Raw genomic sequence first — 72089 nt, forward strand, 5'->3', positions numbered from 1 at the left:
ACCTCAAATTTATAAAACCGAGCCATAAATATTTTTATAAATATTTATGGAGTGTCATTGAGTTAGTAGTAAAGTTTCGTTAGAAAACTTTAACGTTTTGATAATTAATCAATTAAAAAGGACTAAATTGTAAAAGGTACAAAACTTGTTAAAGTGATTAAATAACTTAAGTGTTAAAAGAGGGAGGACTTAAAAGGGCAATTAAGTCTAAAAATAGGAATGCTGGACGGAAAGGGCAAGAAAATCAGCAAGAAAATAAGGTGAAATAAGGGCAAAATTGGAAATTTTGCAAATTAACTAATTAAAATAAAGACTAAATTGAAAAATCTAGAGATATCACCATTTTTATTCAGAAAAAACACCATAGAAGGTTTGGAATAACCTGGTTTTTCATATTTTTTCACAATGTGAGTTCAATTCTTTCTTTTTCTTTGAATTTTTTTTGTTTTTGTTACTTTTACAATTAGGTCCAACTACTGAATTCATTAGTTTTTGATTCTATGAGTGAAATTGAAAGTTTCCATGGATAATTTTTTTATTTTTAAGATGAATTATCATGGATTTGAATATTTTAATTCATTATATGATGAATTTATTAAGTGATTTTAGTGGAAATTGATTTTAGGATCTAATTATGAAAAAGTTTAGAATTAGGGTTTGATGTTGAAATTATGAATGCAAAAGGGTATATAGTGGTTTAGAATGATGGAATAAAGTGTTAATTGAGGAAAATTAGCTCAACTAATGTGTTAATTGAGCATGGACTAAATTGTAAAAATTGTAAAATTTGGAATAAAAGTGTAATCTTAAAAATTGAAGGGCATAAATTGTGAAGTGAATTAGAATTGAATTTGATGCTAATAAATGAAAAAAAAATTATATTTTAGAACAAAAATCCGAAGATAAACGCGAAAAAGAGAAAGTGACGGATTAGTTCCTGAATTCCTATAAATTTTACAAATTGGCCCAGGTAAGTTCATATGGCTGAATTTTTATGTTAATTTTTTCATTGATACAATATTTATAATTTATATTTTTTCTATTGAATTATGATAATTATAACGATGTGAAAATCGAATTGAAAGTTCAAATTAAGGGAAACGCAAGATTGAATATGTTCATTCAGTGATCAGTGATGAATTGACGGATAAGACCATGGTTAAATCATGAAAATGTGTGGAATGTAAGACCATAACGGAGCTATGGCATTATAGTGAAATACCAGAATTGGGTTATGGCACTGTGAAAGTAAACATAAGACCATGATTAAATTATGGCAGTTATATATGTGTGCAAGTGTAAGGTCATAGCTAGGCTATGGCAATGTGATAAAGTGTGTGATCATAGCAAAGCCATGGTAAAATGTGTGCAAGATCAAAGTGGAATGTGGCATCAAGCTATCGACGTACTCAATTCCGTAGGACATTCTTTAATTTGATAAGTATTGGTAAGTGTTATTTGAATTTAAGTGTTGGGATTTAATTAGATATTGATATTGAGCCCAATCAAGTGAATTTACCTTTTGAAATTATGTATGACAGGAAATTTTAGTGGAAAACTTGTTATTTGAATTGTTATTGTAATTCGGTAAAATTTATGTTTTGAGCCTATGAGCTTACTAAGTTTCATAAGCTTACTTTTGTATGTTAATGTTATTTGTAGATTAACAAGAGTTCGGAGGATCGGATCATCACATTAGGCCACACTATCCAGATTTCACCGGTAGATTTTGTGTTGCAACTTAAGGTTTATATGACATGAATAGGATGGAATGAAAAGAAAGTAAACTTGAAATATGGTTATAAATGACTTTCATACATATATGTTAGTTTATTTGTATGTATTTATTAGTATATAATGGTGGTTAATGATTAAAATAACATAGTAAGTTTATGTAAATAAGTAGTGTAGTAATAAATTTGGCTTACCATATGAGTTATTGACTTGAATTGGTTGTGGATTTAGAGTATATTGGTATATGATAGTATAGTATACAGGTTGAATGTGTAAAGGGTGAGAAAAGTGGCCTTAAAATGGCCTATTTTCGTCTATACTGGTAGACACGCAAGCGTGTGTCTTGACCGTGTGACATACGGGCTAACATATGGGCATGTGTTTCAGCCGTGTGTCTCCTGCACCTTAAAAATGATAAACAAAATGCTCATAATTGAGCACACAGGTAGAGACACAAGCGTGTCTCAGCTGTGTGGGTGACACGGCCTTGAACATAGGCGTGTTACATGGTCGTGTGAAAACTATACCTAAAATGTAAAAATTAAATCAACCACACAACCTAGCACACGAGCGTATGACTTGGCCGTGTGACTTCAATTTCTTCATGTTTTATAAGTCAAAGAGTTACACTGGTTATGGACACGGGCGTGTGTAGCCACACAGCCTAATTACACGGCTTGTGGGCACTGTACATAAGGAAAATTTTGTAAATTCGCAAAAAATTTCTTATAGTTTTCGAATTAATTTCGATTCAATTGTACTATTCATATTGGGCTTCGAGAGTTCAAATAAGGGATGATATGGTTATTTCTAAAAGTGAATATTATTTTTGCATGATTTATTCGAAATTAATCTGTAAACTCTAGTAATGCTCTAAAACCCTGTTCCGATGACAGATACGGGTTAAGGGTATTACATTTATTGGTATCAGAGCTACGGTTTAGTCAATTCTTGGAATGAATGAGATGCGTAAAGTGTTTAGAAATACATGCAATATAAATCTGTGATAGTGTGATGTGTATGATCCGATCTAATTTTTATTTTTCTTATAGATTGTAAAGATGTCATATAAACCTGAACATGTTGGACAGGAAAAGAAAGTTAATAGTAGAGTGTAGACTTCTGAACAGGGAACAAGCAGTAATGTTTCAAATTCTTTGATGTGAGAAGAAGAACTTAAAAATATGATTTATGGATTTATGAATCAGTGGTATAATGATATGATACAAGGAAGAAGTCAGGCTCAGCAACCTCCTCATTTTACTGTACCACCAGTTGCACCCCTAATTTCTCCTCCACCTCCTCTGACAGATGAATCTAGCAATCTTAAACCAATAGAAAGACTCAGAAATTTTAGGGCCGAAAAATTTCGAGGAAGATCAGATGATAATCCAGTCAAAGCTGAATATTGGTTAAAGAATCTGTAACAGCTCGTTTTTAGGTTAAATCGGAATAGTGATTTTGGGACCACAAATCTGAAATAAAAATATTTATTTTATTATTTTAATAAGGTCTACAGCATGATAGATTAATTGTGTGAAAGTTTCGTAAAGAAATTTTACTGTTTAAATACTTAATTCGGTAAAAAGGACTAAGGGCTAGTTTGGCAATGCTTTTGAAAAGTGCTGTGGAAAAGTACTTTTAAGAAGTGCTTTTGAAAATTTTGGTTTAAAATTTGAGTGTTTAACATTGCTGTCAAAAAGTACTTTTGAGAAATAAAATGTCCATTTTAGACATGTTATTATCAAGTAACAAATATACGTTTAAATAATATTTAAATTAGTTAATATTATTATATTTTATTAAGAATATAAAAAATTATTATAACTTCTTGTTAATATTTTAATATAAAATATAAATTTTAAAAATTTTAACCAATAAATATTAATTATTTATAAAATTTAATTAGAATATATAAACTATATTTTAAATAGTTAAAATAACTATTAAATATTTGTAATTAGTATTTTAAAAATATTTTTTATTTTTAATTAATGATTTTAACACATTTGTAATTAAGTACCATGAAAAAAGGGAAAGTACTATGTTATTGGAGGGGTGAAAAAATAATTAAGCACTAAAAGTGCTTTTGGGAGAGGAAAAGCTAAAAATGTAGCACCCCTAACCCGGCCCAGACGTTAAGGCCGAATCTGACATGCCACTTTGAAGTCAAAAACCCGTGTTCCCTTTTTAGTGTTTTAAAAAGCCGACTTTTGTCAAACTAACCAAGTGAATGGAAGTGGGCACCGGTAGGTATCCATAACAGAGGAGGTGAGCCATGAAGGTCGCTTAAGTACCAAGCTCTCTGAATGGATCCAATCCTAGACATGCCCACATCCATTGCCACACTTGGTTATAACAAGTTGAAATTTCTTTGAGTGATTATCTTTGGTAAATCGAATATTCGTGACGTCGTGTTATTTTAAAAAAACAAGTATTGTTTTGAAATCACGCCTAAGTCTAGCCAATTTGAATTAGTATCCATCAATTTAAAGTTGTTTTAATAATATAATCCCGAAAAATCAAAGAAGAAAATAAAGTTAAAATGGCCTTATTACAACCCAAAAATTAAATAGTAATTAAAATAACTTAAAAAACCAGTCTCTTTTTCAAACCCAAAAGTGTTCACCATGGCCACTCTGAATCCCTCCCGCCCAATTCACCCACATCAAGGCTCACCGCAAGGTTAAAGAAGGGTGAGTTTGGGAAACTCAGTGTAAGGAAAACCCATTCAAAGCCCAAGTCACTCAAGCTCATTGGGCCTAAGCCCATTTAGGTAATAGTGGTACTGGGCCGAGCCCTTTTCAGATTATAATAAACTGGGCCTTAGCCCTTATTCAGATAATGATGGCCCATAGGCCCATTTAAAACACATGCAACATCAAGAAACATATGCAAGCCCATTTGGGGAGACTACTCAACCCACCAACCACTACACTCCACCCGTACCAGCCATACACTCCATGTGGGGAATAGCTCAACCCACCCAAATTTAACACTCCACAGCTGCAAAGATTGCCGCTCGCTTATCAAAGAATTAAGGCAAAGCCTCCAAGACGTGGACAAGCCACTTTCAGACTTCCTCCGTCAATATCCCAATCCCATGCATCGATAATAACAACATGGCACGCAAAGAAATAACAACATCAAACATGCATTTAGGTCAATTTAACCCTAGGGGTATTTCGGTAATTTATCTACTAGGGTAAAACTATAAATTTTCCACTTTTAAAGGTATTTCAGAATTTATCTATTTTAGGGTTTTTCATACATATTCCTACTTTTCACGTACTAACGTAATCACGTATCAAGGGTTCTTATCGAATTGGGCCGTTGGCCCATCATTCCAATTTTGGCCCATTAAGCCCAAAAATATCGAGGCACGTAAATCATGCACTTTGCAGTCAAATTTTGCAGCTTACCAAAAACATTAATCGATTTACCTCACGAGCATTCGCACACTCGCAAATCTACAAAATACCGATTTTTGACATTTCGCTTTTCGAGTTTTGCGATCCGACTAAGAAAGAGGGTGTTAGTTACACAACCTGTTTGCGACGATATATGTCATTTAAATCTACACACGAACCGCCTACAATTGGATTACTAACACGTTAATCTAACTATTCAAATACAAACTACGTTTTAACCCCTTACAATATTCGGCCAACCACACCTACAGATCATAGTAAGCTTATAAGAAAACAATAAGCAACTCATTAACAAATTTTTGTCAATGTTTACCACATAATCATAATTTCACTACAAGCTGTCTTCCAGAGCAACAGTCACTAAATCATTTATAACTGGAGCTACGAAACTCCAAATCAAATTCCGTTAATTTTCCTTGAAAATAAACTCATATATCTTCTATCCATAAAATTTTCAGAATTTTTGGTTTATCCAATCAATACCAGATCTTTCTCAAAGTTTCCCATGTTTCACTGTTTGACTAATCTAACCACTCTTCATTACGAATCAAATTTCTCATTGTACAGAATTCAAAATATGTTCTCGTTTATTCCATTTGAAACTAGACTCATTAAGATTTAATTACATAATTTATGCAGCTTCTAACTCATCTCCCACAATTTATGGTGATTTTCCAAAGTCACGTTACTGCTGCTGTCCCAAGCAGATTTATTACCAAATCACTTTTTCACACCTAACTTGCATGCTTGTTATTTAAACATGTATATCACCAATGAATCATCACATATCTATGATTTTACTTAAGTATAATCTCCATTTCATCATTTTAAAGCACAACATGTTAGCTGATTTTTCCCTTTAACATCTAAGGCACATGCATGCTCATTTGTTTGGCTCAACTTCACCTATCTTCCATTTTTCATCAAAAGAACATGAAACAACAACCATTTCCTTCATTTTAATTCATGAGTAAATGCTCACAACACAACTAAAAACCAAAATATGTTTCAAGAGTTAAGGTAGAATCAAGAAGAACTCATGAACATCAAGATAGAAGCAAACTACCATGAACTTACCTTCAATTTTCTTCCCCAAGTGATCTGAACATTCAAGAGCTTTCTCCTCTCCTTTCTCTTCTAACTTTAGGCTATGATGAACAAAGATGGACAAAACTTTATTTTTTCACCCTTTTCTTTTAATAAAATTTCATATTTCATCCATTTAATTCTTTAATACAAAAGACATGAAATGCCCATCATGGAACATTTACCTAAACCATTATCATGGAACATTTACCTAACCCATTATCATGGAATATTTACCTAATCCATTATCATGGAACATTTACCTAACCCATTATCAATTTGTACCATGAATTATGGATATCAAGTGCTCATATTGTCTACAACAACATGATGGATAGCCACTTCATGTAAAATGGGAGGTTTGTCATGCAAATCCTCCTATTTTACACTCCTATTTATTTGGCCATTTCAATTTAGCCTATAGAATTTTCAAACATTTTCACATAGGTCCTATTTCATAATTTCACTCACAAATGACAAAATCAACGCATGAAATTTTGCCAACATTCACAGAATTCCCGAAAATTAGGGCGTTACAAAAAATTTTAGCTTCTCTTTTTCAGAAGTGCTTTTCAAAAGCACTTCTAAAAAGCTAAAAATTTCAGCCAAAAGTAGCTTGTTCTGCACAGCTTTTTTTCCAGAAGTGCTTTTGGAGCCAGAAGTGCTTTTGAAAAGCAATGCAAAACTGGCCCTAAATCACGTAAAGCGTAAAACTTGTGTTCTATTAGCTAAAAGTGTCAAATAGCTATAGAATATTAAAGTAAAGGTCTTTAAGTGATAAATAGGCCATTTTTGGTTAGTGGATGTTGATAGCATGGCAAATGGTGTAATTTTTAATATTTTTAAAGGTTAATTTAGTAAATTGGTAAATAAGGTTAATAAAATAAAACATAACAATTTTGGCTTCATTATCATCATTTCAATCGATTCTAGGCCTTGAGAAGCCGTTTATATTTCTTCTTCATTCGGGCATGCTAAATCTATGCAATTAGGTATGTGTTTTGCTCGGTTTTTAATGATTTTTATGTTTTTGAGATCGTTGCTTAGTATTCTAGCTAGCCCGTACCCTAGATTTTTAAATGGTTGAGGATTTAACATGTTACCATTGTTGAATACTTGATTAAATTGATGTTTAATGATAGATTATGGAAGCTTGATGATAGTTTTACATGTTTTGTAAAGTGATTTTTGACAAAAATTTCAAATAGGGATTAAATTGAGAAAATGAAAAATTATATGGTTAAAAGTGTGAAATAATGAAAGATATAGGCTACTAGTAGTATATAGTAAATTCGACTACTAGGGGTTATGGCCTAATTGTGTAATTTTGTATTTTTATGTGTTAAGGACTAAATTACAAAGTAGTCAAAAGTTTAAGGGTAAACTTGTAATTTAGCCAAAATAAATGTTTTAGGCTAAATTGAATTGAATGAAAGTTTGAATAAGCTAATTTGATATTATATAGATCAAGATAAGCGAATATCGGAATTAGATCGGGGAAAACGAAAAGTGGACAAATAGTCGATAGTTTTATTGCAGGATACGAGGTAAGTTCGTATAATAAGAATCAAACTTTTATATACTTGTAATTATTGAAATGAATGTGTATAATTGATATACTTGAGATATGAATGCCTTATCAATATAATCTATTGGTTACCGAGCCCTGTTTGAACTGTATGAATTAATAGGATACAAGTGACATGTCACTAGGGTTACCGTTTTGGTCGAGCTCCTGCATTTGTTGCGAACTCACCACAGCTCGTATCAGCTTACCAATATATTAGCTCGTAAGAGTTTACTGTTTTCAGCTCATTGGAGCTTACCGTTTTAGCTCAATAGAGCTTACTGTTCATCAGCTCAGGAGGAGCTTACCGATTATAGCTCGAAAGAGCATAAATGATAATGAATTGACAGATTACTGATGTTTATCACCCGAGTATCCTTTGAAGTTTTAATAGGTTCAACGGACATAAATTCTATTTATATGGATGAGTATTATTGTTGAAAGGATTATTGGTTATAAGATTGAGAATGAAATGTTGAATGCTACATAATTTAAGTATTGAATTGTGATAATGGACCGTTTCATATATTATATAACTAACTTATGGATGAATGTTTGTGTTTAGGCATTTGGTACATGAATTGATTATACCTTGAATAAATTACATTGATTGTGTATAAATGGTAAGTTCAATTCTAAATTATACGGGTTTACTAAGCTATAAAGCTTACTCTGTTTCTTTTTCTATGTTTTATAGAGGTTTGTTAGCTCGCTTGTTTCGGACAAGTCGGAGTTGCACTCCACACTATCCAATTTTTGATTGGTACTTTTGAACTTGTGGATAATTGTAAATATGACATGTATAGGCTAGTTTAAAATATGTTAATTATGTTACTTGATATCAAGGTTTTGGTATATTTTGTGTATGAGTTAAGCCATGTGATTTGGCTTATTTTGGTACTATGTTTTGGTTGAGTATAAGTGTTCAATTATGGTATCTTTTGGCAAGCAATTTATAGAATGCAAATGTGCAAAATATGTCTCGATATGTAGTTGACATATGAATAGATTATGCATGATGTTAATTAGGTATTTGGGTATGTAAATGTTAGGCTTGATATGACAAATAATGTGAATTGAAATGTTTATTATGATTGCCAATTGAGTTATGAAATGTGGTCATTTAGGCTTGTGAATGCTTGTGTGTTTAGGGTGGTAAAATAACTTTGCAAATAGCCTATTTTTGTCCACACGGGTAGGGACACGGGTGTGTGTCTCAGCCGTGTGTGACACATGGTTAAGTACACGACCATGTGTCCCTTGGTGTGGTAATGGAATGAAAGTCAATATACTCCACAAGGCCTCACACACGGGCGTGTGATCGGCCATGTGGTACAAGTCAGAATACCCCCTTAAATGGCACATGGCCTAGCACACGGGTATGTGACTTGGTCGTGTTGATAAGTCAGTATACACTACAGTTTTGGCACGGCTTGATACACGGAAGTATGTGGCCATTTCGAAGGGCACACGGGCTAGACACACGGGCATGTGGTTGGCTGTGTGACCCAAGTCAGTATCATTTCCAGTTTTCACATGGCCTGACACACAGGCGTCTACTCGACCGTGTGACACAAGTCAGTATGTATGCCCTGTTTTCACAAGGTCTAAGACACGGGCGTGTCTACTAGCTGTGTGAGGCACACAGCTTGTTCACACGGGCATGTGACATTTGAAATGTTAAAAATTTTCTAAGTTTCCAAAATTTTCATATGTTACCGATTTAATCCCGAATGCACGATTTAAACTTTGTATGCTTGATTTAAGTACATATTGAATGTGCATGAATGATATTTATTGAAATGAGATGACATTTGATAAAGGATTGTTCTGAATTGAGTTACAAGTCTAGTAATGCCTCTTAACCTATTCCGGGAACGGTTACGGTTTAGGGGTGTTACAGAATCTAGAAAGAGTTTTTAAGTAAATGGCTTGCTCTCCATATGATTATTTAAAATGTGCTGTATTTTTATTAAAAGAAGAAGCATACAATTGGTGGGAGACAATAGAAGCAGTAGTACCCGTAGAAAAAGAAAAGGGAATTCCTCGATCTGCGATAAGGAAACTGGTCATGAATATGAGAGAGAGTTTGTATACCTCAGCAAGTATGCTCGAGATATTGTACCATCTGAGGAGGAAATGTATATTCGATTTGAGAAATGACTAAATGATGAAATTAAAATGATGATTGGAGGCATAGAGATACGAGAATTTATTGCTCTATCAGATCTATCCCAGAAAATGGACGAAGTGTATAACAGAAAGATGCAACGAGAAAGAAGTGGTAAAGAATCTTACAAGAGAAGTTCTTCTAGATCGATTTCGACATTTCCAGCCAAAAAGTTTAGAGATGATTCTAACAGACCCACTTCAACCCTGGAATGATTGGGTAAAAGCATGACAACTCAACAAGATGTGAGAATAACCATTAAACCTGCAACTAGTGTTTGTAGTGTGCAAAATGTTCCTGAACCTAAATGCAAATATTGTGACAGGTCTCACCCTGGTGGATGTTGGGGCAGAACATGAGCTTGTTATAAATGTGGTAGTACTGATCATTTTATTCGAGAATATCCTTAATTACTTATAGAAGAGGGAGCATAAAAAGAAAAGTAGTTAGCCACTTCTCAAAAAGGTAAACGCTCGGGTCAAAGTAGTGCTACCGGGACTGTTCGTTCAGGTATGAGGGATTCTGCTACTTGATCTGAAACAAGAGCACCTGCACGTACATATGTCATCTGAGGTAGAGAGGAAGCTTCTGTTCCAAATGTGATAGCTGGTACTTTCTATCTTTTTGATGATTCTGTGTATGCTTTAATTGACCCTGGGTCTACGCATTCATATATTTGCACTGCATTAGTGTTAGAAAAGAAATTGACCGATGAATCTACTAATTATAGTGTGCAAGTCACTAATCCATTAGGACAAAGTGTGGTAGTTAATGTAATATGTCGAAACTGTCCACTAAAAACACAAGGATGTGAATTCTCTGCTGATTTGATGTTGTTACCTTTTCGAGAATTTGATGTTATTCTGAAATGGATTGGGTGACCAAACATGATGCCATAGTGAACTGTAGAGAAAAGCGAATAGATTTAAAATGTTAGATAGAGGAAGTAATTTCAACTGATTTTGGAAATACAAAAGGTGTTATTAGAATAATTTCAGCTTTTTCTGCTCAGAAGTTGATACGGAAAGGTAATGAAGTGTTTCTAGCTTATATTCTTAACACCTGGGGTTCTGAATTACAGTTACTAGTTGTTAATGAGTTTGTTGATGTGTTTCCTGAAGAATTATTGGGTTTACCTCCTGACCATGAAGTTGAATTTGTGATAGATATGGTTCTGGGAACAACTCAGATATCAGTAACACTATACAGAATGGCACCAACTGAGTTAAAAGTGTTGAAGAAGCAATTGCAAGAGTTATTAGACAAGAGGTTCATTGGGGTGCACATGTCTTATTTGTGAAAAAGAAAGACGATTCTTTGATACTATGTATCGATTACAGATAGTTGAACAAGGTAATAATCAAGAATAAATATTCATTACCTCGTATTAATGATTTGTTTGATCAATTGAAAGGTTCTGCGGTATTTTTAAAGATAGACCTTAGATCCGAGTATTAACAGCTGAAAGTTAAAGAATGTGATGTGTCGAAGACTGCTTTCAGAACTCGGTATGGTCACTATGAATTTCTGGTAATGCTTTTTGGATTAAGTAATGCTCCTGCTGCTTTTATGGATATGATGAATCATATTTTTTAACCTTATTTGGATATATTTGTGGTTATATTTATTGATGATATATTGGTCTATTCCAAGATAGAGTTCGAGCATGCACAGCATCTGAGAATTGTGTTACAAACTTTGAGAGTAAAACAATTGTATACAAAATTCAGTAAATGTGAATTTTGGTTACATGAGGTTGGGTTTTGGGGGCATATTGTATCTGTTGAGGGGATTCGAGTAGATCCAAGCAAAGTGTCTGCAGTGGTGAATTGGAAAATTCTAAAGAATATAACAGAAGTGTGAATTTTTCTAGGATTAGCAGGATACTATCATCGTTTTGTCAAGAATTTTTCAATGATTGCTTTACCAATGACTCGACTGCTACAGAAGAATGTTGAGTTTGTGTGGCCTGGTGAATGTCAGCGGAGCTTTCATCAATTGAAGAAAATGTTGACGAAAGCTTCAGTTTTGACTCAACCAGAGTCAGGTGTGCCATATGTTGTATATAGTGATGCATTTCTGAATGGTTTGGGTTATGTATTGATGCAGTTGGGAAAAGTAGTAGCTTATGCTTCTTGGTAGTTAAAACCACATGAGAGGAATTATCCTACACATAATCTTGAGTTGGCTGCAATTGTGTTTGTATTTAAAATTTGGAGACACTATCTATATGGCGAGAAATGTTATGTGTATACAGATCATAAAAGTCTGAAGTATTTGATGACTCAAAAGGAGCTGAATTTGAAACAGAGACGGTGGTTAGAATTGCTGAAAGATTATAACCTTGTTATTGATTACCACTCGGGAAAAACTAATTTAGTTGCTGATGCACTCAGTCAAAAGTCATCTTTGTGGCCCTTAATGAAGATGGTGCTGTATTACCAGAATTAAAAGCAAATCCTTTGTTACTCAAACTGATTCGAGAGTTACAAGACAATGATCAGAATATAGCATTGATGATAGTGGTATGTTGCATTATCGTAATAAAATTTGTGTTCTGAATAATTCAAATTTGAAAAATGATATTCTTTTTGAAGCTCATAGTAGCAGGTATTCTCTTCACCCGAGTAGTACGAAAATGTATTGTGATTTAAAAAAGAATATATTGGTGGCCTGGTATGAAGCGAGAAATTTATGAATTTGTATCAAAGTGTCTGGTTTGTCAGCAGGTTAAAGCAGAACATCAGGTACCAACAGGTTTATTGTAACCTGTTATGATTCCTGAATGGAAGTGGGAGCATATTACAATGGATTTTGTATCCAGATTACCTATGACACCGAGAAAAAAAGATTCAATCTGGGTGATTGTTGATAGTTTGACTAAGTCAGCATATTTTATTTTGGTTAGAACAGACTTCCCACTTGAAAAGTTAGCAGAATTATATGTGTCTGAGATTGTACGACTACATGGAGTTCCAACTTCCATTATTTCAGACCGAGATCCGAGATTTACTTTGAGGTTTTGGAATAGATTACAAGAGGAGGCTCTGTGCACTATGTTGAATTTCAGTATAACATTTCATCCTCAGCCAGACGGGCAATCAGAGCGAGTGATTCAGATTCTAGAAGATATGTTGAGATACTGTATACTTAAGTTCGGAGACAGTTGGGAAATGTATTTACCTTTGGCTGAATTTGCTTATAATAATGTTAATCCATCCAGCATCAAAATGGCACCATTTGAAACTCTTTATGGTAGAAAATACAATACTCTATTGTATTGGTCTGAATTTAGTGAATCCAAGTTAGTTGGAGTAGATTTGATTCGAGAAACTGAAGAAAAAGTTCAGATTATTCGGGATAGTCTGAAAGCTACTTCAAATCGTCAGAAGTCATATGCGGATTTAAAAAGAAGAGATATAGAGTTTGCAGCCAGTGATTGAATGTTTTTAAAAGTTTCACCATGGAAGAAAGTGTTACGATTTGGCAGAAAAGAAAAATTGAGTCTAAGATTTATTGGACCATATAAAATAATTAAAAAATTTGGCCCTGTGGCTTATCGGTTAGCTTTACCTCTAGAACTTGAAAAGATTCATAATGTGTTCCACATTTCTGTGCTGAGACGGTATAGGTCAGATCTTTCACATGTGATTCCTCACACTGAAATTGAACTTCAATCAGATATGACTTATTCTAAAGAACCAGTAAAGATTTTGGCTCGTGAGGTTAAAGAATTACGGAACAAACGAGTACCATTAGTTAAAGTGTTGTGGCATCGACATGGTATGGGGAGGCAACTTGGGAAACAGAGGAATCTATGAAATCACAGTATCCAGACCTATTTTCAGTTAATAAATTTCGAGGACGAAATTTCCTAAAGGGGGAGAGAATTGTAACAGCCTAATTTTCAGTGATGTCAAAAACAGTAATTTGAGATCACTAAATCCGAAAAATAAGTTTAAAAATTTAGTAATTAATATTTATGAGTCAAATGTGAATTTAGAAATATATTTGAATTAGAGAATTTTGTGAATTAAAAAAATTTATTAGGTTAAGTAGGTTAAAAATGATGTATCGAGACCTTGAATTTATAAAACCGAGTATTTATGGCTTGTCATTGAGTTAGTGTTAAAGTTTCGTTAAAAAATTTTAACATTTTGATAGTCAATCAATTAAAAAGGACTAAATTGTAAAAGGTGAAAAACTTGTTAAATTGATTAAATAATTAAGTGTTATCAATTATGATCATTCATCAATAGGTTTTGATTAAATAACTTAAGTGTTAATCAATTTTGACCATTCATCAATAGGTTTTGATTAAATAATTTTGTTAAAAGGTGCAAAACTTGTTCAAGTGATTAAATAACGTTTTGATAGTTAATCAATTATGCTAATTCAAAACCATTCATCAATAGGTTTGTATACTTCCCATCATATGACCATTTTATCACCCATCAAATTTAATAAGGCTTATATAATTACATCAAAATATGCCTTACACTAGCAATTCCAATGGCTAGTTAGAACTAAAATATTTCATCATTATGCCTAACTTAGCTTATACATGCCATTATACCAAAAGATAACTTACTTTATATACCGAGAAGTTTGAGGGATAGTATGATGTGTCTCCGACCAAGTTCCAACCTTTACGAGCTTTCGAGTACTATAAAATAAAGGAAGGAAAAACCGAGTAAGCATTTAATGCTTAGTAAGTTCGTATAACTGGAAATTTAACTTACCATTCATTTCCATTAAAGTAAACATACAAAATGTATTCAAGAGATTTGGCTAATATCTTAAACACCTAACTTCATCAAACATGTTAGTCATTGTAATTCAGACAATTGTCAAGAAACATGAATGAGCTCATCATGTAATAATTTTCATATAAATATACTTTCCTTAACATATTTCCTTATAAGATGTACATTTTCATAACAAATCATCACAAGTTCAGTTTAGCCCATGTCAGAACTTTGTGTAATGGCCTAAATTCAAGGTTATCGGAACAATGGTTTCGTAACCATAGATCCGATTTAAAGAGAAATTTATTTCAATATTTTTTCTTGAAAATTGATATGATAGGAAAATCGTATGAAAATATTGATAGAAAAATTTTACCAATTTAGTGATTAGATAGAAAAGAAATTATTGAAGAAATTGGGTAAAAACAAGGTATCGAGACCTCTATCTCAGAAAACCAAGTCAAAATAATTTTATAAATATTTATGAAATGTTATTAATGTGGTATTAAAATTTCGTTAGGAAATTTTAATGTTTGGGTAGTCAATTAAATGAAAATGACTAAATTGTAATAGGTGTAAAAGTTGATAGAGTGATTAAATAGCTTAAGAGTCTAATGAGAAAGGATTTAAAAGGCAATTAGACCCAAAAGTTATTTGGGCTGGACGGAAAGGGTATGAAATCAGCAGAAAAATTGATAAATTAAGGGTAAAATTGGAATATTGCAAAATTAACTAAATAAAGCTAGGACTAAATAGGAAATATCTAGATTTCTCTTCAATTCCAGGAGCTAAAAACACCATAAGAGGGTTCTCTAAGTTGATATTTCATAATTTTTGCACCAAGTGAGTTAATCATTGCCTTTTTCTTGTAATTTTTGTGTTTCTAAGACTTTTACAACTAGGTCCTACTATTAAATCCATTAGTTTTTGATTTCATGGATGAAATTGAAAGTCACCATGGTTGAGTGCTGTAAGTTTATGATGAAATAGAATTAAATTAAAGCTTTAATTTGTTTATGAGATGATTTTATTAGGTAATTTCAATAGAAATTGATTTTTAGGACCTAATTGTGAAAATGCTTGGGATTAAAGTCTATTGCTGAAATTCTGATTCCTAAAGGTTGTAAACTAGTTTAAGGTGATAGAATAAAATGTTAATTGAGAAAAATCAGCTCAATTGAGAGGCTAATTGAGTAGGGACGAAATTATCATTTATTAAAAGCTTAGGGGAAAAATGGTAATAAACAGCTTGCACAAAAACAGTTTGGACAGCAGCAGTAGACTAACTTTGAAAAATCACCATAAATTGTAGAAATCGAATTAGAAGATGAAAAAAATATGGAATTAAAGCTTATTGAGTCTAGTTTCTCATAGAAGAAATAGTGTAGGCAATGGATTTGTAAATGTTGAGATATAATGAATTTTGTGAGACAAGGTCAGAATGAATTCGGGTTCCCCTGTTCTGACTTTGAAAAATCATAAAAAATTTAAGAAAAACAATTATGGGCTTAAATTTATATGTCTATTTTTAATAGAAACAAACGAGAACATTATTTGAATTCTGTATGAAGAGATAATTAATTTTAGTGAAAAGGGTCGAATCACAATGCAGAATAGGGGTGACTTTAAAGAATAAATCTGTACTTATTGGCTAAACCAAAAATTCTAAAAATTTTATGGTAAAAATATATATGAGTCTAGTTTCATGGAAAATTAACAGATCTTAATTTGGAGTTCTGTATCTCAATTTATAAATAATTTAGTGACTATGACTCAAGTAGACAGCTTTGAATGAACTATAAATAATAGTTGAATTATAGAGAATGTTGCATATGAACATGAAATGTATTAAATTGATAATTAAATTTATTTATTTAGATCCGGAAGATTCAAATACGAAGCTAGATCGAGGAAAGGAAAAAGTTCGGGATTAGTAGATTTTTATTGTTTACAAACAAGTATCAAGGTAAGTTCATGTAACTTGAATTATATTCTTAAATGCTTGAGATTGTATGTTATTTATGTGAAAATGATTTGAATGTTCATTGTATGAAAATTTATAAAACATTGATATATTTGATAAAATGGGAAGAAATCCTGTTTAAATGAAAGGAAAATTCGATGGATCTCTGAAAAGGAATTGATGGTAAAAAGAATCTATCCCGGACGGGTGATCCTATCTTGATATAGCCCTCCCGAAGAATATGTGTAAAATGGATTTAGTCCGGACGGGTAATCCGAATTAGGGTCTGAATTTAGCCTGGACTGGTAATTTCGTCAATACTCTATGAGTTTATATTGCAGGGGATTTAGCCTGGACTGGTAATCTCGTCAATACTCTATGAGTTTATATTGCGGGATTTAGCTCGATCGGTAATCCCACCGCAAGGTTGAGGTTCATGAGTGTGCTCTCTAAATGGATATGTGCGCATGAATATGAATTGACGGACTCGAAATGTACACTAAAAGTGTATCTCTGAAAATCCATCGAAAATTCCAAGAAATTCAACGGGATAAATATGGAAAATAACAAGGAAATGGAAATCATGGTATTGACGAGCTCATCAATCATGGTATATATATTATTGATACATGGAAATTATTGTACTAACTTGAATGTTGAGTTTGTGCATGTTAGGGTAATAATGCATTGAATGGATATATGAATGTTTATTATATTGTATTGAAAATATTAGGTAAGTATAATTCTTGTTACATGAGCTTACTAAGCACAAAGTGCTTACCCGCTTCCTTTTTCCCTGTTTTGTAGTGTTAAGAGCTCGGAGGTCGGATTTGGTCGAGACACATCACACTTGTCAACCTCGTGGATTTCGGTATATAAAGAAACTTTATTTTGGAAATCAATGGCATGTATAAGCTAACAAAGTAAATGTTAACGTGAAATGAATGTAAAGTTAGCCATTAGTATGGTTAACAAACCCGGTTTTAGATATGTGATGACGTTATCTTATAAATATGCATGAATTTATCTTGAAAATATGTTGAATTGATTTGGTTGATGTGGATTGGTCTCGATTTAATATTGCAGGAAGGTTAGATATTTATAAAGGGCTATATTGAATATAAAAAAAATTTAATTCAGAACTCCTAGAATGCCTCGCACTTATTCCAAGAATGAATACGGGTAGGGGTATTACACTTTGCCCATTGGATTTATTAGAAATATCGATGGACACACATGTAGTACATTTGTACAAAACTATAATCCGTCAATTCATATTCAGGGGTACTCATTAGAGCACATAATCAAGAAGCACTCTTTCGAACCTTATAACAAGAAGCTCGTATGAGCCATGTAACAGGAAGCTTATCCGGGCTTAATAAAAGGAAGCTCATAAGAGTTTAAAATAGAAAGCTCATGTAAGCTTAACAGGTAACTCCGAAGAGTTATTATTAGGAAGTTTCGAATAGCCGTATATCAGGATGTTCAAGCGAGCCTATATTAGGAAGCTCATTAAGAGCCATATATCGGGACACTCATAAAGAGCAGCGGTATGTCTGCAATACATACAAGATCAATACCATCATATAACAGGACGCTCACAAAGAGCTGCAGTATATCCGCAATACATGCAAGATCGATACCGATCAAGATGCTCGTAGGAACCATATAACAGGAAGCTCAAAAGGGCTAATATCGAGATGCTCTTTTGAGTTGTAGTGTGTCTGCAACATATGCAGGACCACAACCAATATGGGAAATCCTGTATCCATTGAATTTCATGTATTCAAACAGAACTTAACATTTATCGGGTGTTTTCGGATATAATATTAATTTCATATTCATAGCAACAATACAATCACGTACACAACATTTAATTCAAGCATTTAAATATACACAGTTTAGTTATACGAACTTACATCAACACTTGTTCGTATACGGGAATATACTAATTCGATACTTTTTGTTTTCCTTGATCCAATTCCGTACTAGGTCTATCCGGATCTATATAAGTAAATTTAACTCAATTTAATGAAATTCATATTCAATTCAATCAAATTCACATTTTAGGCAAAAGTACCATTTTGCCCCTATACTTTTAATTAATTCCAATTCTATCCCTAGGCTCTGAAAATGAAATTCATGCAATTTAATCCTTATTCCAAGCCTAGCTGAATTTTCCATATAAAAATAACAGTCTATGTATTTCGTAAAAATCAGAAATTTCCATGAATTTTACATCTTTTCAATTTAGTCCCTAAATCACAATTTCATGAAAATTTCCTTTACAAAAGTTGTTTATCTATCAACAACCTTTCTTTTTCTACCATAAATTTCAAAATTTCAGCATACTCATCCATGGAAAAATTTTAATACTTTGATAACTTTGCAAATTGATCCCCAAAATAGATAGATTAGGTTATTACAATCTCGGAAATATAAAAATTACTAAAAATGAGACATGATTACTTACCCAATTAAGCTTCTTGAAGTTCTCTCTCTTAGCTAGGGTTTGCATAGAAATTTTGGGAAAGATGTTGATATAATATGATATTTTTATCTTTTAATTAATTATCATGTTTTATTTTTCTCGCTTTCCAATTTAGTCTTTTTCTTTTCTTAAATTTCCATGGATGAATCATCATAAATATTTACTAACTTCTATTAATGGTCTATTTACCTTATAATGACCTCAAATTTTGAATTCTATAGCTATTTAATCCCTCTAGCTACTAGAATTCAACTTTTGCACTTTATGCAATTTGGTCCTTTCTAACAATTTAACATGCACTCGGTAAAATTTTTCTTACCTAAATTTTATTCGATATTCCTATCATACGGTAGATCATAAAATAATATTAAAATAATTTTTCTTTATGACTCGAATTTGTGGTCCTGAAACTACTGTTCCGATTTTACTGAAAACGGGCTGTTACACACGCTTTCCTGCCACATGTACAAAATGCGCATCCAGCACTCTCTCTCTGACCTATTTCCCTAAATTAAAGAAAAAAAGGACCTATTTGACACATTTTATTTTTGGCTTATGTCTAGTTTAGCCCAAGTCTACTTTATATTATGTTGTTTTTTATATAAATATTAATTTGGTCACCAATTTAATTAAGAGACTTTATTTTATGTTAATTTTATAAATACTAAATAAGTCTAATGACTTATTTAGCCTTCCAATTTTATAAAAAAATCATTTTAGTTGTCTATTAAATTTTTCGCTTTTTTAACTCTTTAACTTGTATTGTTTGTCAAACCATTCCAAAATAGATGGAAAAATTAATGTCTACAAAATTTGTTGAAATGATATGCATGTGGATGTCACATCAACAATTAATTAATTTTAAAATTTAAAACATATATTGTATATTTTTACAATGTTAATAATTTAGTTAATAAAATTTATAATTTTTAAATATTAAAAAATTAATTAATTGTTGATATGGTATTTATGTGGCAAATATACGTGTGAATGTCATGTCAAGAAAGTTAACAAACGTTAATTTTTTAAAAGTTAAAAAATTAAAATAAAATTTTTAAAAATAAATATAGAAAAACATAAATTAGAAAAATTAATTTAAAATATAAAATCAAAGACCTTGCAAAACCTTTGACAATAAACAAAATTAATTTAAAATATAGAAAAATGAAGAAATGGTACCGTATGGTATTAAAAATAAATATATGAAGCAAAAATAGATTTTGGATATTTTTGTATGATTTGGTGAAGCTTATTTATAAATTATTAAATAGATTTGATCAAGAAGGAAGGTTATATATATATATATATGGGGCCTTTGATCACTGAAGTTGCATCAATCCGTCACGAAAACAAATGTGGACTTACTTTTGATTCAGAAATTTGACAGCTCACAATGGTGTTTAAAATTTAATGCAAATGTTGGACCATTATTGTTGATGGTTGTTGGACCGTCATGAAATGGTTGTTGCCTTGCCTTCCCCATAAATGACACTATATTCAATTATCCACTATTACTACTAAAACTATTTATTATTTAAGTTGTTATTTGATGCACGTGCAAATAAATAATTTGTTAATTTACTTATTAAAATGTGATTTTTTTTTACTTATGTTTGAATTTCTTTTAATAATCCATAATGTTTACTCAATTTTAACGAGATTGATATAACAATTGCATAACACTCGCTCATAATTTTTTAAAAAATTATAAAATTCAAGAATTTTAAAAATTAATATTTTCTAAAATGTCATTCATGTTAGTAATGAAGTATGCGTAAACTGCGCATATGCCGCCATATCAATGCCATTGAAATTTAAATTGTTCAATCAATTTTTCAGTCCAAAACAAAAGCAATTTGATTAAAATTTAAAAATTAAGGACCAAAGTGACAAAATGGATAAAGATTAGAGGCTAAATTTATCTTTATGCCTTTTGAGTTATTTACATTTTCCTTTTAATTTTTTATTAATAAAGTAATTTTTATATAAAATTACTAGATAAAACTAGGGTTAAAGCAACATTTAGTCCTTGAACTTGACAATATTTTCAATTTGGTCTTTGAACTTTTTTGTCCACATTAGCCCTGAAACTTAGCAATTTTTCCTAAATTTGATCATTGAACTTGGAATTTGTTAAGGTGAGATGACATGGCACCATGAGATTTTTGTTCGGTCTAATGCCTTTAATGTAGTTATTTCGTCATATATTGTGATACATGCACGAAAGGGATGAAGTTTATTAAAGTCAATTCAACTAAGCTGCTGATTTTCAAGTTTGGAAGATCAATCAATTTGTGACATTTTTGGATGGGATCTAGGCATTTTTGGGTTGAGTTGTCTGTATAGCGTTTAAAGAGCTATCTCTTAGCTTTGAATCACTTGATTTTGAGTCCAGTAGCTCAAGTTATGACCATTTTACTGAAGATTGGGCAAACAAAATTTTTAGACAAGATTATTATAGGAAATTAAAAGTTTCAATGTTTAATTTGAGTTTAAGTCATACTGGATTCGAGTTTAATGCCTAATTTTGATTATATATGAGCCAAATATTGTATCTATTAGATTTTATTATTTATTTATTTTGAATTTTAAGATATTTTTAAGTATTTAAAGTTGTTTAGACATTCTTACACTTATAGAAGAAAAATAATCAAACGATACATGAATATCATGCTAATGTCAAGTTTATTTGTAAGACTCTAAATGCTTCTGGAAATATTGTGTTTGAGCAAGAGCAAATAAGTGTTATCCTAGTTGGCTTGTTTTATGAATTTGAGTTTCTTTTGGTTGTTGTTTTTACTAGCCGAGGGTCGTTGTCATTAGAATTGATTACCGAGATGTTGATAGAATGTGAGTCAAGACAAATGAATTTTGTTTCTGAATTTTTAGCTCATGTGAATTTGGTAAAAAGACAAGAATCAAGTGTTGTTTCTCAACATGATAAATTTTATTCAAGTCAGAGCCAAACTCACTACGACGATTATAAGTCAATAAGAGGTAGATGAAGTTTTCAAAGTAGAGCCTGGGGGGATTTAATGCTTTTAATCATCCTCAATGTCAACTATGTAGGAAAGTTGGACATCTTGTTCAAAAATGCTTTAATGGATTTGATTATTCTTTTTTAGGTTTTCCAAGTGAATTAAATCAAAGTTCTGAGGTTTCTATTATGATGCTTCTTAAGAAAACTTTAATCTTCAAAGAGGTAATAGAGGTATGTTTGGTTACTCATGATGTAGAGGTCATCCCATTATGAGTACTAATCAAGTCTATATGGGAGATACAAGAGATTCATCGGAAACTACTTAACCAGGATATCATATGATGGGGGTTTCAAAAGATTAGTTCAAGGATCCCACTAGTTCTTACTTTCTAAATCCTTATTCATGTGATTCTTTAATGGCCCTTTTCAACGAGCTAAATTCTTCTCAATAGGCTGCTGCTAATGCCTATAGGTCATTTGGTTCAAATAACGCCACTTTTAATATTCGTCTCCTACCTCTAGCATCCTTGATGGTTCAAAAGCTTTCATTGTTAGTACAACCATTGCTTAATATAGTCACAAATTTAGCAAACATAACCGGTACAACAGGGTATCTTGATTTTGGGGAAATAAATCACATTACAAATGAATCAAATAACATGGTGTCCAGTTTAGAATATACAATTATGGGCACTCTTCAAATGGGAAGTGGTTTCAATGCTAATATTGTTCATGTTGGACAAGCTAGCTTATTATCTAAGGCACTGAAATTGAAAAATATGTTGCATGTACCTTTTATAAGAAAAAATACTATTTGTATCTCACTTTGTAAGAGTCAATAATTTATTCTTTGATTTTCATCCTTTTCATTGTCTTGTTAAAGATATTTTAACTTAAAAGGTGTTGCTAGAAGGGGACACTTGTGATGGTTTGTATCAACTTGATCTAGCTTCAGTTGTTTGTTGTAGAATATGCACTAGTGACTGTGGTAGAGATTAGTATGTAGCTGTTTCAACCCAGATAATATGGAGTCTAATTCTAGTTCTTTAATAGTTTGGCATAAACATTTAGGGCATCTATATGTATATTTAAAGTTGCTTTACACTATTGTAATATTCCTTTTCAAAACAATAAAATGATGTCTCTTTGTTCTACTTACTAAAGTGGGAAAGCTCATAAGCTTCATTTTCCTCAATCAACAACTGCTTATACATTGTGAAAAATAGAACGTCGATAATGACAATGTATCTCAAAGAAAAGAGAAAGAAAAATAAAGAACACACAGATTTTTATGTAGAAACCCTTTCAGGAAAAAACCATGAGTAGAGGAGAAGATAATTCACTATGTCAAATTCAAATTAATACAGAAGGAGTAGACTATGTTTATTTATAGGCTTGTAAAACCATATTCTAATAGAATAAGTGTTGTAAGATTGAAACATTTTATTCTAATCAATATCAAATAGATGAAGTTTAATAAGGTTTAAAAACCTTATTCTAAAATAAAATAAAAGAAGTGTAGTTCTATATGGATTTTACTTTTATTTTATTTTATCGTTGTATTTTATTTTAATAAGGATTCAAGTCACTCAATTCTAACAATCTCTACCTTGACACGAATTCTCAATGAACAAGTTCTTTATCGAGAACTCTCAACAAACAAGTTCTCCACCTCTTCCATAGAACCCTTTAAGAGTTTAACTTCAACAATGAACACCAACCAAGTTTAAGCATGTAACGCCCCCCTACTCGAGACCGTTGCCGGAGTCAAGCAGGAGACATACAAAACTTATCTTAGCACTTAAACAGTTTTCGTAGTAAACTATCCATCTACGTCATGGTCGCTAAAAAAAATCATATCTCGAGTTACGAAACTCAAAATCCAATTCCGTAAATTTTCCCTGAAACTAGACTCATATATCTACTTACGAATTTTTTTCTAGAATTTTTAGTCAGGCAAATTAGTACAGTTTATTAGAAAAAGTCTCCCCTGTTTCAGGGTTCGACTACTCTGACCCTTATGCACTACGAATCAAATTTCTTCCTGTACAGAAATACAATGACTATTCCATTTATTTCAATTAAAAATAGACTCAATAAAGAATCCATACATATAAAGTTTGAGTCCTAATTCTTAATACACAATTTATGGTGAATTTCTAAAGTCAAAATAGGGAATCCAGAAATTGTTCTAACCCTGTTTCACCAAAACGTAAATATCTCATAAAATACAACTCTTTTACCTATTTTATTTCTTCCATATAAAAATAGATTCATTAAGCTTCAATTACAAATTTTATTCATTATCTAATTCACTTTATACTATTTTTGGTATATTTTCAAAGTTGGACTACCGCTACTGTCCAAATCTATTTTTGTATAAAATGTTGATAACTAAGTTTATAACATCTTCATTTCTTCTCTCTACAATATTTACCAACACTTCCTCTTATTACTCTTCACTAACATATCAAAACATACCATACTTAAGGTTTTGGTAACATTTACAAAACATACCAAAATATCACTTAACAACTTAGATACTTTCAAAATGACCAAAAGACATCCTAGGTACAATGCCATTTTCCAAAAAGATAGAAACTTCACCAATTTGAGTTTGGGGATCGGCTTGTATGCTGAGTCCTTATACTTTCGTACCTAGCCTACGCACGGAAACAAACTGTACGCTGAGAATACTCTCAGTGGTATTTCTATAAACAATAGCTTAATCAACTTTAAAACATGGTAATTCAAACACATTATTGCTATTATTCAATATCAATCATACTTTAATAACCTTTACTTTATTTACACTTATTAACATAACTCGGACAATCGATGGATACACGGATCCAACCCACACTCGGGATAAGCACATAGTGCTTCATCGAATAAATTCGAACTTTAACATTATAGTACACAAAGTACTTCATCGGAACAAATCCAAACTTTAATAATGAGTCGACACATAGTGTCTCATCGACTCAATGTCGAATATCCCAATACTTCCAATTCCTATGACATGTCAACTATATCCGACTAGCCCGACAATCGTTAATAGGGTATTCAAAATCACATTCATTTCAATATGGTAAAAATACTTACCTCATTCACATTTTCATACAATATAAATATCAAATATAGCAATAACGATTAAGCTCGGTTTATAGAAATACAAACCACTATTTATCGAATTTAATTGATATCTTCGCTTCACTTTCTCTTTCCTTCTTTGATGACGATCCGGTACTACGTTTGCTACTAACAATCATACAATTAAAAATCATCAATATACTAATTCATAAAACACATTTTCACTTTCTATCAAACTTTTACAAAAATTCCAATTTCGTCCTTTTTCCATTACTAATATTTTTCTTTAACTTAAGCTTCATATTCTCTTTAATCAACTCATTAACAATCTCTAACTCATAAAATTCATTATAAAACATAAATTTTGAGCTCTATTCAACTTAATCCCTATTTAAACCTAACTTAGAATTCTTTTAATAAATCACTCAATTTTCACTTCTAACTTCAATTTCTATCAATTTAACCCATAAAACCTCAATTTATTCAACTAAATCAATATCTAAAATTTTCTATTTTTCTTCATTTTAACCTCATACATGTAGAACTTTGAATTAGGCATCCATAAACATAAAAATTATAAGAAAATAAGCTAAAACATCTTACCAATCAAGCTTTAGGGCCTTAATCTTAAATTTCCTTTTCTATTTCTTTCTTTCTTTCTTTCTTTCTCACGCTTGCTCTCTGTAACTCTTTCTATCTTTCTTTTTTTTTTTTTTTTTTAACTTACTCATAAATCTATATTCAATATAATAATATTAATAATATAATATTATTCTAATAAAATAACTTAATCTATAAGAAAACTACTTTAACACATTTAATATCTTTACCAACTATTACACATGTTATATCATACATTCACACACATGGAACTTAGGGTCTAATTGCTAGATTAGTCCCTTTACTAATCTTTAATCTATAATTAAACTTTTATACAAGATGCAATTTAGTCCTTTAAACTAAATTCAAGCTACTTCACTTAATTAAACACTAAATAACCATTCAACTATAATTCATAAATATTTCTAATAAATATTCATGAATTAATTTCACAGAAACAGTACTCAAGACTCAATTTCCGATACCGTAACTTTCGGTTCATTACAAAGCAATGCTCAAACTTGGTTACGGGAAGTGACTTAGGCATCATATCCGTAGGATTTTCATGAGTACTAATTTTGCTCACAACAATATCACCACGAGCAATAATATCACGAACAAAATGATACCGAACATCAATGTGCTTTGTTTTTTTATAAAACATTTGATCTTTTGTAAGGAAGATGACACTTTGACTGTTACAAAATATTGTATTGATTTGAAGGTCTTCATTGAGTTCACTAAAGAGTCCCTTCAACCAAACGACTTCTTTACAAGCCTCATTAATCGCCATGTACTTAGCTTCAGTGGTAGACAAAGCGACTGTAGTTTGGAAAGTGGCTTTCCAACTGATTATACAACCTTCAACCAAATGGCTTCTTTACATTCGTTCTGCAACGCCTTTTTATTGAGTATGACGAACTGTAAAGTGTCTCACGATCCCTTCTAACTTGCATAGTTCATTAAACTCATCAGAACAGAACCCTAAGCCATTGTCTGTGTGGATGTGTTTTATTTGTCTTTCCGTTTGTTTTTCAATAATAGTTTTTCAAGACTTAAATGTAGAAAACACATTGTTTTTCTGCTTTAGGAAAAACGCCTAAACTTTTCTAAAAAAATCATCAATAAGTGTTAGCATATAATTAACTCTACATCTCGAAGGCACTTTGGATGACCCTCACAGATCAGAATGAATATACTCCAATGTTCCCTTCGTGTTATGGATTCCTCTGGTGAATCGAACTCTTTTTTGCTTCCCAAAAATGTAGTGCTCACAAAAATTCAGTTTGCAAATTCCTTGCCCATCAAGAAGTCCTCTTTTACTCAATTCTGCCATGCCATTCTCACTCATATGCCTTAGGCTCGTATGCCAAAGTCTAGTAATATCATCATTTGACAAGGAAGAGGAAGCGACAGCTGCATCACCAGTAACAGTAGAACCCTACAAAACATATAACTTGGCAGTATTTCTCTGTCCTTTCATCACAACGAGGGAACATTTAGAAATCTTCAAACCCCATTTTCAGTTGTGTATTTGTACCCTTTTGAATCAATAGTACTCAACAAAATTAAATTTCTCTTCAATTCTGGAACATGTAGTACGCCACCAAGTGTTCTGACAACTCCATCAAACATCTTAACTTTAATTGTTCCAGCACCTGCGATTTTACACGAAGTATTATTTCGCATCAAAACAACATATTCAGACACTAGTTTGTAAGTTGTAAACCAATCCTGATTGGGACTCATGTGAAAGGTGCATTCTGAATCAAAAATCCACTTATTGCTTATTTTAGAATTGTTGATAGAATCGACTAGAAGTTCACTATCACTGTAGTCTTCTACAACATCAGCTTCACTAAATTTTTCTGGTTGTTTTCCCTTTTGATTCGCAGCCTCCCTTTTGATATTATTCTATAGCTTATAGCATTCAGATTTAATGTGCCATTTCTTCTTGCAGAAGTTACAAGTTTTGCCTCTGTTTGAAGACTTCGATCTACTTTTAGATTTACCACAAGGATTCCGTTTATGTATCCTTCCATGATCATCATTAGCATTCCAATCTTGTCTTCCACGAATAAGGAGACCCTCTCCCTGAAAGTCGGGTTTAAACACAAGATGCTTAATCTTATCATACAAGGTCAAAGAATCATAAACTTCATCAACTGTGAGAGACTCGCGAATATATAAAATCGTATCTCTAAAGGTTGAATAAGACAGGGCCAACGAACAAAGTAGAATCAACCCTAGATCTTCTTTATCATACTGAACCTCCATGGCCTCCAAGTTTGAGAGAACATCTTTAAACACTTTTAAGTGTTCGTGCACAAAGCTTCATATGCAACTTACTGGTTAGAGTTTTCGACATACATATTTTTTCTAGCATCTTCCATAATGCAACGGTGGTCTTCTCCTTCATTACATCTTGTAAAATTTCATTAGAAAAATACAGATGTAACTGTGTTAACGCCTTTCGATCCTTACGCTTCTTTTTTTCCTCTGTCAATTTCGAAAGCATCTTATCTATCCTTTACAGGGCATTCTCTAAGTCCATCTGCCCAATAACTGTCTGCATCTTTATTTGCCACAATGCAAATATGGTATTGAGATCCAATAGTGAAATTTCATACTCCAAAGACGCCAGTACCATGATTGAGATGAACAACCCGAAAGCTTTGATACCAATTTGTGAAAAATATAATGTCGATAATGACAATGTATCGCAAAGAAAAAATAAAGAAAATTAAAAGACACATAGATTTTTACATGGAGACTCTTTCGGAAAAAAACCACGGGCAGAGGAGAAGATAATCCACTATGTCAAATTCGAATTAATATAAGAGGATTATACTATATCTATTTATAGGCTTGTAAAACCATATTCTAATAGAAAGAGTGTAGTAAGATTGAAACATCTTATTCTAATCAATATCAAATAGATGAAGTTTAATAAGGTTTAAAAACCTTATTCTAAAATAAAATAAAAGAAGTGTAGTTCTATTTGGATTTTGCTTATATTTTATTTTATCATTGTATTTTATTTTAATAAATATTTGGATCACTCAATTCTAACATACCTCTCCTTTCCAATTGGTTATGTCAGATATGTAGGGTCCAACACCTATTGTTTTAGAAGGTTATTGGTATTATGTATGCTTTGTTGACATGTTTAGTCAAAACACATAGGTCTATTTGTTGAAGAAAATGTCAAAGTTTGTAAGTTGTTTTATCATCTTTATGAAAAATGATTGAGGTTTCGTTTAATTGTAAAATTAAAGAGTTTCAATCTGACTAGGGTGGTGAGTTTAGATCTTTCACCAAGTTTCTTTAAGAACATGGCATTAAGCAAAACGATGTTGAGAAAAGAAAGTATCGACATATATAATTGCACCCAATATACATATGTGAGTTTTCTATTCAAAATATTGTTATTTTGTCTCCTATTGTTCAAGTAGAACTCTTATGGTTTTTCCTATATATAGGGACTCTGGGCTAGGTTAAAACATATCATCATTGAGCATAGTTATTCTACCGAAATGTAGAGAGATTTATTTCCTAAATAAATTCTATTTCGTGAGAACTTGAGTTAGGTTTCTAACTTAGAGAGAATTAAATTTTCTCACTGAAAAACTAAAAAGTTTTCATTATTTGATTGGTTCGTGTAATTAGAGTCTATTCTCTAAGCGAACGAGGGTTTGAGAATAGTGAAAAAAATCATGTAGGTTAAAAGTCAGGAAATGACTAGACCACTTAGTTGAAAACATAAGTACTAAGTTTGATAATGTTTATTTTATAAATAACACAAAAGCTTGATTTTATAAAATTTTTAAATTTCACTTACGCAACAAACTCGCTTTTCTAAACCAAAATTTTCAGACAATTGTGTAATGTCATACTTAAAAGTACAAAAGAAAATGTAAAAACAATAAAAATATTTTAAAAATTTCTAGTCATAACATGTTACAATTTCAAAGTGCTCTATCATTTTACTTTAATTAAATCTAAATTTAAAAATCAAATTGAAAAACTATTAAAATTTGAGATTAACATATCAAAGTTACCAAAATTTACCAAATTTAAGATGATATTTTATCCTAAAATTAATAACACACAAACTAAGAACGAGGTTCTAAAATGTATGTCTCAAGTAAGAGTGTGTTCTTCATTATAGTGGAAAAGTCAAAAGCAATGAAAAACATTAAACTTTCACCAAATTAATAGAAGTAGGATTAAATGCTTTTAGATTTTACATTTGAAATGAAATTATCAAAATATCTTTATTTATATCAATAAAGTCTCTTTAAAATTTTTGCACCCAATTAAACTTTTAAATTAACAAAATTAGTGAAATAGACCTTTTAACTAATCTTAATTATTAGTATTTACAGATGAAGCTGATGTGATGCAGCCACATGAGCATGCCATGTCAGAAATAAAAAAATAAATCTTCTTTTCTTTCTTTCTCGATCTCCTATTATTATTATTAATTCTTCTCCTCCTTCCCTTTTTCTTCCTCTCCTCTCTTTTTTTACTTCTTTTCCTCCCACAAACCTTATGCGCAATCATCCAGGTTCTCCATCGCCGGTCACATCCTCTCTTAGCTACTAGCTCTCTAACCCTTCCTCGCCAATCACTGTGCACCACTAAACCCCTCACTGCAAAAGAAACAACTATCGTGAAAATTTAAATTTTTTGCCTCTTTAATTTTCAAATTGTTCTCCTTAATTTAATCTGGAACGGATCTTGATTGGTTTATTAATTGCATTTTATTTTAATAAAAAATTTAGGCAATATTTTCTCTCAGATGATTATCGTCACTAAATTTCAAAAAAGTTTGCTGAAAGCTTGCAGCTGATGAGAATAATTAGAATTGATTTTTGTTTACTTGAGAAGTTGAAATTAGGAGTATAAGATTGTTTTTTTTTGTACTGTTTAATTCAGGGATGCCGATATGTGAAGCATTTGCTCAAATAGAGCAACAGCTTAACATTTGCGATGTTGTTATGTGAAGTATTATGATGAGGTTTGGCCTGTACTATTAAATGTACTGTTTCCTTAGTTTTTCGCGATTCAGTAGTTTGTTGAACTTTTCAGTACAAGGTGAATCTCTTTCACGTGGAATTCAGATATACAAAATTCTGCAGTCGGAGATGTTCGCAATGTACTACATGTATATATGTATTGGCTGGTAAAGTTGGCGTTTGGCGTCTGCTTCTCTGCTTTTATTACTATGTGGTCAGGATACATACCAACCTTCAACATTATGTTTTTGTTGCGCAGGAGCCTCTGAAGCTTGATATTCTTATAAGCTTCCGGATCATGGTTTTCATCTGGGTTTGGACTCTTCGTCTCAGGTCTTTTTTTTTTTTTCAGTTCACATACATGTTTCGTTTTAATACTTTGTTATAGTTTCCTCCACATTATCTGTTTATGGTATTTTTTTAAAATTTATTTCTTTTTTATATTTTAGATTCTCTATTAGAGACTATGCATTATCGAAATTTTCAATATCAAACGTCTTCATAAGCGTTATGCCAATTCTTTGATTGGGTAAAATTAAGCCCTAAGTTTTATTTTCCTACCATATTTCATACATGCTTAGGTGATCAACCTTGTTCCTGCATTCAGGGGACCATCCACTCCAGCTATTTTTGTAGCTGTCCACCCTCTTTTGGCCCAACCTATCCCGAAACTTATGATAAAGATATAGGTGTTAGTACCCTATTCTACCTGGTATGTACCTTGATTATTGGTTCTAACTTTGTCTCCCATTGTGCAGTGTTTTTTTTTTTTTTGTGTGTGTGTGTGTTATTTTGCAGGGTCTTTCATTTGCTTTTCCTATTCCAATTTCCAAGTCAGCATACAGGTTTCTGCCATGATAGAGAAGGTTTTTTAGATTTTAAAATTTTTTCTCCTTACATGGTCACTACTCATGCCTACTCTTAACTCTCAATAAGTTGATTTTTGCTCGTTTACTTGACAGCAGAATTGTCTTTGGAGTTTCCAGATGGTACCATTCCTGTTACTTGCTGTGTATCAATATATGATGGTTCTGCAGGTGAAAACGTTGGTGTTGGGTCCTTAATGGACAAGGCTTCTGCTCCTCCGTTACCTGCTGGCAGCCTGTACATGGAATAAGTGCATGCCAAGGTTTTGACTTCTATCTTCCTTGGTTCTGTTGTTAATACGAGTTAGTTGGTCATCTCATTTCTGCAGTTGAATGCTTCTTTACTTTTCTTCGTTTCTTTTTCGATTGTCTATTGAAATCCTGTGGTCTTTTTAGAAAAGGGATGAGTCATTTTACTCTAGGTATTTTCATTGGCCTGTTTGCTTCAGTGGGTTTTAGAGTACCACTGGTCTCTTGTTATAGAGACAAATATTTTGAATCTAACAAATTCCTATGTCCATGTTGCCAGCTTGCGGAAGAATTATTCTTCACTGATGGAGGCCAGCACATTCCTTTTGGTGCATCGCCTCAGGTAAATCTCAAATTGATTTGAAGAGATTTAACTTTATATTCTTTTCTCTCCTCTGCCGCTAACTGTTCTCTCTAGTCTCGTGGGGGGATATTACTAAGTTCATGCTATTCCCTTTCATGCAGGATGTCTGGAGTGAATTAGGGCGTCCTTGTGGAATCCACCAACATGCAGGTAGCAATGTTGCAAGGGGTTTTTATGCTCGTTATACACATTAGCTTTTACCTATGGTGTTTGTTGCATAGGATGATAAACCAAGTAGTTTGGCATGATACTTTATTTTTTTATTTGCAGTTTTTGTGGGGCGAAAAGGATTTCTCTAGCAGCTCATGCCTTAATTGTTTGCATTTTCCCTCCCTCATGGCAAATTGATTTTGTCTACACTTAGCCCAAATGGTTATTCATTCTGCTTATGATCCTTGTCCTCGGACCACTTTTTGTGCTGATTATTTCTGCTATTATTGTACTCGTGGTTTTAACATCTTATTTGATGGCCAGGTATTGAAAATAAATACTAATCCCAACACCCAAAATTAAAGACAAGGCAGCGTTGTAACATATATTAATTTCTTTCAGCTATCTATATGGTTAAGAAGGCATTTAGATATATCTTTGTACCTATTATTTCTGTTTTTTTCTAAAGTCTTTTTACTCTTAGAATTAGGATCTGTGGCCATAAATTCTTAGTCTGCTTTTGTAGTTCGCAGACTCATAATGTCAAAAAGTCTGTTCTACACACGAACTATCCTTGTCATGTTGATTCCAGTTTGCAGATAAAGTGCGGATTATATCCTATCTCCTTACACGATGTGAATTAACAATTAAAACAGAATTACGCCAAGCACTAAATGCTTTTATGTGTTCAATATTTAGTTATTTTGCTAGTATATTATAATTCAGGTATGATAGTGAGAGAGGATTGCTACTGAAGATGTTTGCTATTAACAGGTTTTGAAGAATGGCTATATCGCAGCAGTAACACACTTTTCCTGTCTTGGTGAACCATCGCTGGATATGCACAAGTTGGTGGTGCCAGGTATTGTTCGTAGATGATTGTACAGTATGTATTGATCTGTATAATTAATATATTATATTCTTTAATTCACTTTCGCTCAATTTCCTTTTCATTTAGCCATCAGGGGACTGACGGGTCAGGAATCACGAAATGCAAAATGCCATGTTTCAATGAACGAAGGTGATGTTTTCTAGTAGTAACATGTTTCGGACATGTCTGGTCGCTAAAATTGACTAATGGGCCTACTGAAAACAAGAGATAACAAGATTGAATAGTAAAAGACAGAGGTGCTGAAAGCAGCTGATGAAGAATAATAGTTTTTTTTCCTGACCAAAAAAGTATTGTTTTTTTTTTTTCAACTAAAGTCTTAAGCAAAATGTTTCTACAACCTTTGTCATCTCAATAGTGGCACCTAACAGTTTTTCCTTCCTTTTGCGAAACACAAGCGGGAATTAAAAAAGGTAAACAGCAAAAATATTTCGTTGCTGGGACTTCAACCTAGGTAAAAATCAAATTGACAAAAAATTATAAGTTATGTTGAGGGTTTTAAAAGTTACTTACCTTTGACAATGTTGATTTTAGCATCAAAATTAAATAGAGAGATCAAAATTTTAAATAAAAAAAGTACAAGGCTTACAAAATTAAAATAAATTTTAAATTTCAAATGATACAAGAACAAATAACCCAAAAACAGCAAGAATATTCCGTTGCCGGGACTTGAACCCGGGTCTCTCGGGTGAGAGCCGAGTATCCTAACCACCTAGACTACAACGGATTGTTTGATTCGTCGGCGCAGTAAAATGAATTTGTAAGATTTTTTAAGAGCCACTGTCTGCTTCCCTGAAATTTATCTTTTCATGTATGATATTGACTTCAAATGCTCCCTGGATAACACTAATTTATGCTGCAAAGTTAGTTGCTTTCTAGCTGTGGTTAATTGGTGAAGAATAGATAAAATTGCAGTATTTGTTGGGATTTTAGCTAAAGTGCTGCTGCTGATGGGTTATTCTTCTAATTGGCGTTTTGATTGTACATTCTTAAAGTTGTTTTCTCAAGCTTCCCTGCTAATTGGGTGACAAGAAAAGGCAATGGAATGTTCTTTTTAGATGGTTTAATGGGGGTATGAACGAAAGAATTCATTTTAGGTTCAAGGCTGATGGACTTCACAGTTTACTTTAACAGGGAATGTCGTGGCAAATAATGGGTAGTTGATTTTACCACCTCCAATTCACCGACATAAGTAGAATTCAAAATTTTCAGGAACAAACCTAATGAAAGAATTGTCTTACTCCATTCCGCAAGGTAGTATTACGGAAGCATTTGGCGTACAGTGTAAACTAACACAATTTTGTTACACTGATGATTGAACGTAAAGGATCTTGGTGAGCATTAACCATATGGACTTGTTTTACTGCCGTTGCAGGATCAGCAATCTTAGAATTAGTATTCGGGATCCATACAAACAACAGGAGTGTCCATTTTGGCGTCATAAACAAAACACATTAATGGCTTCCAGTGGGTAGATTATAAGATTTTTGGGGCTTCACCAATGAGGCTTCATATTCAAATCTATCATTTCAGATCCCATATTATGATGGCCATCAACTTTAGCATCCTTCTCTTCAACAGGAGAATCCTTGTGATTTTGTTGCTTCTCTCCTGCTGTTGTTTTAGTTATCTGATTTTGGCCTCTTATGGTGTCATTGGGACCCACCTGTTGTGAAGTTGGGTCCTCTACATTACCAGGTTTTTCCCCTGGAAACTGCATTAAGGAAAAAAAAAAAAAGAAAAGAAAAAAGGCAATAAAATTCCAAGAGCAACATTTTAACTCAAATTATCTTCAAAAGATATTAGAAGTGACAAACCTCAACTCTCTGCCTTAATAAAAGATATCTTCCATGGGTTCTTTTACCTCCAACATGTACAGCCATATCACATTGCAAACAAAGGGAGCTTCCATCTATCTCACAGTAAAAGAAGCCTACATACGCATTCCAATAAAACAATAGCTCTGTAATGAAAGAAGAAATAAAAGACAAAAAGACAGACACCTGAAATGCATACCAGGTGCGTTTTCACATATGTCACAGCGAGGAACATCACTTGGATTTTCCAGACCCACTCGGACATGTCGGCTGGCAAGCTTATTGCACTTGTGGACCTGCCATATCCATCAATAGTTCAAAGCAAGGCTTCAATTTTTCAGGACAATCTAGACCAATGAAACAATTCAAGTTCTAAAAAATGAAAAACAAGCCATTTGAAAAGCAAGCAACTAGGGGGAAAATCGTGTCTCCTACAAAGAACTACATGGGATCCAGTTAACAACTAAAGCACACCCCCAAAGTGCACAGTTTCATGAAGAAAAAGAAAAGGACCAACTTTTACATCACAGGCAGAGCAAAGAGCAGCCTCATCAGCCGCACAGAAGACAACAGCAGCAGCACTTTCACAAGCATCACAAAGGGTTCGCATAATTCTCTCTCACTCTCATCCTCTCCCAATCACAAAGGGTTCATATAGTGCAATAATATATACGTCCTAGAAACGAATGAAAAACAAGCTGTTTCTATAATCAAATGAAACTATAAGCAGACGTGATATTGATGATGACAAGGACTATGAGATTGGACTGGAGTAGAGAGGGGGAAAATGTGGGCATTTGAATAATCAGACAACAAAGACATGACAACTTTTGTTTTGGTTCATTTGGTATTTGCTCGCTTGATGGAATGGACGTTACAAGCTTTTCACAGTATTGGGTTTTGTGAGTTGTGCGGTTGAGAACCTTTCTTGCTTTAACCTTTGTTCACCAGTCACATATCTGCCACGGGAGTTGGGACCCAGAGTTTTTAAATTTTTTTTTTAACTATTATTGTTATTTTGGGTCTGGTTTTCTTAATTCCTTTTTGCTGCTTTTGGAAATCTAGCTAGCATCCACATAAACATCTTCTCACCTTCATTGGTTCTGTAATCTCCTCCCTTAGTGACACAACTGGCTGAAAATATCTGACACAGGTTATATATATTTCTTTAGAAGTTGTTAGCAACTTCAACTTTTTATTTGATTCAAACTATTCACTTACTGCAAGAACTAAATTTGGATTTAATAAAAAATCATCTCTTTGATAGTAAACTTTTTCACATATGATTCTTTTGGGTATATGCCACCCACAACCTAATACTTATGAAACATTTAAGAGAAAAATATATTGAAACTCCATATAAGAGGTAACAATATGTAAATGTATATAAACCAAATTATTGAAAATCCATATAAGAGGCAGACATATTCACATAATGAAAATTGTTTTATAAAAAAAATTGACATTTCACAAATAACACTGGCAGGCAACTCTCTTAGTCTTTTACAGATCATTTCTTTTATCCTTTTGGTCTATAACAGAGGCCATATTTCAAATTTAACACAATCAGAAACCTTATCTATTCTTAAAAAGTATACATATATATAATTATAAATAAATTCAGATTATAACTTCTTCATGAAATCATGGCACCAGACCATTACAAGACCTCTTAAACAAATGCAGCAAACAATGGCATCAAAAGGAAGTGAAAGTTGTTCACTCTTTTGGAAAATTTAAAATGAAATGTTCAATATATCCATGCTCAAGCTCTCCATCATCATATTTTCCATGAATCCACATTTAGTTGGTGCAGCCCTGTTGAAGCTGCTTAGCCTTGGTTTGAATGAACAAGAAGAGAGTGGAAGGATTGGGATGTTCTCACAGTTGCAGAGCTCAATCATGTATCCATCTGGGTCATGGAAGAACACCTGGTCAACCCTATTCCCTTCATCTTCAACCACTGCTGTCACATACTTCATCCCCATGTCTTCAAGCCTCCTCTTCACAAGCCCCACATCCCTACACTGTCATCACCAGCCAACAGTTTCAACACCAAACATTTTTCATAGTCAGTGATGTAAAAATTGAAGTTGCAGGCTTGCAGCCTGAGTTTTCTGAAAATTATACCTGGAATGATATGTGATTATCCTTGGGATTGATTGGCCGTGGTTCGACAATGGTGTCGAAATCATCAATGGATGGGTTCTCGATTAAGTGTATTCCAATGCCATAGTTATACAACCTGCATGAGATTCGTGGCAGATGATGATGGAGTCATTTAATGTTGCTTCATTGAAAACTAAACATGGTAAGTAAGCTTACCAAGCTCCATTGAATTTGAAAGAAGAGGGGCGTTTGATGAGAACAAAGCCCAAGATTTCTTCATAGAACCTCATAGAATCCAAAACTGATCTACACAACAATGATACATGATTCAATGAGAGCAATGGCAATGCCTCATAATTGCTTACTTCCTCAATTTCCATCATCTTTCTTATTCTTCTTCCTTTCTCACTTGTTTGCACACTTAGATTACTGCCTTGTGGTCCTTTATATAAAGTAAATTCAAGTTATTATCAGGAACTTTCCTAGCAACTGGTCTATACGTTAGAGAAATTGCCTTGAAGAAACACTAAACAGTTGTTACATTTACTATTATTGAATATTACTTTTTTATTTATTTATTTTTTATTTTTGGCCCCAAATTTAGGTTTAGATATATCAAAACAGCCAGAAAAATGTCCAAGATTAACTTGAAGATATCAAACAAGGTACAAACTTCTTACCAAAAGTTTTATTGAAATAAAAAAAAAATGTTTGTAGAGGATTCTGACTTTTATCAGCTATAAATTCCAGTCTATTCAATTATAAATTCTCATTGGATTTGTATCAATTTATGTTACTCAAATTCTAGTGTCACATCCAATACCACTATATATATTTTTTACCATACAAATATTTAATATATATATTTTGCTTTCTTTACCAAAATTTAAAAATTTACATTTTAGTTTGGAGGAAGAATCACATAAATTTGTGGATTTCAATTAAAGCTAGTTAATGCTTCAGCACGCGTTTTCAGTACAGATCATCTATACCAACTTGACTAGGAATTTTTTCTTTCCATCAAGTTGCAAGAAACAAACAAAGGTGTGTGGTTTTTTAGCTTGTCGGCTAACGTTGATTATGGTTGATTTGTTTCCAAAAATGGTGATTTTGTAAGTTATAACCAAACAAACATGAGGAAAGAGCAAAGCCGTCTCCTAAACACTGACATGCACAAGGTTCCAAAAAGAGTGAGAAATTTCTTTGATGTTTCCCTATTACAATGTCAAATTTATCAAGTTTCGTTTCTACTCACCATTGGCTGCATTTTGGTTAGGTAATAATTTCACCATGTCTCATTCAGTAGCTTTAGTAATATATTTCTGTATCTGTTCCCCATTCCAACCGGATTTCACTGTGGATTCAACATTACATTATTTGTGTGGCAGGCAGGCATGCCAGTTCTCGGACCATGATTGTTGGGTAATACAACTGCTGGCTGCCACTAGATGCAATCCCTGTTTCAACTACGAAATCAAAGATTCGAGGGAAAGCTTTACCAAAGCCTCATCAGCAAACTGGAAGGAGGCTGATATCGAGTATTAGTAAGAAAAGAGGAACATTTTTAATTCTGTATGGTGTTGTAATAATTATAAATTAAATGGTGTAAACAATCTTTTGATTATTGGTAAAGAATTATGATTATGTCTTTTAAATAAAAGAGTTATATCACTTGATTTTTTAATAAAGAATTATAATTAAAAATATTACTTGAATAGTTATGTTTATTTAAGAGATGTTATTTGAATAGACTTTAATAATTATATTTATTTAAGATATATTAATTGAATAATTATATTTATTTAAAATATATAATATTAAAAGGTATCTGTTTATGAAGAGATATAAGGATTCTATAAATAGGAGTGGAATATATTTTATTTAGTGCTTAGTGAATTATTTTTGTCAGTACAAAACGTAAATAATCGTAGAGCTTCATTTATATATCTAACATAAATAAAGACGAATAAAACTTTAAGGATAATAGTTTGATGTAATCCTTAAAACCATATTCTACGTCAAATTTAACGTTGGTGAACGGCGAAACTCATCTCTTATCCCAATGCCAAACACATTTTTCTCTTTAACCTTTATAAGGGAAACTAATTACGGTATTTATAATTAACTATAATATTTATTATCTTAATTTATTCGGAGGAACAAGGAAATTCTATATTTCTTGCTATTACTAGACCCCGTGTGATATTTAATGCCTTCAAATATTTTTTTATTGTTTTAATGGAGTAAACATGGTAGCCTGGGATACTCTTTTAAATTTATCAATTATGGATAAAAATAGAAAAATAATTAAAATTTAAAACCATCCATGAAAATAAAATATAACTAAAAACATAATTAAATTCTAAAAATCATCCAAGGCCATAATGTATGGTGCAAATTATTTTTTAAAAATTTTATTCCTTTAATAGCATAAAAAGATTATTTTGAGATGAAAAAAAAAGTAGTATTTTCATATCTTTTTAAACGATAAAAAGATAGAGCAAGGGAAAGTGTTAATATATCAAGGCCTTTGAAGATTTCAATTGAGCAGTTCTTTTTGGTAAGAAAATAGGAACTTTATAAATAGCTAAGCATACATGGTGCATGTTATAGACAGTTCATTGGCCTCCACCAACAAAATAGATTTAAATAACATTAGCTTGAAAATTAATCAATCCATGCAGCAGCTCCCTCATTTGATGAAATGCAAAAGCAAACGAATAGTTAGAGGGTTGTCATGGCGCCCGCCCTCTTAAAATGAAAAGTTATTATTTAGGTTTTTTAAAATTTTTTAAAATTTTAAATTAGTAAAAGAAAAATTATACTTTGGTCCCCCTAAAATTATAAAAATTCGATTTACTCCTTTAAAAATTATATATAGACTATAAAAAGTTAAAATTTCATTCCGCCCTCCTAAAAATTTGTTCTGGCTTCACCCTCTGTGCAAAAGAGCAAGCCAACAAGTGTAAGCCAAAAGTAAAAGTCAAAAAGTGTAAGCCAAAAGTACAAGCTAAAAGTGTGAGCTAACAAATATGCAAGCTCTCCAAGTGGATGTCAAAATGGCGGATAGTGGAAGCCATTTGGTGGACAATCTAACAGTGAGCTGTCCTGCAATAAGTAGAACTGCAACCTGCAAGCTGCGGATAACATGAGAATATTTTTTTAATGCACGCTACCAGTAACGACTGTGTGTTTGTTTTTTAGTGTGTTTAGGATAAAACCAAATCTTAGTTGTTAAGATTGGTGACGTGTTTAGGTGCTGAATGACATGTTTAATTAATTTATTTTTTGTACAAGCAATACTTTTCAAGTTTCAAGATTATTTTAGTGGGATTAGTTGAGTTTTTTTTTTTTGTGAGAAGAACTCTTATATATTGTATAATATGTATTTGAAAAAGATGATAAAATATAGCAAGTTAAATTGGATTGCTATTTTTTCTCTGTTTTGCTCTCTTCCTTTGCTCAAAAACCCAACAATTGGTATCGAGAGCCTTTGATCTTTGAGTATCTGCAAGTTTTTCACCTCCTCCACCGCCTGTGTTCAATGGTGAAAACTATCATATTTGGGTAGTAAAGATGAAAACCTACCTACAAGCTTTTGACTTGTGGGAGGTAGTGAATGCTGACATTGAGCCACCACCGTTGAGAGAGAATCCAACCATAGCATAGATCAGACAACTTAGTAATGACCATGCTAAGAAGTATAAGGTGATGTTGTGCCTACAAAGTGGTGTTTTAGATGTGATTTTCACCAGGGTTATAGCCTATGACACTCCAAAAGAAGCTTGTAATAAGCTAAAGGAGGAGTTTCAAGGTTTGAATAAGACCAGGCAGCGGCAACTCATTAATCATAGAAGATATTTTGAGAATTTGAAGATAAATGAGGCTGAGACAGTGAAGCAATATGCAAATAGGATAATGGTAGTGGTCAATAGCATTAGAATGCTAGGAGACTAGTTCAGTGACAGCAAGGTAGTTGAGAAGGTTATAACTACACTTCCTGAGAAGTATGAGTTAAAGATTTCCTATCTTGAAGACTCGAGGGACCTGCAAACAATCTCACTACAAGAGTTGATCAATGTGTTGAATGCTCAAGAACAAATGAGAGCATTAAGAGAAGAGAGGTAGGTTGAGGGAGCCTTTCAAGCAAGAAACAAGGAAGGCTCAAGCTCTTCAAACAACAAAGGAAAGAAAGCCTGGACAGAAAAAACATAGTAGAGTTAGAGAGATGTTGGAAAGGAGAAAAATCCACCATGCTCTCACTGCAAGAAGACAAATCACCTGGAGAGGTATTGCTGGTTCAGGTAAGATATTCAGTGTAGAAGCTGTAAACAATTTGATCATATGGAGAAAGTGTGTAAAAACCAAGGGCAGAAGCAACAACAACAACAGCAGCAACAAAACCATATTATTCAAGCTTAGGTTGCTGAAGAAAACTAAGCTTGGGAGGAGTATTTGTTTACTTCCTCTTGTTTGGTTTCAAGCAGCAAAGACAATAAGAGTTGGTTGATTGACAGTGGTTGCACAAATCACATGACTTTAAATGAAAGCATCTTGAAGCGAATTGACAGAAGTTGCATTTCAAAAGTCAGAATTGGAAATGGTCAGGTTATTGAAGCTAAAGGAAAAGGAGATGTGCTAATCAGCACTCCAATAAATACTAAAGTAATTAAGGATGTGCTTTTAGTTCTTGAGTTAGACCATAATCTCCTAGGCATTGGTAAATTGATTGAGAAGAAATACACTGTTGTTTTTAAAGATAAATGTCTCACTATATTTTATTCATTGGGACAGGAAGTTGTGACAGTTTCAATGAATGATAGAAGCTTGTGCTGAATTGGAACTTTGTCGCCTTGATAGCCTATACCAGTTCAGTGGACATGTAACACCCCATCTCCGAAAAACGAGCTGAGGCATTACACTACAAGTAGACTGATAATGATTCACTTAACTATCTAAAATCACGACAAAGACAAGTGCACCTATCGAATAATAGTATAGCTAGTGAGTCGGGAATATAGTATCCACGAGGACTAAAAGTGCTAGTACTTACTATCTTTCTAGTATCTAGCCGGTAAATTAAAGAATTATTTTAAATCTAAAATTATCTAAACTAATTATCAAGAACTCGATAGAGAATAAAGTAAGAAAATAATCGAATAAACCAATATGAGAGACAACACCCAGGAAAGAATCCACCTAGACTTCACTTTTTATTCTGAATCTGAATTAAACGATTTATTCACTTGCCTTGAACCGTAAAAATCCTAATTTATATTAATATCTATTTCGAAAGTAAAAATAACTGACTTTAGGTTGATTAATTGAAATCTTTTTCTAATTAAAACCCCTATTGTCGCATTAACTCGATCTATGGATTTCCCTATTAAATTTGACTCTGATCCTGTAGATTTATGTCGTCCTATTTCTAGGATTGCATGCAACTCCACTAAATTATGCCAGATCTATTCTTAAATAGAGACTTTTTCTCTACTAAATTAAGCACATCAATCATGAATTAATATCCTGGAAACATTAAAACATGGAATAAGTACACATAATTGAGATCAAGAAATCAAGTATTTATCATGTAATTCAGAAAATTAAATAACAAGATCCGTCATAGGTTTCATCTTCCCTAGGTATTTAGGGAATTTATTTCATACTTTGGGAGGAAAACATCTCAAAATTAAGAAAACAACAAAACATAAAGAAACCCAAAAACTTCTAGAGAACTTGACTGGAGATCTTCAATCTTGAAGGAGGTCCTGCTTCTAAGTTGATTCTGACGGCGTTCTTCGAGTAATTTTTTCGTTCTACTCTACGTCCTTCCCTTAGGTCTTCTTCTAGTGTGTATTTATAGACTTTAGAATGCTTAGAAACCCTAAAAATTAGTTTTTTTTTTGCGTATTTGAAAATAGGGAGTGATATCAACACGGGCTGGCACATAGGCGTGTGGCCAGCCCGTGTGGTTTACACGGGCGTGTGCTCAGCCCGTATAGGAATGGCCAAGCCGTGTGGATCCTGAAAGTAGCTCGTTTTGTCTAATTTTGGCCTGTTTTCTGCTCCTTTTGCTTCCATGTATAGAAACATGAAATTAAAGGATTAGGAGCATCAAATTCACTAAATTATATAATAAATCACCCAAAAACATGCCAAACATGGGATTAGAACATGTTATTTTTATGGTTTATCAAACATCCCCACACTTAAGCATTTTCTTGTCCTCAAGCAAAATCCTCAACTCACAATTAAAATTAAACTTTCTCAATTCATAATTCTCATCAATAATGTTTTATCATAATTCACAAATAATCACACATTGATAATTCAACTAAAAGAGCACTAAAGATTCAAACAATCAAAGTCACACATTTTTTAAAGCATGAAAACATAGGTATTTCTTTTTATCTAAATAATTACCTTTAATTCAGAATCAATAAGAATTGACATCCTCACTAAAGATTCACTCAAATCACTCAAGGTGTTTAAGGTTTAAAAATAAGCACTCAAAAGTCAAATATGAAAAGTCATTGCCATAGGCTTGCATGAGAATCAAATCTCCACAACTATAAAATAAGATGATACACAAATCAAAAGGTCTTTAAAGGGTTGTAATGGGGCTTGGGTTAAAGATGTGGATAAAGGCTGAAAAAGAAGGTTAAAATCGGGATCGAATTGATAAATTACCTAACTAGAAAAATAAACTAATGCTGAATAATTACATCAATCAAAATTATCAATAATAACACGAGCTTATTCTAAAAATGTGAAAGTAATCGTTTAAGCTCAAATAACATAGAACTAGTAATAATCAAAATAAATATACATATATATATATTTCACTTTTTTTTGAATTATGGATAATAAGAGATAATTTAACACTTGAAACAAAAGAACATAGTTAGGCAACTGACCAAATCAATCTCGAAAAAAAAGGAGTTAATAAAATAGGAAAAATTCCCAATGAATAAAAAAGAATGAGTTATGGGTTAATATTAAGGGTAGATCAAGAAATGGTTTATTAGGCTCAAAAGGGTCCACTAAAGGTTCATTATGAAGGTAGGCTTTTTTGGGATAAGTAGGTTAAAACCTAGGTGCCTTTATCATCTCAGTATATCAAATCAATGGTGTGGTTTCGACATGTATAATCCAAGCAAGTTCTAGAATAACCAATCAGTATTGACACACTCATAACCAATAATAAAGTGAACAAGAAAAGTGTATGCTCTAAAGGCTCAAAATCTCACAAAAATTATGGTTTTTGATATCAATCTTGCAAATCTCAAACTTCAAGATAATACCTCAATTTAGGGAAACATCCTAACAATTTTTAATTCTGAAAATCGACTCATCATGCTTGGTTCTCTCATACCTTAAAGTTTAAAAATCAATGCATAATTACCTATGAATTTAATCTAAAACATATCAATAAAAATCACAAATCGATAAGAATTCATTCTAATAGTAAAATGAGAAAATTACTTGAACACAAGGTATAATTCAGAGGTTTTCAAATAATCACATAAATAATCTTCCCACACTTAAGATGTACATTGTCCTCAATGTACAAACAAAAAGAATCACAAAAAAGACAGGATATCATAAGAGAGGGAGAGAATTGAAACTACTCTGAATATTGGATGAAATTCCTAGAATAGTGAAAAGAGAAATTGTAGATAAATATAGATGTAGTGTATGATTCTGAGCAACTGATAAGAAAATAAACACAATTCTGAAGAAGATTAAAGGGTTACTAGATTAGAAACAACCATTAAATATAGTTCAAAATAGAAAAGCGAAAAAGTCTAGAAAAATAAAAATAAGTAGAAAAATAAAAATAAGAACTAAAAATAAAAATAAGAGAAAATATAAAAATAAATGGATTCAATGGTCCTCATCATCAGACACATAAGCATCGTGAGTCGTCGGTGCTGAAGAAGTAATATGGAAATGGTGAAAAATCTACTGCAATGTCGCATAAATATTGTCGAACCTCTGAATGTAGTACTGACGAAAGCAAGTGAACTCCTCGGTGGATACTCCTCGAAAGCTAGTAGTAGAAGGAACATGTCGGTGACTCGAAGGTGGAAGTTGTGGTGAGTCCTCGTGATAGGGAGGAACATCATCAGGGAAGTCCTTGGGTTCATTTTGAGCGTCAGAATGAAACAATTAGTACTGAGGAGGATCCACTCCTCAACGTCGTTCGATTATCCTTATGTGTATCATGCTCGAGATGTCTTGTGGGGACATCTGACTGACAAGTGTGAGTGTGGAGGACTACTTCGGTGTGTCGAGGAGACCAAAGTATTGAGCGAGGTGAGTCACGTAAGGACCTAGACAGATGGGGCCCTTCTTTTGGCGGTTAGTTTGATGGTGGAAGGATAGAGCGATGAAATACGCCAAACTAAATATATACCCGTGCACCATGCTCCATAGAAAGTAAGCGTCGTGAGTGCTAACGACTCTGGTGCTCTCTTTTTGACCTGTCAAAGTGTGAGCTAAAAGGGCATGAATGCACCGTAAGGCTGGAGAGAGAGAAATTGCCTTCGAGTGACTGGCGTCATATGGTGTCTGACTCACTGTAAGCTTGGTCCAACATTGTGATGACGAGTGATGGATGTGGCTATGAAGTCTAAGGAAGTCCTCAGCGCTCATAAATTCTTCTATGTAGATGTCCATAGCCACGCTAAACTCGGGAATACTCATGTGGTTTACCAAACCACCAAGTTGAAAACTGATAGTGCTAAGCTTGTCATGAACTGTCATAACCTATTGAACCAGAAACGTCGATCAGAACTCCAATGTCAGTTCTATGTAGGTGGGCTTGATGATAGCAAAGAATCTATCCTACAGAGCTGTGGTGATAATGGCGCACACGTCATCAGCGAGTCAAACTTGCTCCAACGTGGCTCAATCAATATAGCAGCCTAGACCGAGTGGTCATACGCGAAGAAGTTGATATAAATCATCTTGGGGGCCTGCTAAAAATCGGAGATATGGGTGGCGGGCCTCAGTAGAAGCCCTCGAGGATGAAGTCCCACTGGGGCCCTTCTACTTTTTCAAAACAGGGACGGCGATCTTATTCTTGCCACGAGTATTTGTCATGGTGTGCTTGAAAAATAACGATAAAATAAATCAAAAAGAAAAACCAACATAAAAGCGGCATGCTAATAAGAAACTGAAATCTAAGTTAAACTCAACAGCTAAACTAATAAAGAAATAGACTTAGAAAAGAATAAAGTTAAGAAACATTATGCTATTACAAAACAAGAATTAATAATGAGTAATGATAATGTAAATAATCATAGTAGTAGGAAAAAGAAACATAAAATTAGTAGCAAAAATCAAGTAGAAATAATAATATATAATGTAGCTAGTAGCAAGAATAAGTTTAAGAATAATAGCTATCAATTTTAACTGTATCAAACAGAAGGCGATATCATCAAAATGGAAAAACTAATTAACATAAACTGGAAATAACATAAGGAGTAAGCTGAAAATAAAATAACAAATAACAGACAAATGAATAAAAGTAATAAATAAATAAATAAAGATTAAATAAAATAAAATAAAGAATGGGTAAAGGATGATACCAACGGAGTGGGAGTTGGAGGTACGGATGGCGGTGATGTGAGGATGGGCGTGCACGTGAGACAATGGAGGGGGTTGGTGGGGCGTGGCCTGTGTATAGGTGTGTTTGTACGAGGGCTGACGGAAAGGGCGTGCAAGAGAAAAGGGGAAAAAGAGAGTTGGGGGTTCGACAGGGTAGGGATGGGGAGGCATCGGAGAAAACAAGTAGGTGTTGAGAAGAAGGGGAAAAAGGGAATGAGAGGGGAGATGAGGCAGGTTGGTGGGTTGACGGTGGTTGGATGGTAAGGAGGGGGAACAGCAGCTAGGGTGGGAAGGAGAGGTTCGGGGTTAGGGAGGTCAAAAGGAGGAACAGGGAAAGGAAGGTGCAAGGGGAATGTGACTAGCGTGGAGGAGGAAAGAATATGGGAAATGTGGTGGTCGGAGGTTTTGCCAGAAGTGGAGATAATGGAAATAGGAGCGGCGGCTAAGGGGAATAATAGGTGAAGAATAAGACAAAAAGATATGAAAATTAAATTAGGGTTAGGGATTAAAAGAGACACGGTCGTGGGAGGCCCATGTTGGGCCAGATGGCCATGTCACACACCTGTGTGGCTTCTGTTCAGCCTGTGTCAATTAAAAAATAAAATCCCAATCTTCACATGGCCTCGGACACGCTTGTGTGTCGCAAGGCCATGTGCAACTTCCTTCATTCCTCTCACACTAGTGTGACCTCCTATACGCTCATGTACGTTAAAAATTCAAGCCCAGTATTTATATGGCCTTGGACACACCTGTGTGTCACGCCCGTGTTGTTCATACGGCAGTGTCATACGGCCATGTGAAATCTCGTCCGTTTCTCCTACGGCCGTGTGACCTTCCATACACTCTTGTGGCCTCACACACGACCGTATGTCTTGCCCATGTAACTCTCTGGCTTGTTTTAAATTTGAAAAATTAAGCTCCAAGTTTCACACGATCGTGTCACACGCCTGTGTGAAAAATTTTAGGTCGTGTCTCTGTCGAATTTTGGAAAACTTGAGTCCCAGGCTCTACACGGCCAAGGACATACCCATGTGCCCAAGCTGTGTGGGTCACATGGCTGTGTCACTCGACCATGTAACTCACTATCTATTTTCTTCAATTTTAAAAACTAAGTTAAAAGATCCACACGGCCAAGGACACGCCCGTGTGTCTAGGCCGTGTGGGTAAAAAAACTACATTTTTAATATTTAGTTAATTTTAAATAAATACTATGAAATGAAAATAAAGAAATTAGCAGTGTTGACACTTGGGTTGCCTCCCGAGAAACTCTTATTTAAAGTCTAAGCTAGACTTACCTTATGCGCACGGTTACGAAGGTTCACGAAGCTGAAGCTCCTCTCTATCATTTCTAAAATCCTCACCACTATAAAGTTTAAGACGATGACTGTTTACCTTGAATATGCCATATTCTGGATGAGTTAGCTCTACTCGTACTGTAGGGGAAAACGGTTTATGTAACAAATGGACATGATCATCTTATTTTGAGCTTTCCGGGAAACAACTTGAGCCTTGAATTATATAAAAGGACAAGATCTCTAGCTGCAAATTGTTTGGGTTGCTTCAAACGAGCATCATGGCATCACTTTGTTGCTTCTTTATATAATCGTGAATTCTCATAAGCATTCACTCGCCAGTCATCTAACTCGTTTAGCTGCATCAATCTCTTTTCACCTGCAAGTTTGAGATCATAGTTTAAGAATTTTATAGCCCAGAATGTTTTGTGATCTAATTCAAATGGTAAAAGAAAACTTTTTTCATAAACAAGTTTGTAAGGAGATGTTTCTATGGGTGTTTTAAAAACAGTTCTATAGGCCCATAAAGTATCATATACTTGTCCACTGGTTTGAGGGTGATAAAGGGTAGCTGTCCTATGATGTACTCCATACTTCTTAAGAACTTTATCAAATTGAGCGTTACAAAAATGCATACCCCTATCACTAATAATTGCTTTAGGTGTTCCGAATCGAGAAAAGAACTTCTTGAGAAATCTAACTACCACCCTAGCATCATTAGTGGGTAAAGCCTGAGCTTCTATCCATTTTGACATATAATAGACTGCTACTAGGATGTATTTATTACCAAACAAGCTAGGAAATAGACCCATAAAATCAATGCCCTAGACATTAAATATTTCACATGAGAGCATATAAGTTTGTGGCATTTCATCATATTTAAAGATATTACCTGCTTTCTGGCATCTATCACAAGAAGTAACATACCTGTTAGCATCTTTGAATAGTGTGGGCTAATAAAAACCTGATGCAAGCATTTTATGTGTTGTCTTAGTCCCACTGTAATGCCTTCTTGTTGGTGTTGAATGGTAGTATTCTACTCGCTTCTGATTTTGTAACACATCTCCGAATTAGTTGATCTGCACATACATGAAAAAGAAAATGATCTTCCCAAAAATAATTTTTCACATCGGTAAAGAATCGCCTTCTTTTGAAGATGTGTCAACCCTTTTAATAAGATGTTAACAGCTAGGTAATTCACAATATTTGCAAACCAAGGAACTTTAGAGTCAGTTATAACCAAAAGTTGTTCCTCAGAAAACGAGTCATTTATCTCATTTTCATTAAGCTCCTTGAGATGTGAATTCTCTAACCTGGAAAGGTGATCCGCTGTAAAATTTTCAGCTCCCTTTTTATCCTGAATTTCTAAATTGAATTCCTGCAATAATAAAATCCATCTTATAAGTCGAGGTTTTGCATCTGTTTTAGTGAGGAGATAACGAAGAGTCGAATGGTCAGTGCAAACTAAAACTTTAGATAATATCAAATATGGCCTAAATTTATCGAATGCAAAAACCACAGCTAGCAATTCTTTTTCTGTAGTAGTGTAGTTTTCTTGTGTAGCTGTCAATGTCTTGCTAGCATAATAAATCGATTGAAAATGCTTGTCTCTTCGCTGCCCAAGAACTGTACCTACTACAAAATTAGTCGCATCACACATTAGTTCAAAAGGTAAATTCCAATCAGGTGCAATTGCAATCGGAGCATTAATTAATTTTTCTTTAAGAGTATTAAACACTTTTAAACATTCCTGACTAAAATCGAAAGGCACATCTTTTTCTAGCAAATTTGTTAAAGGCTTAGCTATTTTAGAAAAATCTTTAATAAATCTTCTATAAAATTCAGCATGTCCTAAAAAACTTCTTATAGCCTTAACTGAACTAAGGGGAGGTAATTTCTCAATGGTTTCAATTTTCGCTCTATCAACATCAATCCTTTTACTAGAAATTTTATGACCTAACACAATCTCTTCTCGAACCATGAAGTGTCATTTTTCCCAATTAAGTACAAGGTTCATTTCCTTACATCACATTAGAACTCATTTTAAATTTTTAAGACAAAGATGGAAAGAATTACCGAATACCGAAAAGTCGTCTAGAAAAACCTCCATAATATCTTCTACGAGTTCATAAAAAATGGCCAACATGCATTGAAAAGTAGCAGGAGCGTTACATAATTCAAAAGTTATTTACATAATTCAAAAGTTATTCTTCGGTAAGTAAACGTACTATATGGGCATGTAAATTTCATTTTTTTCTTAGTCCTCGAGAACTATCAGGATTTGAAAGTAGCTAGAGAGTCCGTCTAGGAAACAATAATACATATGTCCAGATAATCTTTCCAACATTTGATCAATGAATGGCAAAGGAAAGTGATCTTTTCTTATGGCATCGTTCAACTTCCTATAGTCAATGCAAACTCTCTATCCCGTGACTGTTCTTGTTGGAATCAACTCATTCTTCTCGTTTGCTACAACTGTCATGCCTCCCTTATTAGGAATAACCTGCGTAGGACTCACCCAAGTACTGTCAGAAATAGGATAAATAACTCCAGCATCTAGAAGTTTAATTACCTCAGCCTTAAGGACTTCTTTCATGTTAGGATTCAGTCATCTTTGAGCTTGCACACATGGTTTGTATTCATCCTCCTTTAAAATTTTATGGGTGCACAAAGAAGGACTGATCCTTTAATGTCAGAAATCTTCCAAGCTATGACCCTTTTATGCTCATTTAATACTTGTAATAGCTCATCTTTCTCATTTGACTGTAATTCTGAAGCAATAATCATTGGTAATGTAGAATTATTTCCAAGAAATGCATATTCTAAGTGATTTGGCAATTGCTTCAGTTCCAACTTGGGAGGTTCTTCAATAGAGGGTTTTAATTTCAATTCATCGTTTACCTCAATACCCTCATAATTCTTCTGTTTCAACGAAGACTCATTAGAATCTAAATCAACTTTTGTCTTACCTATCACAGCATCATCGTCATCCACCTCCTCTCCTTGAATAGGACACAGTTCCAATGTGTCATTATGAATAATTTCCTCTAAATAATCTTGAATGACATGATCAATAGAATCGATAAAATAACAGGAATAATTTTGTTCTCTAGAGAATCTCATAGCATCATAGATTTTAAAAATAATCTCTTCGTCACCTACCTTAAGCACAAGTTTACCGTCACCCTCATTAAAAACAGCCCTAGCGGTAGCTAAGAATGGGCAACCTAAAATTAAAGGTACCTCAACATCCTCATCCATGTCGAGCACAATAAAATCAACAAGGAATATGAATTTATCTACTTTTCAAAGCACATCTTCAATAATACCTCTAGGATATTTAACAGACCTGTCAGCTAATTAAATACTCATCCTAGTTTGTTTCGGTTCCCCAAGACCAAGCTACTTGAACATTTTATAAGGCATCAGATTAATGCTAGCACCTAAATCAGTTAATGCTTTCTCAATATTTAAACTACCAATTAAACAGGGAATAGTAAAACTTCTTGGATCTTTTAGTTTGGTTGATAGTTTATTTTGAAGAATAGCTGAACATTTCTCATTGAGTTCCACAATGGATAGCTCTTCAAACTTCCTTTTATTTGTTAATAGCTCTTTCAAAAATTTTGCACATGTAGGCATCTGAGAAATAACTTTAACAAAAGGTAAGTTAATATGCAACTGTTTAAAAAGTTCAAGAAATTTATTGAATTGTGCATCCATGCTGTCTTTCTTCAATTTTGCCGGATATGGAATTGGTGGTTTATATTCCTTAAGTGCCGGTGTCTCGCTCACTTCGGGTTTTACTCCCTCATCCTTTTCCTTATCGGATTCCTGTGGTAGCTTCTTTTCAGGTTCAGTCAACACTTTTCCATTCCTTAGTGTAACTGCTTTCACATGCTCTTTTTGTAACACCGCTCACCTGTATCCAACATCGGGATAGGGTTTGAGGCGTTACCAGACTTAAACATCCACAACATGCAAAATCGGGCCACAAAATTTTCACCAAAAATTAAAACATCTCGAACACATGCATATCATCCCTTATATAGGTTTTCAAAACCTATAACATACATTGGGGTGATTCGGGACTAAACCAAGAACTTTGAAAATCTTTGGGCAATTTAACTAATTTTCTTGCTTCGGAGAGTCACACGCTCGTGTGGATTGGGCCGTGTGGTCACACACGTCCATGTGCCTTGGGACACACCCATGTCCTGTGCCCATAGAGCTCTCTGTCCATTTGGTCATGAACAAGTTAGGGTCACACGGCCAAGACACACGTCTGTGTGCTTAAGCCATGTGTCACACACGACTTAGACACACGCCCGTGTATCTATCCGTGTGGACAATTTCAAGGCTATTTTCAAGCCAATTGTCACCCTTAATTACCTACATACACTTATACATTTTCATAGCAATTGACATGGCATATTTGAGTAATTATATATCCACAATCAAGACACAAGCATGGCATTCTCACAACAACACATAACATATTACTAACCATGCATGGCAAACAGGCATATGCACATCACCAATATGACATAACATGAATAGCTAGATTTATAAGTCAGAATCATTAGATCACTAAATACCAATATATTTGGCTAAATTATAATAACACATGTTATAAAACTAAGTCCTTATACATGCCACTCACTTAATAATTCTAGTATATATGTTTATACTCTCAAGGTGTTGGCTTGATAGTGTGATGCTGCCTCCGAAGATCTCCAACCCCAAGCTAACCTGACAACACTAAAAGAAATGGAAAGGAGGGGGTAAGCTTTACGCTTAGTAAGCTCGCATGAAAATAATAAGCAATTTACTAACATGCTTTCCATAGTAAAACTATCCTAATTGTACATTTACACATGTTCTGGTTAAGCTATTTTCTTGAGTCACAGTCACTAAATAATTTATATCTAGATCTACAGAACTCCAAATCAAGATCCATAAATTTTACAAGAAACTAGACTCATATATATTTCCACCATAAAATTTTCATAATTTTTTATCTAGCCAATAAGTACATTTTATTATTTAAATTCTCCCTTGTTTTGATGTTTGACAGCTTTAATCTTTCTTCACTAAAATTTATTTATCTCATAGTACGAGACTTGGATAATGTTCCCGTCTCTTTATCCTGAAATTAGACTCATTAATAATTTTATTCATATGATTTCTAACTCATAATTATTTTTGTACAATTTCTAGTGATTTTCCCAAGTAAGAATAAGAGATTTTGAACTTATTCTGACTCTATCTCACAAGAATTCAAATATCTCATAATACAAAATTCTTTTGCTTACATCGTTTCATTTATGTGAAATTAGACTTATTAAATTTAATTCAATATTTTATTCAGCTTCTATATCAATTACCACTATTTTTAGTGGATTTTCACAGTCAGACCACTGCTCTTGCCCTAATCTATCTTAGTGCAACATAATGATAATTATCACAAGCTTGTTATAGAAATTATTCTCATAAATATCACTCATTCATTTGCACTCTCTTCACAAGTCCATTTCATTTCACATGTCAAACATGTACTCATAAGTTTCGAGTACGTACCTGTGCTATCTCTTAGCACAACCACTCATGCAAACAGGACAATCATATGCATCATATTAGTATCAACTAAGTATAGATGAGTTTATCGTACCATTTTTCTTTATATCACTATGTATGTCATTACCGCTGAATTATTGAATTTCTGATGAACCTTTACTTTTCTAATTGTACACTTATGGTGGACGTTTCTTTCTGAGTGGTACACACAAAGTATATCTTTCCTTTTCATAAGGTATACACAAAGTATACCTTTCCTTTTCATATGGTATACACAAAGTATACCTTTCCTTTTCAAGTGTACACACAAAGTGTACATAACCTTTTCAAGTGTACACACAAAGTGTACATAACCTTTTTATGTGGTATACATAAAGGATACCTAACCTTTTCACATTCGATAGCCAAAGCTATCCCTTTTCACATTCGATAGCCGAAGCTATCCCCTTTTTAAATTCGATAGACGAAACTATCCCTTTTCACATTCTATAGCCGCAACTATCCTTTTTCACATGGTACACATAAGATGTACATAGCCTTTTCAAGTATTACCCTTTCGGGATTCATTTCCTTTTCATAATGAGATCAAAAGATTATCCTTTAGGGACAACCTTTATTGCAACATATGCAAGATCTCATATTCTCGGTAATCACCCATTTCTTTTCAATATCATATTCCATCAAATTTCTATTAACATCAAATTCAATACAATTATAACAAATTATATTTCATGTATATCAATAATAACATGAATAATAGGCTTATTAAATCACACGAACTTATCTCGGATCTAGAAATAGCTATTTACCATTCTAGTCCATAACTTTGTATTTTCTCGATTTAAGCTCAAATCTCGATTACCTTGATTATTAAGCTTGGAAGCTTGGCTAAACCCTAACCATGGCTGCTCTTGGTACATTCTGCTGTAGCAAGAAGAAAGGGACACATTTGGGGTTTAAAATTTATCTTTTAATTTATTTTACCCCTAAATGACCAAAATACAATTTTTACTATTCTTTCAAATTTTACCCAACCAAGGCCATTTTTGTCCAACAAGTTATACAATGGTTTAATTATCATTTAAGGACCTCCCATTTAAAATTTCATGACAATTAGACACCTCTAACATGTAAAACTCAACTTTTTGCATTTTTTACAATTTAATCCTCTTTACTAAATTGAGTGCCTAAACGTCGAAATTTTCGAACGAAATTTTCAAAAAATCATTCCGTGAAATCGTAGACCATAAAAATATAATAAAAATGAAATTTTCCTCATCAAATTTGTGGTCCCCAAACCACTGTTCCGACTAAGCCCAAAATCGGGATGTTACATTTTAGGGTTGGGCTCAGTATTTCTAGGTAAACTACCTTGTTGTCTTTCTGAAACTAATTTAGCAAACTGTCTGATTTGATTTTTGAGCCCTTGAATCGACGCTTGCTTATTTTTCAAGGTCGTCTTGGTGTTTTGAAAACGAGTCTCTAACACCGAAATAAATTTCGCTAACATCTCTTCAATGTTCGATTTCTTTTCTTACTGATAAGGTTGTTGTTGTTGAAAACCTGGAAAGGTTGTGGTCTTTGATTTCCTTGACCTCCCCATGAGAAATTTGGATGGTTCCTCCATCCTGCATTGTAAGTGTTACTGTAAGAATTGTTTTGAGGTCTAGGATTATTACCCATATAATTTAATTGCTCATTCTCCATGCTAGGACCCTAGGGTGAATATTCTGAATTATTCATTCCACCTCCATTTGAGTCGCATTGCATCGCCGGATATACCTGCATAGAAACATATAAGCGATTAATCTTTTTATTTAAGAGTTCTACTTGGCTTGATAGCATGGTGACCGCATCTAAGTTAAAAACACCGGCTGCTTTTGTCGGCTTTATCCTCATGACTTGCCACTGATAATTATTCAGTAACATCTCTTCTATAAACTTATAAGCCTCCTCAGGTGTTTTATTGTTCAAAGCCTCTCCCATGCATCATACAAAGTTTCTAAATCCATTTGCACAAAGGAAGAATATCATTTCTCAACCTGGCTATCTTGGCCGGTGGAAAATACTTTAACAAGAATTTTTCGGTCATTTGCTCCCATGTAGTAATAGAACCTCGTGGTAGGGAGTTCAACCACTGTTTAGCCTTATTCCTCAATGAGAAGGTAAATAACCGAAGGCAAATGGCATCATCAGAAATGCCATTTATCTTAAAAGTGTCGTAGAATTCTAGGAAATTAGCCAAATGAGTATTTGGGTCTTCGTCCTGCAAACCATCAAACTGAACAAACTGTTGAATCATTTGAATAGTGTTAGGTTTAAGTTCAAAATTATTTGCAGCAATAGCACAGGTTTAAGTTCAAAATTATTTGCAGCAATAGCACGTCTAACAATACTTGATTCAGCCTAGTTAAATTGGGCTTGGCATAATCGTACATAGTACGAGGAGCAGGATTTGCTGCAACTACAAGATGTAGCTGATTATTCTGATTTTCAGCCATCTCCTCAGTAATAACAATAACTTTTTCTTGCTCTTCTACTATACTCTGTTGACTCTGTCTCACTTCTCTACGATTTTTGCGAGCTGTACTTTCGATCTCACTATCAAATATGAAAGGTCCTGACGGGTTTCTTTTAGTCATATACGAAAGGAATAGGCCAGAAGCAAATAAAAGAAAAATTAGTAAACAAAGATTAAAATAAAGAAAAAAATAAAAAAATGGCTAAAGTAATAAAAATTAAGTGTTCCTAATATTTTAATCCCCAGCAACGGCGCCAAAAACTTGATGATGATTCACCTGACTGTCAAAAATCATGACAAAAGCAAGCACACCTATCGAATAATATTATAGCTGGTGAGTCAGGAATATTGCTCTATGAGGACTAAAAGTACTAGTACTTACTATCTTTCTATTATCTAGCCAGTAAATTAAAGAAGTTTATTTTAAATCTAAAATTATCTAAACTAATTATAAAGAACTCGACAGAGAATAAAGTAAGAAAATAATCGACTAAACCAATATGAGAGACAACACCCAAGAAAGAATCCACTAGTCTGGTGTATATGATTAAAAGATAACTTCATAAAAATTTAACCAATCCTCAAGGGTAACATTATTTTAAAACAGTGATTTAGTAAATAAGTAATTTATTACAGATCTCAATTACAAAACAAAACAACACACCACCCCTAAAATATATAAATGTTACAAACCAAACGCAATCGAAGCTCACAGCAGAGGCCATTCTTTCTGGCTGAGTCCCTTTTACAAGCCTTATGTCAAAGTACCACCTAGAAAAGGGAAAGAAAGGGAGTAAGTTCAAAAGAACTTAGTGAGCTCCAGAATTAGAAATGTTCGAACCTTTCCGAACAAAAATACAGGAACAAAGACAATATAGCATAAATATATATACATACACACAATTTACTAAGTTGACACTCTATACACAGATACATTTGGGCGTATACCTTCAACATAGATCAGTGCCGAATATCTATCCTTGGCGGATAGTATCCCCAGGTGGACTCTAATACCAGGCGAATACCTTTCTTCTCTACTTTCATAGAGAGCACTTGTCCTATTAAAAGGGATACTTTCCTTCGTAAACACGATCTCTACCAACACTTACCTTTCACATCTTAGACGTATAGTTAGACTAATTCTTACATGCCAACTGAACTCATTTTCACTAGGGCAGATGCTATGCACCACGCATAACCATTTAACGAATACAATATGTATACAACACAACCATAGGATGAAGATTTACCACTTAACATGTAATATTATCGAAGATTCCTATTCAACGTCTCTCTCCCATCTGCAGATATACATAACATGCAACATATCCAGAATTCACATTTTCTTACCCTTTTTATTGACCTTCCTTATGCTAACCTCGGATCCCATATTCACATAACGAAATAGGTATCACAATCATTGTTGTTTCAAACACATGCGTGTTCCCATGAGTTCAGGGTTCTTTTCGATGGTTAACAACTAACATGTCCTATCGAAGGCAACACTCATATCACCAAACTGGTTAGTAACTAACATGTTCTACCAGAAACCCAACACTCATGCCAATCTGGTTAGCAATTAACATGCCCTACCAATGGCCCATCTTAACTGGATATCGAGTTTATGCACCAAGGAAATCATGTCTATTTCCTATCACTTATATGCACAAGTAGATGGTTATATGCAACCACTTACTATATTTCATGAAGACGGTTTCACCTGAATTCTTAACTATGGAAACTAGAATTTAGTAATATGCCAAAACAAGGAGAAAACTTAGAGAATATTAATACAGACTAGATACTCACAGAAAGACTTCAATGAAATTGGTTACACCAAGACTTTCACTACACTCCACAACCTTTTCTTATTATTCTAACAGTTGTTGGTCCTTTTCCAATGAAGAACTCCTTCTTAGACGAGGTACTAGAGTAAAGTAAGGTAAAAGAAAAGAAAGGAAGAACCCTCACTATAATAGCCTCATTGATATTTATAACTCATATAGCTCTCACAATAATTTACACGTAGCTATCCATGCAAAGCTGACTCATCACTCTATTGTGGCCAACATACTAATTTCTAGGCAAATCTCACCTTAAATATACATTGCAGTCTAGTCAATTTCTAACTAAATCTAGATAAGAAACTAACTAAAACTATACAATATACCCACGCTCATACAAAAACTATCAGGCCTATAACCTAACAAACCACCACTGGTGGATACTAGCAGAAAGGTCCGTCATCCAAAACTTACCAAGAGAATCCGTTGATTGGTGGGTTCCCCATTACAATCACGCTAAGACATATAGATCTAAAACCTATACTTCGCCAAAAGACAAATCCTTCATCTGAGTCATTTAGACCTACCTGATTAGCTAACAAGTGTAAGCCAAAAGTATAAGCAAAAAAGTGCAAGCCAAAAAGTACGACCAAAAAAATATGCAAGCTATCCAAATGAAAGCCAAAATGGCGGGCAATGCAAGCCATCTGGCAGACAGTCCAACTCTGACGAGCAGTCTAACAACGAGCTATCCCGCAATAAGTAAAATTGTGAGCTGTAAGCCGTAGATAACATGAGAATGTTTTTTATGAACGCTACCAGTAACGAGCGCGTGCTTGTTTTTGAGTGTATTTTGGATAAAACCAAATCTTAGTTGTTAAGATTGGGAATGTATTTAGGTTCTCAATGACATGTTTAGTTAATTTATTTTGTGTACAAGCAATGTTTTTCAAGTTTCAAGACTATTTTAGTGGGATTAGTTGAGTTTTTTGGTGAGAAAAACTCTTATATATTATATAATCTGAATTTGAAAAAGATGATAAAATATACAAGTTTGGATTGCTAACTTTTCCCTATTTTGCTCTCTTCATTTGCCAAAAAACCCAACAAGAACACTGGTTGCCTTCCTTGAAGGTATACTTAATCTCAACAGCCTGGACAGTAATCAAGAACATCCTACAATAATCTATTAAAATTGAAATCAAAACATTAGAATTTGAAGCATTGGCAATCAAACTAATAACATCTATAGCATCCATCTCAATCTCAAAGTTAAAAACACAAGAAGTTGAAGGCCATAACTCAGCCTCGATGCTTGTTGCAAAGGGAATGTGGCTATAACATCCCAAGACCCACTTTCATGCTCCCTAATAATAACCCTTTTTCCCACTTTCCCTAGATTTCCACTTGCAGATTCGTCGGTATTAAGCTTTAGCCAACCTTGTCTAAGGGCATTTCAAGATAGTTGCAGGGGTATCTAACTTTGACAACGGACGATAAAGCAAGAATTCCTTATCACATGTTAAAGCTTTGACCCTTGTTGAACCTTGTCGATACCTACCACTGAATACAATGGAAAGAAACCAAATCTCCCATAATTTGTAAGTAAAGATTAAGTACTATAGCAGTCTTGGGAGGGGCTTCAAACTTTGTTGTTCAGATTGTTTAGGATTTAGAACTCCCATTCCCCTTAAAGAGAATGCAGTTCATTATTTTGATGTTGTCTTGGTTTTTGCGACAAAAAGAGCATGAGTCGTGAAAGTTGAGGCCCTCAAGTTCATGAAGCTTCTCGTGGGTAGGATTCGGAGCACACACTTTCATAGATAAACTTTTAATTTCGGTGCTACTCTCAATTTCAGGAGGTATCTCTGGATCATGAGAAATGACCCCTGGGTTAGAGGTTCGGATGTTATATGCACTTGCAAGTGTGGAAAAAAAAGAGTTAAAAATAAAAATAGACAAGGAAAATGAGATAATAGAATTATCCAAAGAACCCTACTGTAGTGAAACAATGATAAACCATTACTAGTGCCCAAAATAAATGCTACTTTCCCCTTATTGTGATTATCAGTTACACTTGATAAACACTTTTATACCTCAATTTACCTACCATCACATCATAATTTTAAATGTTTAAAATATATCTATTGGGTTTTTACTTTTTGAAAATTTAGAATTTAATTCCTGTATATATATTTTCAAGAATTTAAACTTTTCAAATTTTCAAATTCAAGTCTTTAATATTGTTATTTCTTTTGTTAAATTAAAGTTAATTACAACAATTATTTTTAATTACATAATTATTGAGTAAATAGTTATTTATTTTAAAATGTCACAACAACAAATTTAACATAAAAATAATTAACAATGTTAACAATTAAATATAAATTTTAAAATATAAAAATAAAATAAAATTGAATTTCTAGAAATACATAAGACTAAATTCATAATTTTCTAAAACTACAATGGCTATAGACAAATTTTAATCTTTTAATATAAACCCTTCCAACTTGGAATAACAAACAGAAGTCCGAAAGGAACCGAATCTTGGTAGAATATCTAGTATAATGACTTCATTAAACAACTAAGTTAAATATTCCAAACAATTTTTAACTAAAGTTGAGTGAATGCACTAAAACATTTTTAAAGAGTGAAAATGTTCTTTTCAAATCTTTATTTTATTATAAATATAATTTTACTTATTATTTAATACAATATTTTTCATTTAAAAATTTAAATATAATATTTTTATAATTATATAATAATTATATAATAAAATTATTATTTTACATAAAAATAGTTTTAACAAATTTTAATTATAATAAAAATATTTTTATATACTATTATTTTTAATTATTATTTGATACAAATATGATTTTAATGATTTATTAAATCCATAATCATATTAATAATTATAATTTTTTTAATAGTCATTTAATTATACTTGAATGCAAACACATAATTTAGCATATTTTTAAGCATATATATTGCGACTATTTTAATTTCTTTTTAATATACATTACCAATCCATTCATATATATGAATACTAAGGTTACTTAAAAATATATTTTAAGTAATTACTTTTATGAAATTTATTTTGTTTTTGTTTTTGAACAAGTTAGATATACACAATCCCGACCTAACTATAATACTATGGTTAAAGTTCAAGTGAATCTTTTTTTATGGCCTAAATTTCGCCGCCCAATAGAGTAAGTCTTTGCGCCTTATCACATTTGAAAAGTGTTATTGAGTCTAAAAATGCTTTTGGAATAAGCTTGAGCCGAATTACTACTGAAATTTATTTTAAATATGTAACCTTCTATATTTAAATTTATAATGATTAAATTTTAATAATATTTTAAATATAAATTTTATATCCAATTTCTATTTCATATATTAAAATATTAATTATGAGTTACAATAAATTATTTTTATATTATTACTAAAATATCATAAGATTAATGAATGTGAACATTATTTAAATAGATATTTGTAACACCCATAACTCGTATCTATCGCTGAAATAGGGTTACGGAGCATTACTGTACAAACAGAACATTAAACATTTATCTCATACATCGTTGCAAACATAATCTAATTACATTCAATCACGTACATAACGTCCCTTAAACAAGCTCTCGAGGCTCTAGAAATACCTTAGGAATAACTCGGGACCAAATTGGAGACACACGCCGGTGTCTCAGTCCGTGTAACAATCGAAATAAGGACACATGACCGTGTCCCAGCTCGTGTCCTTACCCATGTAACTCTCTGAGTTGGATCACAAGGTCAAGCCACACGCCCGTGTGTCAGACTATGTAACTTTCGAAATAACCACACACGCTCGTGTGCCAGGCTATATAACAGCTTGACTTGCATGCATTAAAACTTAAAAAGGACACACGACTGAGTCACATGCCCGGTCTCAGGCCGTGTGGACATGAATTTGCCCTAAAACAAACCATTTCCATCTCTAATTCAAGCAATCATCTAAAGACCTTTAGAACACCTAATCAAAGAATCAAAACATGACTAAAACCGACATGAAATAACCAATCCAATAGTCGAAATTCATTCAACCAATATGTCATATAAGGCACCCCAAATGCAAACATACAAACTTACCTAAACATATGCACTTTACCACATTTCAATCATACACACATAGGTCAATCCCATTTCCAAAACTTACCATATCTTGACCATATTGAATTTAACTCATCACATACCATTTTGGCCATTCAAATATGCATCAAATCATTTCCACATTAACACATACTAATAAGGCACCAAAAGTACCAAAAGTATACCAACCAAAACAACTTATACATGCCAAACTTATTAACTAACTTTCAACTAATTGTCATAACAAGTCCACCTATACATGTCATTATAACCTTAGATAAAACATCAAAAACTACCGAAATTTATGGTAGATAGTGTGATAGATCTCCGATAAGCTTCCGATTATCTATAAAATATAGGAAAGAAAACTATGTAAGCACATAATGCTTAGTAAGTTCGTAAAACATGAACATAACTTACCATTTATTTACATAACATTAAGATTAAGCATAATATAATTCAACCACAAGCTTAGGGTAACAACCCTAACCAATATCCGTCGTCAGAACATGGTTACGGAGCCATTACCAGGATTTACAAATCGAATAACAGACATTTCATATTGTCTAGCAAACATATATTAAATCATTCGTAAAGTCCCTTATATGAGCCTTCGAGGCCCAAAATACACATTAGAAATAAGTTGGGACTAAACCGAGTACTCAAAGAATTTTTCAGAAAACATCAAAATTTTTCAAATGAGCAGGGGACACATGCCCGTGTGGCCAGGCCGTGTGGCCCACACGGTCAAGAGACACGTCCGTGTCTCAAGCCGTGTGGGCATTCAAAGTTGGGGCACACGGCCGTGTCCCAACCTGCGTCCAGATTAGGGTGCTTACTGACTTGGGTTACACGGCCAAGCCACACGCCTGTGTGCTAGGCGGTGTGAGCATACTGACTTGTCAAATTTAAGTACAGGGGTCACACGGCCAAGTCACACACCGTGTGAAAAAATCCTGGATATTTTGTTTTACAATTTAATAGATGCAGGGGACACATGGCCAAACCACATACCCGTGTGTTTGGCCATATGACACACGCGGCTCAAACACATGCCCGTCTCTCTGCCCATATGGACGAAAATAGGCCATTTCAAGGCCACAATTCTCACCTATTTTTTGATTTCAGCCTAAACACTTCAAATTTCACACTCATAGGCCATAATAAGGCCTTCAATACAACCAACTCAAGCTCTAAACATGTCATAATATCTCATATATTCTAGCATTTAAAATTTACCATATTGATCAAACACATAGTTTCACACTTATGCCAAATATACTATATTATTTAATTTACCAACATGCCTATAAACTATCCATCACTTAACCACACCAAACATACATCAAGCATGATAAGACCACATATACATATATAAGTTGATTGTAATTATATACAAAATATAATGCATAATATTTACACAAACCAACTTTAATCAAATCCTTACCAACGCTATACATGCCATATAAACCATAGTGTACATTTCAAAAACTACTGGAATAAACTGGTTAGTGTGACTTGATGTACTGATAAGATCTTTCGACCTTTCGAGAATCTACAAAGACATTAAACAACACAAGTAAGCTTAATGAAGCTTAGTAAGTTCAATAGGTTAAACATAAATCTTATCGAACATATTATAACAAATCAATTAAATAGATTCATTCAATGTAAATTCCTGCCAATCACAACTTCAATCGATGAATACACTTATTTCAAATCAATATCAATAACAAATAATATGCCTTTCTATTTCAATTACATAATCACTTACCAAATCTTCTCAAACCAGAGAACGGTTTATGGATAAGAGCACATCGTTTTCAAAATCTTGGAGGCTGAATAGAAGCTCATGCGAGCTAAATAGAAACCCATAAGGGTTAAACGAAAGCTCGTAAGAGTTGAACGGAAACCCATAAAGGTTAAACAGAAGCTCAAAGAGCTGAACAGACACTCATATGAGTTAAACAAAAGCTCGTAATAGCTAAACGGAAAGTAAACATGAAAGTTCGCAACAAATGTTGAACCTCGGTTTACTTGAGTAATTTGCTGTCATTTTCCTCCAATGCTGTCAATTCGCCGAATGCCGAATGTACTCAAATTTTGCGTTCCATTTAATCTGAATATTCAATTCAAATTTATAAATTTAACAATATTTCATTTTCAAAAATAGAATAAATATATAATACCATTCATCAATTCAATATAAATATTAAAGTTTAACCGTACGAACTTACCTAGGTTAAATTGTAATATTTGCAGCAGTTCAGGGATTATTCTGCTAATTTTTCTTTTTCACGAGTATCTAACGGATCTTGATCTAAAATATAAAATTACTCATTCATTACCAGATATTTTAGTTCTAATTTATTTCACAATTAATACCCTTAATTTTTGAATTTACACAATTACCCCAAACTTTTACAACTTTTTCAATTTAGTCCTTAACTAATTAATCTTATCAGATTAACTAATTTTTCTCAATTAATAATTTATCTAAATATTCTAGGCTATCATACAGCCCTTGATAAAACTGAAATTTAATACTATACCCTAATTCTTTAATTCTTCACAATTTGATCCTAAAATCAATATTTAACAAAATCACTTTATAAAATCATCATACAACAACATTAAAGCTCTAAACCCATGTTATTCATTTAAAACACGTAATACTCATCAATTTCAACTTTCAAAATTTTCAATAAAATAAAAAACTAAGGTATTATTAAGTTGGACTTAATTGTAAAAGTCTCAAAAACATAAAAATTACAAGAAAAGAGTAATAATTAAAGTCACATGGAGCTAAAATATGAAAACCAGCTTTAAGAGCTCTTCAATGGTGTTTTTGGAAAGAAATTTGAAGAAGAATTGCCTAGAAACCTTTTTAATTTCTAATTTGTATATATAATTTCAAACAATGTACTTTTTTGCCATTAAATTACATTATTTTATTATTTTTATTTGTTTATGCTGCCTCATGCCTTCTATTTAGGCATATTTACTCCTTAAGTCCTCCATTGTTTAATAATTAAGTCATTTAATCACTTATTTCTTATAATTAACAAGTTTTGCATATTTTCAATTTAGTCATATTTAATTAATTAACTATCAAATTGTTAAAATTTTCTAACGAAACTTTAATACTACCTTAATGACACTCTGTAAATATTTGTAGAATATTTACGGCTCGATTTATAGAATTGTGGCCTCAATACCTCATTTTCTAAACCACTTGACCTAATAAATCATTATAAAACACAAGTTACTAATTCAAAAATCTTTCAAAAACCAAATTTAACTCGTAAATACTAAATAATAAAATTTACAAACTTACGCGTCGGATTTGGTGGCCTTGAACCACTGTTTTTGTACTACTGAAAATCGGGCTGTTACACTTGGCACAAGCCTAAGCACCATCAACAACACATGTTAGTGCATTCAAACATAATTCACATGAATTTAACATAAGGTAAGTCATTATACATGAACATACTTCATTTGAATTCATCATTTTCATTAACTTAAGCATACTTCCATTGAAACTTACCATTTTAACCCATTTTCATAATTATATGATATAGTTCATTTGAACACTTACTGTTCCTTTCCTTTTCATGCCCGTTGAACCATTTAGAATATCATCAGATACTCAAGAAAGCTCACATGAAGTGTGCTTAACATATAACCATAACCTTTCCTTTACATCATTGCTCACACGAGTTGTAGGTCAAAATGTAAGCTACACGATGCTGCTCAAATGAGCTTTGGAGTATCCGGAACAAATGTAGGACCTCATCCATCGGTAAGATATTCAAGATCAACACCCAAAACATGAAATCCCTAATGACATGTTATTTGTATCTTACAAATTCCTAAGGTTCGACTGCGACTTGATAACCATCATAACATCGTTGGATATTTATCATTCAATTACATAACAAATTTTTAACGTATAATTGAAATTATCATTAAAAATGGTACTTTTTCATATGAACTTACCTCAACGACAAGGGCATAGAAATGAGATCTACTAATCCGAGGCTTTAGCTTTTCCTCGATCTAGATTCGTACGTGGTCTATCTTGATCTAAATAGACAAATTCAATCCATTTAATACTTCTATTATTCAATTCAGCCCATATTTCGTATTTTTACAAAATTATAATTTTGCCCCTAACATTTTAACTTTTCACAATTTAATCCTTAAACTCATAAATCGAAATCTAAGCATTTTAATCTTTTTTTTAAGCTAGCCAATTTCTCTAGGGACCTATATTAAACCATAAAAATAATCATTTTACAAATTTACCATGAATTTTTACCATTTTTACACATAAGTCCCTAAATGACATTTTCATCAAAAATCACTTTACAAAACTTGTTTATTTAACAAGAACTCATAATCTTCCATTAAACATCAAGAATCATGTAAGAAAATTCATGGTAAAACCCTAAATATTTAACAATTTTACAAATTGATCCTCGGGCTAGCTAAGTTAAGCTACAACGATATCGAAAACATAAAAATCATTAAAAACGAGCTCAAGAATCACTTACATGCAATGGATGTTCTTATCCGAATCAATGAACCCTAAAATGAAATCGAATGGAAGAAGATGAATGCATAGGAAATGAAATTTTGTTTTATTTAATTTTAACCTTTATTTACCTAATTGCCAAAATAACCTGAAAAACTTTAATAATTTCAACAAAACCTTGCCATGAATATCCACTAACTATAAGAATGGTCTAATTACCATATAATCCCATTCATTTTAAAGTTTCATAGCCTTTAGATCCATTTAACTAATAGAACTCTACTTTTGTACTTTTTATGGTTTAGTCCTTTTCATGTAATTAAGCATGCAAACGTTAAAATTTCTTAACGAAATTTAAATACGACCTTACTAAAATCACATATACATTAAAATAATAGTAAAATATTAATTTACTCATTAGATTTGTGGTCCCAAAACCATTGTTCCAATTTCACTCAAAACGGCTGTTACAACATTTCTACTTTACAACATCATGTCTAATATGTTCATTTTATTTCTCAAAAGTAATTTTTGACAACAATATTAAGGAATTAAATTCTAAACTCCTAAATATTTTTTTTATAACACTTTCTAGCAATGAAAAACTAGTCCTAAAATCATCGTAGGCACACTAACCTTGGCACCATGCAAACAAATATTTATGAAATTTATTAAAAAATTAAAAACACACACAAAGGAATTTAAGAAAAATAAAATTTGAAATAGATGAGATGTAGGGGAAGAAGGGTATCAAAGAGAGAGAATATTTGTATTTGAAATTTTGAACTAACATGCACATCTCTCTCATTTTCTCTCTTCTCATCAATCTAGTTTGAAAGGATTTTATGTATTAGGATCGAAAATGATCATCTCTTCCATTTTATTTCCTCTTACATTTCTTTCTAACCAAGCACACTCAAATTTATTTTCTTTGCACACTTCAAATTTATTTTCTTTTCACTTTTCCACTCCATTCTCGCATCCCTCCACTTTTTCGACCAAGTAAGCATATCGAAGTGAAAGAAAAAGAAGGATTGGAAAAGGATTTTTCCTTTTCTTTTCATTAAGATATGTTATTTTGTTATTATTTTAAAAAAATAAACCAGTAAACTAAGTCGTGACGTAATGAGAAATTAATGAATTCGACCCTAAACACTCCTACCCCTCTTATATAATAATTCAGGGTGCACTTAAATTCCAACAGATGGTGAGTGCCATGTACAAGGAAGAGCCAAAGAATAACTATGGGTTCATCAATCTATCTCCCTGCATCTCTCAAAATCATTCAAATATGGCACACTAAAATTGTCAATTCTGTCAGCAATCCAAGGTTGCAGTTTGAACTTGGTTTTGTTCCTATTATACAAAATCCACCACACAACAGTACACCACAATCTAACAGCTTCCAACTCCATCACATTGTACACGTTGGTGAAACATTAAAAAAAAAAGTCCTCTCCAATTTTATAGACTTTACAATTGAACATATTTAGGTCCCATACCTTATGTGCCTCCTTGTAGTCTCTTAACATATGAAGGATGGTCTTACAGGTCCTTCCACGCAAACAACAAAAATCGTCAACAATTATGTGTCTCATCCTCAAGGTGCTACTCGTAGGCAAAATGGTGTATATTCTAGACATGTTAGTTTCTAATTCCATAAGCGACTCAGTGTAACACCTCATACTCAACTCAATCATTGAGTCCGAGCTATGAGATACTACGATCATTGATTTAATAAATTTAAAACATCATGGAACATATCATCATTTGAATACATAAATAATTAACATTTAAGTACATAATGTTGAGAAATGTGCCCATATTGTAGTAAACATGTAATTGTTTTCTATGTATTTAAACGATGAATAAATAAATAAAGTTAATTTCACGTTTCACTATTATGTCTTTTGTGTTTTTGTCTTTTACATGCATAGCGTGTAACACCCCATACCCGGCCCAGTAGCTAAACCCGAGCTATGGAACGCCAAATTAGCCACCTAAGTGACTCTCCATTTAAAACCAACCTATCCTCTAACACACCACAAGTTAAAACATTAAACATGCTTAAATTACTAATATGCAGCAGAATATCACATAAGTACTTTTTTCAAAACACTTAAATTAGCTTTTTGTAGGCGGTATTCTAAGATTAAGTAAACAGTTATCTCATTAGCCGTATGATACACAAATCATCATCAGGGTTCGCTCCTAGCATAGCTCGTACATTCTAAGTCCTCACAGAGTAAGTCTCTTTAAGTAGGATAGGTTTCGCGAACAACCCTTACGTATTTAGATACTATGAACATGTTTCGCAAGGTTTTTCCTATTCCGTATATAAAAAATTATTAAAGGTTCGCCGGTAGCAGTTCGCCAATTGTTAGGGTTCGTACATTGCACAGTTCGACAACCCTATCACTTTGCAGCAACCTTGGCAAACTCTATATAAGTTAGTCAGTTTTGATTATATCATGCTTTTGCTTATGATGAACACTCTATTTTAGATTAAATACTTAAGTATGAACTTGTAGATTAAGAAAACATCAAACCATACTTGGACTATATTTATATACTTGAAATTCAGGTTTGTATTTATATAGTTTTATCGGTTTGCAATAGGTATTTAAAAACATAAAAAATAAACTAAGTCCTAGAACGATCGGCAAAGTCAACATATAGAAATATAATATCTCTAAGCCCAAGCAGAATCCCATATTTCTTTTATGTTCAGAGTTCGCTTGTACCACCTTTCTAGTGTTTATGCTTCTTCTAGGTCACTTACCTTACTATTACACCCCGTGCGATCTAACTATTTGCAGTGTTTAGAAAGGAGTGTGCGAGCTTTTGTGAACTCAGTGAATATACAGGATAATCACATAACATGCACATAAACATAAGTTAAATAAGAGTTTTAAAAAATTTATTGTCCTACGAACTGGTTTGCCATATTTACATTGTAACACCCCTAACCCGTCTCCGTCATCGGATTAGGGTTACAGAGTATTACGATACATATCAAAATAATTAGCATCATTAAACCATTCATTTATTAATTTAAATAACAACATTCCAATCTAAATTTTATTCATAGCATAATTACATTTACGGACCTTAAAACAAGCTTACGGAACCTTAAAAATAGTTTGAGAACAATCAAGGACTAATTTGAATCAAAACAGAAAAATATGGAAAAACTTAAAAATTTTGGAAATAGGGTCACGAAATTCTCTCACTCTCCTAGGCGACTCGTGATTAAACAGGACTCCATTATAGGTGAAGATGCCGTAAGCTTCCCTGTAATTCATGGTGTACTAATGTGCCGCGCATTTAAAAGCTGAGATAGGGATCGGAGGTGAAGTGGGGTAGTTTCAGATTGTGGGGAAGGAGTGGATCCGTACATTTTGGACGATCCAGCTTGGTAGTACTTTATGTGGCTTCAACCTGTGGCGACGATGTGGGATCTAATGGCTTCCAACAAGCGGAGGGCTCTGGTGGCCACGACGTCAGCAGTGTAATCGAGGATTTCAAAAGAGACGGTGACGTGGGATTGTGCCACAAGATTGTAAACCTTGTCGGGTCGGATGGTGTCGAGCCAGAAACGAAGAAAAGAAGTGTCGAAGAGGTCAGCGTAATGGAGCTTCATCCGAGCCTTATGGGCATTGTGGAGGTCGATATAGATGTGGTTGATATGCTGCGTATTGAAGTTAAAAGAACAGTGAATCAAGCTGTGGACCTCGTATCCTTTGTTGAGGAGGAATTTGGTGAGATATGAACCATCTTGACCAGTGATGCCAGTGATCAACGTAATCTTACACTCAGGGATGACGTCACCATTAATGGCGGGAGATCCGACCTTGTAACTTTCAATATTGGCTGCCATTGGAATGTGAAGGAAGGGTGAGAGTTTTGAGAGGAAAAATGAAGATGACAAGGGTTCTGTCAGTGATTTTATTTTATAAAGAGTGAGCAGAGTTTAGGAGGAGAGATCAAAAAGGATAAAATGGTCAATTAATAAATTATAAATACCCTTGCCCTAATGAGGTCAAATATAAAATTTTTTATTTTACTAAGATAAAAATTTAGGGAAGTCACTGTATTTAGGGGTAGATAGCATTTCGATCTTTCTAATAAAAATGAGTAAATTAATCTTTATATACTTCAATATGTGCAAATTAGTTTTTTTTTTCTTTTGGTTAAATTATATCCGTTAAGAATGTTAAATTTATGTTGAAAACTATTTTTTATGGGTAAATTATAAAAATGGTTACCCAACAATGCCTTTCCCTCTATTTTGGTCACTCAACTATTAAATTTTTTTATTTAGTAACTAAAATTTTTGAAATTAAATATAGTCAACTAATGTGAGTTTTTTTTATTGGTCTAGTAACAAAATTAGCCCGCTAATGTTTACACATTCTATCAAATTTTGACCCTTTATAACTCGGTTAACCCATGTGACATATTGAAATAAGAAAAAGTATAGCCTCTTTCAAGTCACTTGCAATAATTACTTTTACTATAATTTAGGATTCACAATGGACCAAACCAATTCATTTAGAACCTATTTGGAATAATTGGTTTCATTACTACCCGAACAAATAATGTTTTTAGTGCTTTTTTTTTTGGATCTTATTTTTTTTTATGTTTTATCCCAACCTTTTTAGAGTTCTTTTGCAAATGACTTGAAAGAGGATACTCTTTCTTATTTGAATATCTCATATGGGTTAGCCGATGGATTATGAAGGGCTAAAAATGATCTTTTTTTTAAAATAATTTTAAAAGTTTTAGAGTTAGTTCCAAATTGACATATTTTGTAAATGTCGAGGGCCAAATTTATTGAAGTTTTTAGAATTAAAACTAAAATGATAAATTTTGTCAACATTGAGGGCTAAATTTGTTAATTTTTTTATATTTAGGATCAAATTGGTAGAATGTGTAAATATTAGATGACTAATTTTATTACTATACCAATAAAAAAAGCCCACTTCAACTCAAAGTGACTAAAACATTAAATTTTGAAAAGTTTAATAACTAAATCAAAAAATTAATAGTTGGGTGACCAAAATAAAACGAGAGGCATAATTGGTTAACTATTTTTATAGTTTACCCATAAAAAATGATTTTCAGCTTGGATTTAAAGTTCCACACCATCACTTAAGAGATAAAGTTTAACCGATGGGCTAATTTGGACGTTTTAAAATGTATAATGGCTATTTTTTTCAATAGAGGGCACAAAATACAGTTCGCCCCTAAGAAAAGGGGCTTCCTTGGTACTTTTACCTCCATCCAACACACTTGCTTTTAATT

The 72089-nt window shown here is 32.9% G+C and overlaps 2 protein-coding genes, 1 non-coding gene and 2 pseudogenes across 4 annotated transcripts; 1 reads left to right on the top strand and 4 right to left on the bottom strand.

Moving 5' to 3' along the window:
• Window positions 1-30806: 30806 nt before the first annotated feature.
• On the top strand, window positions 30807-33757 carry LOC108487800 (PHAF1 protein At3g51130-like; annotated as a pseudogene).
• A 299-nt stretch (window positions 33758-34056) lies between these two features.
• Window positions 34057-34129, bottom strand: TRNAE-CUC (transfer RNA glutamic acid (anticodon CUC)). The gene has a single exon. It is a non-coding gene; the product is annotated as a tRNA-Glu (tRNA).
• Window positions 34130-34607: 478 nt separating this feature from the next.
• On the bottom strand, window positions 34608-36527 carry LOC108488797 (B-box zinc finger protein 18-like). 2 transcript variants are annotated; one of them, XM_053020123.1, is made up of 4 exons: window positions 35743-36527; window positions 35419-35515; window positions 35220-35335; window positions 34608-35116 (listed from the first exon to the last, which is right to left on the bottom strand). In XM_053020123.1, the coding sequence occupies exons 1-4, from the start codon at window positions 35827-35829 to the stop codon at window positions 34898-34900; spliced, it is 519 nt and encodes a 172-aa protein (XP_052876083.1). In that variant the 5' UTR covers window positions 35830-36527; the 3' UTR covers window positions 34608-34897. The 2 variants fall into 2 exon arrangements, with proteins under 2 accessions (XP_052876083.1, XP_017648573.1); XM_017793084.2 differs by having other exon boundaries at window positions 35737-36104.
• A 241-nt stretch (window positions 36528-36768) lies between these two features.
• Window positions 36769-37777, bottom strand: LOC108488446 (glyoxylase I 4-like). Its single transcript, XM_017792726.2, has 3 exons — window positions 37545-37777; window positions 37350-37464; window positions 36769-37246 (listed from the first exon to the last, which is right to left on the bottom strand). Exons 1-3 carry the CDS (start codon window positions 37709-37711, stop codon window positions 36956-36958), a joined length of 573 nt encoding a protein of 190 aa, XP_017648215.1. The 5' UTR covers window positions 37712-37777; the 3' UTR covers window positions 36769-36955.
• A 32127-nt stretch (window positions 37778-69904) lies between these two features.
• Window positions 69905-70662, bottom strand: LOC108487799 (GDP-mannose 4,6 dehydratase 2-like; annotated as a pseudogene).
• Between the last annotated feature and the right edge of the window lie 1427 nt (window positions 70663-72089).

Source organism: Gossypium arboreum, chromosome 10, assembly GCF_025698485.1.
Source record: "Gossypium arboreum isolate Shixiya-1 chromosome 10, ASM2569848v2, whole genome shotgun sequence".
Classification (NCBI taxonomy): domain Eukaryota; kingdom Viridiplantae; phylum Streptophyta; class Magnoliopsida; order Malvales; family Malvaceae; genus Gossypium; species Gossypium arboreum.

What these genes read in the sequence shown, in the direction of transcription:
- LOC108488797 (XM_017793084.2), bottom strand. Translation starts at nt 35,829, where the DNA reads ATGCGAACCCTTTGTGATGCTTGTGAAAGTGCTGCTGCTGTTGTCTTC. An exon ending in GCTCTGCCTGTGATGTAAAA is followed by an intron (nt 35,516 to 35,736) that starts GTTGGTCCTTTT and finishes TGGATATGGCAG; the next exon opens with GTCCACAAGTGCAATAAGCT. An exon ending in TATTAAGGCAGAGAGTTGAG is followed by an intron (nt 35,117 to 35,219) that starts GTTTGTCACTTC and finishes TCCTTAATGCAG; the next exon opens with TTTCCAGGGGAAAAACCTGG.
- LOC108488446 (XM_017792726.2), bottom strand. Translation starts at nt 37,711, where the DNA reads ATGATGGAAATTGAGGAAGTAAGCAATTATGAGGCATTGCCATTGCTC. An exon ending in TTCAAATTCAATGGAGCTTG is followed by an intron (nt 37,465 to 37,544) that starts GTAAGCTTACTT and finishes AATCTCATGCAG; the next exon opens with GTTGTATAACTATGGCATTG. An exon ending in ATAATCACATATCATTCCAG is followed by an intron (nt 37,247 to 37,349) that starts GTATAATTTTCA and finishes TGGTGATGACAG; the next exon opens with TGTAGGGATGTGGGGCTTGT.